The following is a 72,089-nucleotide window of genomic DNA, read 5'->3' as shown; positions in this document are numbered from 1 at the left end:
CCTCTGCGCTGGATGATTTTATGAAAACACTTGGTCTTGTTTTCAAATTCTTTCATGGCATTGCTCCAATGTTCTTCTGAACTCTTGCCAGTCCATCATTGTAGCTCACATAACGTATCCTTCCAACTACGGTCTAATGCATAATTTCTGTACCTTCATCACCCATTCGGGCCGCAAACCCCACTGTTAAATCAGCCCCCACCCACCCTCCACCCCCCAATATTATGTCTGGCATGCAAATCATGTCTTTTGGTGATCCTTCCTGTTCTCAAATTCCCACTTTCAACATATCCTCAAACCCTACCACTTTGAATATGCTTTCAGTTTCCCTCCCACAACTTCCTACTGAATGTCCACTGCTTCCCCTGTAAAAGCCTTGGAACATTTTAATACTTGAAAAGGGCTACCTAAATGTAGATTGTAAGTGTGGTCAAGCCTAATTAAAGCAATCTTTCATGTTGTAAAATGTTCTCTTAAAACCAGGATTGCAACTTAACTGTTCCATTATAGTTTGCACCTCCATTTTTTTGATGCAATGCAGTTGTTTCATTGTTTGTTTACTTCATTTCACAATTTGGCCCCGGAACTACTTCCTTTCGTTAAAATCTGCGACCCATCTTCTACCCTCTGCACCATCACCTCTGTGTCCAGTAGGTTAGGTAATTTGGACATTCTAAATTCCCCCTCTGGGTACCCGAACAGGAGATTTTCACAGTAACATCATTGCAGTGTTAATGTAAGCCTACTTGTGAAAATAAAGATTATTATTATTATGTACTGCAACAAGTCGAATTTTGGTCTTTAAAAAGAACATTCAACTCTAGCTTCATGTTAACCATGAACCCTGACAGAATTGTTGGCAAATTCTGCCTTCAAGCTTTGTTCAGTAAACCTCAGTGGCTTAATGGCTTTTTTCTCAAGTCAAGGGCAGAATTTGAGTACATTTGCTTGGAATATGTAGATAATGGAAGATAATCTACAAAGGAAGACGCTTCGATTGAAAGGAGGGGAGTCTTTTTTAACATGAATCGTTTGCGGGGCGAGTGTGCTAATCATTTTTGCTTCAAGCAGTTGGAGTGATAAATATTTTCAGTTGGTCAGAAAGACTATTGCTCATACAGACCTCCTCTTGCCAATTTTAATCCCAGGGCAGGGACAATGCTTAGGGGAAGGCTCAACCAAATTTATAACTAGTCATTTGTTTCAGGTGTAGGCTCCACCCACCAGCAGAGCCCCAGGGATTCAAAGCCATTTTGAAAGAGGTCGGACCCTATAATCCCTGCTTCTGCCCCTTATTCCTGACCTCTGTGCCTGGAGAGTGCTCAGTTCCTTGGCCACAAGGATGAGAAAAATTGGCCCTTATAACTCACCATGTTTCAAAACCGTGTTATTGTATAAGCATGCAGTTCATGAACAGTTCAGACTGCCTGCAATCAGCGTCCTGGCCAGAGGGATAGTCTCCATCTGTCTTTCATTGGTTTGAAGCAATGGGTGTGAACGTCTCTTTTCATCGGACTCCAGTTAACATCCAACCAATGCTGGGAGCCATTCAGCAGCTGGAGAAAATTTAAACCCGCGAGCCCCATGGTTCAAAACTTAACATCCAGCTATGAGACCAGCAAAGCGTGCAGTGGTCCAAAATTAATTGATTGAAATCTTTCTATTTCCATATTTCTATCAAATTCTTCAATCCTCAGAATTACATCTGTTAATGCACCTTCAACAGCACCTCCCAAATCCTTTGTAAATGCTGCTGTCTAGGCGAACAAGGGCAGCAGGCATAGACATCACCACATGAAAGTTCCCCTCCAAGTTGCACTATATCCTCACTTGAGGAAATATATCACCGTTCCTTCGTCGTTGCTGGGTCAGAATCTTAGAACCACTCGCTAACAGCACTGTGACTGTAACGGTTCAAGAACACAGCCCAACACAACTTCTTGTGGGACACCCAGTGCCAGCAATACCTTTTGGTGAGGTTCAACCCAAATTTAACGCTGGGTCCTCGCATGTATGCTTCAGGTGCAGGTCATGCCCTACCCAAGAGGACCAGCACTGAGATTCAAAGCCAAAGTGGAAGAGTTGGAGATTCACGAACAACTATATGAAAAAAAAGACAGTAATTTTATTGTGGGAGATTGTATGAATGAAAGGTGGCTTGGGTGCTGTACAAGAGCTTTGACAACCAACGGGTGTGAAGTCCAGACACTACATTATTGCTGTCTCCTATTGACACATTTGTACATGTATAGAAGGAGCTTCAGCTGGACTGTAAAGTTCTGAGAAAGAACCAGCTGCTGCTGACAGGTGTTGGTCTCTTAACAGCTATACCCCATACCCAAAGTACATTGGGGAAGGTCACATTGCTGCTCCCTTAGGTCATTGGAACTTCTTTTGTAAAGCCCAGATTTTGTGCAATGTTATGCAGTTGATAGAGTAGGTTGTCTCCCACATTTCTCTCCACGATGGCAAGAAACCAGCAACGGTCTTTTTCACAGCACGAGGATGTCAGCCTTCAAGATTCCTTTGAGTCCTCCAATCTCTGTGTGGTCTGTTGGGTCAACATCAAGTTCTTCTGTAGCTAATGATCCACCAGATCTAGGCTGTGGCCTCGTGGAGGGGCCGATCTAACAAGGTCATCACAGGGCTTGGAAGTAAGTCCATCATAAAGTCTCTCAATGGAACAAATGTACAATATATTTAAGCAACAAATACCATTACATTCTTTTAACAGGATTTATTAAATAATTGTCTGTGTATTTCCAAAGAATGATTAAATTTCTAACATGAAAGGAGTTAGTTGGGGGTGCTTTTTTTTCCCATTGACTTGCGTGGAAAGTAAAAATCAATGAATTATGTCATCTGGGAAGTATTTCTGCTGCAATAACTAACACAGGTTAAACACAACAGTAAATCGCTTACATAGGGGAAGCAAAACAACAATTAATTATAGGCATTCTGCAATTCTCTACCGTGCTGCATGGGGCAGCACGGGAGCATTGTGGATAGCACAATTGCTTCACAGCTCCAGGGTCCCAGGTTCGATTCCGGCTTGGGTCACTGTCTGTGCAGAGTCTGCACATCCTCCCCGTGTGTGCATGGGTTTCCTCCGGGTGCTCCGGTTTCCTCCCACAGTCCAAAGATGTGCAGGTTAGTAGGTGGATTGGCCATGATAAATTGCCCTTAGTGTCCAAATTTGCCCGTAATGTTGGGTGGGGTTACTGGGTTATGGGGATAGGGTGCTCTTTCCAAGAGCCGGTGCAGACTCGATGGGCCGAATGGCCTCCTTCTGCACTGTAAATTCGATGATAATGTTGCACACAGTCAGGGCACTGGGAAGCCACACTTGGAGCCAGCTGCAATTGTTTTGGAATGGCAACGAAGCCTGTGAGAAATGGAAATGTAGAATTTGCAGTAATGCAGTAATTATACCCGCTATGGAGGAAGCAGGGTGTCTCGAGTAAATGGCCTTGTCATGGAGAGAGGTGCAAAAGTCTCCATTAAATTTACCACTTGCATTTTGCAAGTGGCCCATTTATGCTTCTCTATGCAGGAAGCAGGATAGTCCGCAGAATACCTCATTGTCCCAATTTATGCTTTGCCTTACAATCACCAATTCTATTTTGAGATAGTGAAGTACTTTTGTCCAGAGAAGAATCCATAAAATCCCTACAGTACAGGTGGAGGCCACTTGGCCCATCGGGTCTGCACCTACCCTCAGAAAGAGCACTCTACCTAGGCCCATTCCCCCGCCATATCCCTGTAATCCCGCGTATTGATCATTCGACCTAACCTGCACAGGCCTTCAGGACTGTGGGGAGAAGCTGGAGCACCCAGAGGAAACCCATGCAGGTACGGAGAGAAAGTGCAAACTCCACACAAACAACCACCCAAGGCCGGAATCGAACCCGGGTCCCTGGCACTGTGAGACAGCAGTGCTAATCACTGTGCCATCATATTTCCCTTTTTGAAAGAGCTAAATACTTTTACTGGGAGCCTGTTCCTTATATCCATGGCAGAAGAAAGACAAAATTGCTTCTAATCACCAATCACCTAGCATCTTGGAAGCTTATCGTTATTTACTCATGCCATTAGTCTGCATTTACAATTGACTTTCAATGTTTTTTACTCCGAAAACCTTTTACTTCTTCATGTCAAAAGCCTAGAAGAACTTTCAAAAGGGAATTAGTAAGGAAGAATTTGTGGGGAAAGAACAGGAGAATGGGCATACTGAGGTTGGCCTTGTGACAAAATGGGGTCTCTTGCAAACAATGTCCCAGACACTACCATGACCTGGGTATGTTCTGATCTGCTGGCAGGACAGGCCCACCAGAGGTGGGGCAGAGTGATATACAGTCAGGTGGGAGTTACGCATGAAATGTTCAACATTGATTCCAGTCCACGTTAAGTCTCATGACATCAGGCCAAATATGGGCAAGGAAACCACCTGCTGATTACTGCCTACCGTACCTTCTCATTTGATCAATCAGTGCTCCTCACTGCTGAACACCAACTGGAAGAAGCATTGAGGGTGGCAAAAGTACACAATGTATTCTGGGTGGGGACTTCAATGTCCATCACCAAGAATAGCTCAGTAGCATCTGACCGAGCTGGCCGAGTCCAAAGAACATAGTTGCCAGACTAGGTCTGCAGCAGGGTGTGAGGGAACTAACAAGATGGAAAAACATACTAGTCCTCATCCTCACCAATCTACCTGTCGCAGATGCATCTGTCCATGACAGTATTGGTGAAGGTGACCACCACACAGTCCTTGTGGAGATGAAATCCAGCTTTCATCTTAAGGATACCTGCCATCATGTTCTGTGGCACTACCACCACGATAGAGTGCATAAATTCTGAACAGATAAGCAAATCAAAAATGGGCATCTGTTAGGTGCTGTGGCTCATCAGCAACAGAATTGCATTCAACCATAATCTGTAACCTCATGGCCCAGCATGTACAAAAGGTGAAGTCACACGGGATCAGGGGTGAGCTGGCAAGGTGGATACAGAACTGGCTAGGTCATAGAAGGCAGAGAGTAGCAATGGAAGGATGCTTTTCTAATTGGAGGGCTGTGACCAGTGGTGTTCCACAGGGATCAGTGCTGGGGCCTTTGCTCTTCGTAGTATATATAAATGATTTGGAGGAAAATGTAACTGGTCTGATTAGTAAGTTTGCAGACGACACAAAGGTTGGTGGAAGTGTGGATAGCGATGAGGACTGTCAGAGGATACAGCAGGATTTAGATTGTTTGGAGACTTGGGCGGAGAGATGGCAGATGGAGTTTAATCCAGACAAATGTGAGGTGATGCATTTTGGAAGGTCTAATGCAGGTAGGGAATATACAGTGAATGGTAGAACCCTCAAGAGTATTGAAAGTCAAAGAGATCTAGGAGTACAGGTCCACAGGTCACTGAAAGGGGCAACACAGGTGGAGAAGGTAGTCAAGAAGGCATACGGCATGCTTGCCTTCATTGGCCGGGGCATTGAGTATAAGAATTGGCAAGTCATGTTGCAGCTGTATAGAACCTTAGTTAGGCCACACTTGGAGTATAGTGTTCAATTCTGGTCGCCACACTACCAGAAGGATGTGGAGGCTTTAGAGACGGTGCAGAAGAGATTTACCAGAATGTTGCCTGGTATGGAGGGCATTAGCTATGAGGAGCGGTTGAATAAACTCGGTTTGTTCTCACTGGAACGAAGGAGGTTGAGGGGCGACCTGATAGAGGTCTACAAAATTATGAGGGGCATAGACAGAGTGGATAGTCAGAGGCATTTCCCCGGGGTAGAGGGGTCAATTACTAGGGGGCATAGGTTTAAGGTGAGAGGGGCAAGGTTTAGAGTAGATGTACGAGGCAAGTTTTTTACGCAGAGGGTAGTGGGTGCCTGGAACTCGCTACCGGAGGAGGTGGTGGAAGCAGGGACGATAGTGACATTTAAGGGGCATCTTGACAAATACATGAATAGGATGGGAATAGAGGGATACGGACCCAGGAAGTGTAGAAGATTGTAGTTTAGACGGGCAGCATGGTCGGCACGGGCTTGGAGGGCCGAAGGGCCTGTTCGTGTGCTGTACATTTCTTTGTTCTTTGTTCTTTATGTCCCCCAACATTCCATTACCAACAAACCGGGGATCAAACCTGGTTCAATGAAAAGTGCAGGAGATCATGCCAGGAGCAGCACCAGACATACCAGAAAATGAGTTGTCAACCTGGTGAGGCTACAACATAGGACAACTTGTGTGCCAAGCAGCATTAGCAGCAAGTAATAGACAGAGCTAAGCAATCCACAATGAATGGGTTAGATTTAAGCTCTGCAGTCCTGCCGCATCCAGTTGTGACTGGCCGTGGACAACTCAACTAACAGGAGGGGGAAGTTCCAGAAATATCCCCATCTTCAATGAGGGGGGAACCCAGCACATCAGTGCAAAAGGCCAGGCTGAAATATAGGCAACCATCTTCAGCCAGCAGTTGCAAAGGCTATAGACTCTGACAATATTTCGTCAATAGTCCGAGGGACTTGTGCTCCAGAATCCGCCACACCCCGAGTCAAGCTGTTCCAGTACAGCTACAACACTGGCATCTACCCGACAATGTGGAAACTTTCCCAGACATGGCCTGTACACAAAAAGCAGAACAAATACGACCCAGCCAATTACCACCCCATCAGTCAACTCTTAGTGATCAGCAAAGTGATGGAAGGAGGTCATCAACAATGCGATCAAACGACATTTACTCAGCAATGACCTGCTCACAGATGTTCAGTTTGGGTTCCGCCAGGGTCACTCAGCTCCTGACCTCATTACAGTCTTGTTTCAAACATGGACAACTTAGTTAACTCAAGGGGTGTGGTGAGAGCGACTGCCCTTGACATCAAGGTAGCATTTGACCGAGTGTGACATCAAGAAGACCTAGAAAACCTGGAGTCGATGAGAATCAGGGAGAAACTTTCCATTGGCTGGAGTCATACCTGGCACAAAGGAAGGTGGTTGTGGTTGTTGATGGTTATTCATCTCAGTTCTAGGAATCACCGCAAATGTTCCTCAGGATACTGTCCTAGGTCCAACCATCTTCAGCAGCTGCATCAATGACCTACCTTCTATCGTAAGGTCAGAAGCAGGCGTGTTCTCGGAAGACCACACAATGTTCAGCACATTTCACAATTGTCAGATACTGAAGCACATCATGTAGCAAGACCTGGTCAATATCCAGGCTTCAGCTGATAATTGGCAAGTAAAATGCGCGCCACAGAAGTGCCAGGCAATGACCATCTCCAATAAGAGAGAATGATAAAAAAGGATTAAAGGGATATGGGGGAGAGGTAGGGAGGAGCATTTGAGACCAGGAAGAGGTCAAACATGATTGAATGGCAGAACAGGCTCGAAAGGCTGAATTGCCTACTTCTGCTCCTAATTCCTATGTTCCTATACAACCAACTCCCCATAACACTCCACGGCATTTCCATCACTGAATCCCCCACTATCAAAATCCTGAGTTTACCATTGACCAGAAACGTACCAAGACCAGCAATATAAATACTGTGGCTACAGGAACAGATCAAAATCTGCGAATTCTGTGGAGAGTTACTCACCTCTTGACTCCTCAAATCCTGTCCACCAGCTACAAGGCACAAATCAAGAGTGTGATAGAATACTCTCCACTTGCCTGTATGGATGCAGATTCAACAACACTCAAGAAGCTCAACACCATCCAGGACCAAGCAGCCTGCTTGATTGGCACCCCATCCACCACCTTGAATATTCACCCCCTTCACCACTGACGTACAATAGCAGTAGTGTATACTATCTACATCAATCATTTTCAACTCAGGGTCGTGACCCGGGAGTGGGTCATGGCTGAGTGCCAGGAGGGTCATGGAGCCATGCGTTGCGGTGTTCCCTATCATGGGAAGTAGTGTCCAACGACCGCGGCCGGCTTTTCAACATGCCGGCTTTCAACGACCGGCTTTCAGAATGCTGACAATCCCTCAACAATGCGCAGGCCAGAATGATAGTTGGCATCCCGGACCTCGACTCACGCAAATTTATCATGGGTGGGGATTTTAATTGTGTAATGGATCCTCAACTAGACTGGCCTTGCCCAAAAACATTGATAAAATCGAGAATGACAAAGGAACTGGGGATATTTATGGACAAGATGGGGGGATTAGATGCTTGCCGATTTCAAAATCCAGGAAGGAAAAAATTTTCATTCTTCTCCCATGTACATCAGGTATATTCCCGTATCGATTTTTTAAATAGTGAATAATTCAATTTGCCAAGAAATAACTGAAATGAAATATGGAGCGATTATGATTTCTGATCATGCTCCACATTTGATGGATATTAGACTGAGAGTAGGTCAATCTCATGGACTCTCGGGGAGGATGGACTCGATATTATTAGCTGATGAAACATTTTGTGGAAAAATGACTTTGGTCATAAAAGAATACATAGAATTTAACCAAAGCAGGGAGGTCTCCACCTCCACTTTCTGGGAAGCATTGAAAGCAGGGGCCCGAGGAGAAATTATTACATTTCAAGTACACAGGGATAAGATGGAAAGATCAGAGAAGCAGCGATTGATTGTTTCAATTCTAGAAGTAGATTGGCGATACTCTGTAACTCTTACTAGGGAACTCTTAGCAGAATGGAAAAAACCATAAGGGGAAGGCAATTTAATAATGATATGAAAGGCGATGAATCTGCTTCACAAAGCAAGGTGTATTTTATATAAATATGGGGGGGAAAGCTAGCCAACTGCTAGCACACCAACTACAATAACAAGTTGCCACAAGAGAAATAATACAAGTGAGGGAAGAAGGAGGAGAATTGTTATAAACGGCAAAATGTATTAATAAAGTCTTTTCCCTGTGGGGAAGGAGAGGAAATGGGAAGATTTTTTGAAGGAGGTTGAAGAAGAGAAATGGCAGGAAATGGATGTTCCACTGAAATTACAGGAAGTGATCGATGCAATTGCCGCAATGCAGGCAGAGAAGGAACCAGGCCCAGATGGATTTCCAATTGATTTTTATAAACGATTTGCGACAGTATTGGCCCCACACCTCTTAAATATGTTTTCTGATTATTTGGCACGGGGGGATTTACCAACCACTCTTACTCAAGGGTCTATTTCATTAATCCCCCCAAAAGTGGAATGTGGATCGTACAGACCCATCTTCTTATTGAATATGGATGTAAAAATACTTGCTTAGGCTTTAACACTATAGCTCTAGGAGTGTGTTCCAGATGTAGTGATAGAAGATCAAACAGGTTTTGTGAAATGTAGGCAGTTGTCTAATAATGTCAGACGCTTATTAAATGTTATTATGACATCCTATAAAAATAAGGTGTCAGAGGTTGTGGTGGCTACAGATGCAGAGAAATATGGGTGAGCGGAGATATTTGTTGGAGGTTTTGGGTAAGTTGGATTTGGACCAACATTCATCTCATGGGTTAGATTATTATATACGGCTCCCACAGCTAGTTTTAAGACGAATGTGATTAGCTTGAAGTATTTCCAACTATTTAGAGGCATAAGATAGGATTGTCTATTATCCCCAGTCCTGTTCACATTAGCAATAAAACCTCTGGCTATTGCTCTCTGAGCTTCTCTGAAATGGTCAATTTTGTTAGAGGGAATAGAGACCATAAAGTTTTGCTATATATGTAACCGATTGAAATCTATGGTAAGTTTATGAATATATTGAAAACATTTGGAACCTTCTCGGGCTATAAATTGAATAAGACAAAAAGTGAAATATTTCCAATAAATACCCGTGGAGAGAAACAGATTTAAGTACTCTTCCATTTAAACTAACCAAAATTAAATTTAAATACTTAGATATTCAGGTGGCTCATGACTGGGCCGCAATGTATAAATGTAATTTGACAGTCATGGTGGAGGGGGTAAAGAAGATTTACAAAGAACAAAGAACAAAGAGGCCCTTCGGTCCTCCAAGCCTGCGCCGACCATGCTGCCTATCTAACCTAAAACCTTCTACCCTTCTGGGGCACGTATCCCTCTATTGCCATCCTATTCATGGACTTGTCAAGACATCCCTTAAATGTCTTTATCGTACCCGCTTCCACCACCTCCTCCGGCACCCACTACCCTCTGTGTAAACAACTTCCCTCGCACATCTCCTCTAAACTTTGCCCCTTGCACCTTAAACCTTAAACCCTAGTAATTGACTCTTTCACCCTGGGAAAAATATCCACTCTGTCCATGCCCCTCATAATTTTGTAGACTTCTATCAGGCTGCCCCTCAAGCTCCATCATTCCAGTGAGAACAAACTGAGTTTATCCATCTTCTCCTCATTCCTAATGCTCTCCATACCAGGCTACATCCTGATAAATCTCTTCTGCACCCTCTTCAAAGTCTCCACATCCTTCTGGTAGTGTGGCGACCAGAATTGAACACTATATTTCAAGTGTGGCCTAACTAAGGTTCTATACAGCTGCAGCATGACTTGCCAGTTTTTATACTCAATGCCCAGGCCAATGAAGGGAAGCATGCCGTATGCCTTCTTGACTACCTTCCCCACCTGCATTGCCATCTGTGGACCTGTACACCCAGATCCCTCTACCTATCAATATTCTTAAGGGTTCTGCCACTTACTGTATGTTTCCCACGTGTATTAGGCTTCCAAGATGCATTACCTCACATTTGTCCAGATTAAATTCCATCTGCCATCTCTCCAATCAAGTCTCCAACCGATCTATATCCTGCTGTATCCTCTGACAGTCCTCGTCACTGTCCGCAATTCCACCAAAGAAAAGTGGAATACCCTTCCACTTTCATTAGTGGGAGGGTGCAAACAATAAAAATGAACATCCTTCCAAAATTTTTATTTGTGTTTCAATCCGTTCCGATATTTCTACCAAAGACATTTTTCTATGAAATGGATAAAATTATTTTGGATTTTATATGGGCTAATAAAGTTCCATGAACTCAATTGATATTTTTACCAAGGAATCAGCGAGTGGGAGGTTTGGCATTACCCAATCTTTTGTATTATTATTGGGCGGCTAATATAGAGAAGTTTTGCCAATGGTGGAAAGAGGAAGAAGCAGATGGGTACAGTTGGAGGAAGCATCATGTAAGGGGGTTAGGGTGAAGGTTTTAGCTGCTGCCCCACTCCCATTTATCCAGGGGAAGTTTACAGAAAGTCCGGTGGAGAAATCCTTAAAAATCTGGAGCCAATTGAGACAACATTTTGTTTTGGGAACATGTCGATATTTATGGAAGCCACCGATTCACCATGACAAGATTGGATATAACATTTAAACAGTGGCATAAAGAGTGATTGAGACATGTAAAAGACTTATTCTTAGTAAGTAGATTTTCAATGTTTGAAGAATTGAGGAAAAACACAAAATGCAGAAGGAGGAATTGATATCTTCAATTACAAAATTTAGTGAAAAAGGGGTTGTCCTCCTTCCCTCGACTACCAGATAACAACCTCCTTGATAAATTGCTATTACCAGAAGATTTGGGAGATGGGAAAATTCCTATCATTTATAGATGGCCGATGGACAGAAAGAAAACACCGATTGAAGAAATAAAACAGAAGTGGGAGAAAGAGTTGGATATGGGATTGGAATGGAGACTATGGAGTGAAATTATGCACAGGGTCAATGCTTCATCTTCATGCGCTAAAATAAGCTTAATACAATTCAAGGTAGTACATACCACATGGACAGCATGGTAGCATAGTGGTAGCACTATCGCTTCACTGCGCCAGGGTCCCAGGTTCGATTCCCGACTTGGGTCACTGTCTGTGAGGAGTCTGCATGGTCTCCCTATGCCTGCGTGGATTTTCTCCAGGTGTTCTGGTTACCTCCCACAAGTCCTGAAAGACGTGCTGTTAGGTGAATTGGACATTCTAAATTCTCCCTCTGTGTACCCGAACAGTCGCCAGATTGTGGCGGCTAGGGGCTTTTCACAATAACTTCATTGCAGTGTTAATGTAAACCTACTTGTGATAATACAGATTATTATTATTACATAGGGCCCATATGACACAAGGAAGAATGAGCAGATTCTTCACAGAAGTAGAAAATAAATGTGAGAGATTTGAAGGAGGACCAGCATTCACTTGTTCTGGTCATGTCCACGATAAGTGGGGTTTTGCACCTTGCTTTCTAAAACATTATCAAATATTATGAAGCTGTAAATATTACCTCGACCTCTTGAAGCAATTTTTTGAATGTCGGAAATGCCGGAGCTAAGAGAAGGGAAAAGAGCCGATGTGGTGGGCTTTGCCACATTGATTGGCGAAGGCAGATTTTATTAAAATGGAAATCCGAAGATCCGCCAAAAATATCAATATGGTTGGGGAATCTTGTGGAATTCCTTAAACTTGAAAAAAATTAAGTTTGCCCTTCGTGGCTCAGGTGGTGAATTCTGGATGAGATGTAAGCTATTGTTTCTATTTACAGATCGACTTGCTGCCAGCAGGTAAAGTGAGGGGGGGGATGGGATTAAGGGGGAGGAAAACAAAAATGTTTTATTAGAAATAAGAGAAAAAAAATCTCAGATTAGGAGGATTATGTTTTGTTTATTTTGTTATTGATTGATTGTTTATATGTTGTTATGTACATTCCTTGTTTGAATAAAAATATATATTTAAAAATGAGTGGCTTACCCAACTGTGGGAAATCTCACAGGAAAGCTCAATCATGTCTTAATGCAGCACCCACACCTGTGATTCTTACATATCACTCATGATCCCTGGGAAATCATCATGGATTCTACTGTAATACACTTACCACAGCTCTCTGCTGAGCTTTGTAAACTCGGTATACACTGAGGAATAGAAAGCTGTACATTCCTGTGGAGGAACTCTGGTAAACCTGAAAATATTTTGTTCACAAAATGTACTACTGTTCACATCTTAAAACAAAATGATTTTACTCGCATTCGTCCAATTTATTTTCCCTCTAGTTTGGCTGTACAGGACAAGTACAGGGATGAAATTTTGGCTATTCCAATGACATCATGTTATTGTAATGTTAACAACATGAGGACAAGAAAAGTCAAGAAAGGAAAAAGAACGAACCGTTCTCTGTAAAACTGAGTAAGAGTGGGTTGTTATCTCCTGAGCTGAACAATATAGTTGTATATACTATTTATTAATCACCTCAATTAAAAGATTTAAAATGCAGTTTGCAGATAAGTTATGTGCGAGACATGGATATTTCAGCAAAAGAGGATTCACAATAAATAAGACTTTGAACAAAGTGTTTTTCTTTAAATTCAAGAACATTTTATTATTATTTTGTTCTGTATAATTTACAGAATACCTATGAAATAATATTTTTTCTCAGTTTTATAGCATTTCTTAATTTAGATAATATCCATAAAACTGTAAGTTTATCTAACCAGTACAAGGCAACCACTTTTATACATCAGGACCCCAAATAGAAACATTGCATTGTTTAGACAAACCTCAGAGACATAGCACTTTGAAGCAGTATGCCCATTATTTCCTGGGTTCAAATATTAGATGTGGTTAATGTGTACTTAAATGTGATAATAGGAATTGTCAGACGTCTTACAATTTGAATATTAGGTTGTCTATAAGATTTGAAGGATAGATGTATTGTCAACCTGTACAGACAGAAAGGAGACAAATCAGACTGGGGTACTCTGAGGGTACTTCTATTTTCTCCAGGGCTGGCTAAGAGTTGTTAGAATACAACTCAATAGGGGTGATGTATTGGTGTGAGACTCAGAATGCTCAACTCCCACCTTCCATCAAAATTGTGAATACTTTGAGGTTGTTTTCGTTGGAGAGAAGAAGGTTAAGAGGAGACTTAATAGAGGCATACAAAATGATCAGGGGGTTGGATAGGGTGGACAGTGAGAGCCTTCTCCCGCGGATGGAAATGGCTGGCACGAGGGGACATAACTTTAAACTGAGGGGTGATAGATATAGGACAGAGGTCAGAGGTAGGTTCTTTACGCAAAGAGTAGTGAGGCCGTGGAATGTCCTACCTGAACTCGCCAACATTGAGGGCATTTAAAAGTTTATTGGATAAACATATGGATGATAATGGCATAGTGTAGGTTAGATGGCTTTTGTTTCGGTGCAACATCGTGGGCCGAAGGGCCTGTACTGCGCTGTATTGTTCTATGTTCTATGTTCTATACACTGCATCTCGTGACATGGTTTATCTACCTTAGTAACACGTTATGCAATGATACAATAATAGATTTGTGTGGTAATATCTGCGCACTAAAATAGAGGTATGTTATGCCATAGTGCTGACATCTTCACCTCATAGCTATGAAATCTAGTTGGCTGGCATAAGCCATCAAGAAACTAAAGGAAGTTTCTCATGAAGTAGATCTCTACCAGTTTTCAAATGACAGGAACAACTTTCCGAATACAGATACCTCATTTAGAAGCGGAAGAATCAGGGTTGACTCCATGCTGATGAAAGCACAATTAAGATGAGTTTTGTGCATGTCAAGAATGACAGGCTCCCTTGACTATATTATCCTGTACGACACGTTAAGGAAGGGAAATAGACATCAGGTGACCAGGAAAAAGTACTTCAATGACACCATCAATCAGATTATGAGGATTTGAAAAAGAACAAATTAAAGTCATAGCTATTCAGTTGGATGAAGGAGCATTGACTGTGGTATAGTTTAAATAAAGGAAAGCAGGCTTATAGAGATCTGGCAAGAGGTCTGGATACGCAGACCACAGTTAAAACATTGAGAAGCTGTGATGTGTGTTGGAGAACCTCTGGGAGATAATTAGGTTTGGATTTGGCAGAGAGCCAGCAGCACTGCAAAAGACCTAAATCTAATATCCAGCCTGTCACTGACGACAGCATAAGATCATCAGTACCATCCCATAACCCCAGTCAATGAATGAGCTTAGATTCATCGTTTTGTATGTTACATGTCAATTTTAGCATTCAAACATGAAGCAGAATTAAACTAAGTGTCATTCTAAGAGGTACAGCCATACTGTAAAACATCTCAATGATTGATGCAGTGGACAGAGCAAAAACACCATTGCCTATCAGCCAACCAAACTGTTCAATTAAAATGCGTTTTGCATTAAAACTCTAGATATTGCTGCTTCTGTCTTTTGTCTCTGATATTTGGATGCCAAGTCCTTAAAATTATTAACCTGTAAAATAGCAATGCTATGAATACATGTTTCCTATTCTTCTATTAAATTTGCAATAATACTTGGTATATCTATGCTTCACTGGAAGGTCTTAATTGGGCAAATACGTTCATGGCACAAACTATACTCTGAAGTAATATCATGTCCTTTCTGATGGTTATGGTTCCACTGGCATTTCCATGTGGTACTGAACACAGCAAAAGCATACACCAGACCAACTGCATGGTATTACAGGGGAGAATTAGTGAGACCTCCAGAACATGGGTCACTGACACTTCTGAATTATCCAAACAAAATACTGACAACATGCAGTTTAAAAAGAAAAAATAAAGAATATACATCAATAACTGTACTAATTTACACTTTCATCATATATTAACAATAATCGTTTAAAAAAGAGGAAATATAATCCATTGTCTTTTAGTGCCTTTGCTATGTTCAGCTTCAATGGGATTATGTTTGAAAAGTGCCATTAATTCATACTTATATGTACAAAATTATGGTCATGGGTACTGAAAATAAAAAAGGCTTAAAATGAAGGAAAGCAATAATTAAACAATGTTTTGAATAATTAAATATATACTATTATCTTCAATGCAGGTTGATCAGAACATTCCCATATAAAACATTGCTGAGAATTTGTGTTTCTAGCAGTCCAGAGGTTCAGAGGGCTGGCTCAGTCCCAGGAGCACAGTGCATGTCTGTCCATAGTCTAAGCAGTTCAAATTCTCTTATCTGCAGTGAACCATCAAAAAGTCTCCTATCTGTTTTGGCACCACATCCGTATCATATCGCAGGCGACAGCAGTGAATAAAATGAAAGTAAAAAAATGTCCAGACTGTAAAACAAATCTTTTAAAGATAGAATAGGGATGACGGGATTTCGACTGCTTGGAGTCTGCAACTGGATTTAGGGAGGTTTTTAATATTAGAGTGGATTTTGTTTAAAATCAAAACTTTCAATCAAAAGAATTTAACACCCATTTCTGTAAAAATAAAGAATTGCTATGGACATCCAATGTTTGTGTGCCAATGCTTCCTGCTAAAAGTTGGCCGTGCTCAAACTTAAAACCGATTGGAGCAGGTTGTGTACAGCGCTTGCTTTCTATGGGTATTTATCTGATGGCAGCAATGGGTGTATTTCCTACAGACTGGGGAGGCTGTGATTGTTTATCTTATCTCACTGCTTGCTCCAGTCATTCACATTTACTGATATACATTTGCACTGCTTGACTCGTTGGATTTTCTTGTGTCTGAAGGGAGGCTGCAGGTCAGGGCAGTTCAGTTTGACAGTCAGGGTAGTAAATTTCTGTGGTTTACAGAAGGCGCAGGACTGGAAGGACTCTTGATCCCTTTTAACATGCCTGGGGATATAGAAGGAGTTGCACTGTCCATAGCAGAATCTGTTGATGACTGTTCGGCTCACACAACCATCCTCGTTGATGGTCTGCCTCAGGGGCTGGGTTTTGCACCAGTCGCTCTTCAGGTACTTTCTTTCTGTCACCACCAGTGCCTCCTGACTGGAGGCAAGCACATCCTGCCTCCGATGCGTGCGTTTCTCCGAGCTGTTGGTGTTTCCTTTGTAAAGCGGTGGGATGGCTCCTGGAGGACGATTTTTCTTCATCTCCACTGCTACCATTAACATCCCCAACAGAAATAGAAGGATGGCAAGTTTTTGATACATCCTGCAGAAAAACAAGAGGGAACAATGAAGCAAGATTCATTGGTTTTAATGTCATTCCTTGTCTGTTGATGAAAGGGGTGAATTAATTTATCCACTTTAGTTCTAATATGTTCTCTATTCCAATTATCATTCCAATCAGCCTGCTGCAATGGTAATTTGACTTTTTACATGCTGTTATTGGCTTATACAGTATCAGTTCTGAGATTCACCTATACAGATTGAACACACATTTTGTTCACAATGAGATTCCCATTCCAACTTTTAGATGCATTCTCCATTCCCCTTTCTTGGTGCTTTATGTTTAAGACACAATTCTTGGTTAGCCTCTTGGACATGCCCCACAACCTTCATCCCACCAGTAGCAACAACCACTTCAGTTCAATAGGCTGTAAACGTGCAATTCCCTACCAAAACCTCTTTGCCCCTCCATCTCTCTTTCCTCCTTTAAGATGTTGCTCTCATATCTTTCTTTTCACCCAAGCATTTAGTCACCTGTCCTAATATCTCCACTTATGGTTCAGTGTCAATGTTTGTCAAATTGCACCCCCGTGAAGCCTTGAGACGCAAAATGCTCTATGCAAAAGCAAATTGTTGTGGTTATGATGGTAGGTGGAAGACTGGCTCCAGGAGCTCTCCCACTGCTGCTCTGTAACTGGCTGTCATGAAATTCATCCTTTTTGTCTTCTTCCTTTCCTCCCAAGAGAAAAAAAGGATTTGCCACCTCCCCACAGTACAAGATGTGTAACATGTTACGTAGATGATTATGGGCCTGAGTTCACAGGCGACTATGTCCAATTGTTAATCACAATCAGCAATGCCTGTTGTAATTTCAAACAGAACATTACAGGTCCTATCAGAAATTCAGCAATAAAAAGAGCCGAACTGTTTCCTCACAACCAGGAGATGGCATATTTGAGTGTGATGCTTTATTTTGGGACCCACATCATTCAATTGATAGTTTATGAACTCTTAACTACTCCACTAGATGGAGCACTGCACAGACATGGGATTTTCCATATTTGGAGGGAAAGTTGACATTGCTCTTGTGATTCCATTTGGTGTCCTCCCTTGACTGTTAGAGTAAAGAGACACTAGTAACAGGCTTTCTGCAAATATCAGTGGAAATGGGTGCCCTTCAAAGGAGAAAATCTGGCAAAATCTTATGCTACCTAGCAATTTTGTGATGATTTTATTTTTGTGAGTTATTGTGTGCTTCCTTTCCATGTGTGAATTGATCTACACTTTTACAGTGTAGAAGGTTTTCACCCTGTCTTCTGTTTAAGCTACTTAATCTTAAAATCCATCATCTTCTGGTTAATTTACAACTGATTGTGTATCGTCTAATGGACCAAAAAAGAGACAATGAAAAATATGCCCACGAACACTTTAGTTGAATGAAGCCGAAATCATTGCCAGTTATTTCCTAAGAAACACGGGATAGGCTCAAAACCTGTGATTCTAATCCTAGCCAAAATTGAAGTCAATGAGATGTAAATTGGCCATCTCACCTGAACCTGCTTCCTTCCCACCGAATCGGTTCAGTTATAATCGGGCTTAAGAATTTATGCTTCTATTCAAAAGCCTTAACTGTGAAAGAAAGAATTAATACATGTTAAAAGAAATGAGTACAAAAGTTCAGATTGTGTCAGGGTTAATAGACTGTGAACCACCAAACTCTGAAGAACGTATTTAAAAAGTCATTAATCTAATAGTTACACTGAATATTTTGACCGGAATACGCTTATCCCTTTAAGCTCTCTGCCCCTTATCCCACTACAGCATTTTCTGGAATATTAGTTACAATCATACTGCAGACTGCTGGCCAGATTCATTGCTTTAGCTTAACAATTTACTAATGGCCCTTTAATAACATCAGTAAATGGCAGCAGAGCCATATGAAATGAAATGAAAATTGCTTATTGTCACAAGTAGGCTTCAAATGAAGTTACTGTGAAAAGCCCCTAGTCGCCACATTCTGGCGCCTGTTCGGGGAGGCTGTTACGGGAATTGAACTGTGCTTGCTGGCCTGCCTTGGTCTGCTTTCAAAGCCAGCGATTTAACCCTGTGCTAAACAGCACCTTATACTGGTGGTTACAGTGTACCCATGGAAAGGGTCTGTTTTTAGGCATTAGTTGTGCCATGCACCACTCACCAGCAGCAGAATGTGAATAAAGAGTCAGTTATCCTGAGTTTTATTTTCATTTATTATCTGAAATCATAGCTGCACTCCAGTTACACTACATGAAAGCGGTCTCACGGCATATGTCAAAATTTCTATTGATCACAAATTGGCAAATTAGAATTACAGTCATAGCTTATTCTCTCTAATGATGGAACAGCTTGTATATAACATCAACAAAGAAATTGTAATGCTCCATTTGACAGAAACAGGATTTGAAGCATGCAATAGTCATGCAATGTGTACTATGTGTGCTGACCATTCTAGGTCATTGCACATAGTCAGAAGCGCCAGCATAATATTCAATGTGTTCTATTTGATAAAGAGGATCCAACTTTGCTGAGAGCCGGTTTTTAAAAATAATCTTTACTGTCAAAAGTAGGCTTACATTAACACTGCAATGAAGTTACTGTGAAAAGCCCCTAGTTGCCACACTCTGGCGCCTGTTCGGGTACACGGAGGGAGAATTCAGAATGTCCAAATTACCTAACAGCACGTCGTTCGGGAGGAAATTGGAGCACCCGGATGAACCATTGCAATAGTTAACCCCACAGTAACCAGGATCCTCAGTATAAATACATTGTGTAACACAAGACACAAACTCTGGTAATAAAAGGCCAATGAGAAAGCTAAGGAGAGAATTTAAGCTTATGTGCCTATTGCAACATCCTCTTGGAGCTGACAGTATACAGTCCTTCAGGTTTGGGCTATAGGTTTAAAAATGGTTCAGACTCCAACACAGGATTTTATAATTAAATAATTAAGAGTATTAATCACATGATTCAATAACTGTTTCTACGTCACACAACAGTAAAGAATGATGCGGATAAAATTGTCAACCTATTGTTAGTTTTAAATATAAGTGTGGATATTTTTGTTAGTTCAACAATATTTTTGACCTAATTTTCAATGATCAATTCTAATAGCATTGCACCAGCAGAGTTAAGGAGTTGAGTTCATGAAGAAATCTAGCTCCTACCACATCTGATTTGTCATTGATTCAAGGCACAAAGGATAATTCTGAACATTTTACCTTTGCATTTTGATAGAAAGGTGATTTATGTTTACCTAGTTTGTATATCTGAACACAAACGAGCAGAGAACATAGGTTTACAACTGCAATTCCTCTTTGTGATGTTGGAGAGTGCATGTTTGCCCTTGCATGCAATCAAGTAACTAAATATGGATATCAGTGACTGGGGCAGCATATCTTCTGTTACTTTCTCAACCAGAGTCTAGTCTGTGATTCACGGATACAAGAGTTGTAAGTGTTTAACTTGTTCACTGGTTAATAGTTCAGCTCATAGATAGCACTATCATTAATAGGGAAGTGATAGTTTTTAGTATTTGATATTCTATGGAATATGGGTAGCAGGTAGATAGCCGTTAAGTGTTTAAATGGTTATGACATTCTGCTGTGCCATGGGAATAGTTCGATGCAGATCATATATTGTTGATATTATCTCAGGGGGATTCTCTGCACACAAGACCTCCAGTTGACCGGGATCAGAGTCAAACCTGGGACGTTCTCACTACTAGCTGATTGCTTGGAGACAGGTCAGGAAAAGGGTGTGGAAACAGCAGAGGACAAAACAAATGGCCAGAAGGTGGAAAGGAGAACATACCCAAAGGACAAGAATTGTCAGTTCAGTATTCATCTGTACGAGCTACTATTCTCACAAATCGGCCTTTAATGCCACAACAGACAATATCCAATCCAGAAGAGACGTACACCCTGACCGCAGGGACGGATGCCAACACAGTATCATCATGGCATGAACCTTACCAGCCCATGTTATAATGAACTGCAGAAATGTTTACAAAATCTTACATTGTGCTGCTAACACAGAATCATGTATTTCTAGTGCTGCTACTGGAACGAGAATAGTCTGGATCCAAATTTTATCTACATGTCGAATCTGATCCCCAAACCTTTTTTCTAATTTTACTAACTGTGCCACTTATTTGGAGAAGTTTAGCTTCAGTGAATTTCCTACCTCTATCTTTGGCTTCAAAAGACTCCTAAAAATCAATCTCTCTAAATGAGCATCTGGCCCCCTTTACTTCCTGTGAGGTGTCGACCTTTATTTTCTGCAAGACATTCAGAGACGTTATTTTATGCAAAGAGTCCTGTCTGAATGTAAGTTGTCATTGATGTAAACCCTTCCACTCTCCCGGCTATCCGATGGTTGACATTTTAAAATCATTTTTTGCCAGACACACCCCTTTGTAAATTGTGTTAATCTACAGTTATTAAGAGGGGTAGATGCAAAGTGCTATTTGATATTTAGCACTCTGGAAAGCAAAAATGTTGATTGTGAGTACATTTGTGCATTCGGTTACGGAAAATCTCTGGCTCACTGTCTGAGGCCACAGGCCAATTTCTGACAGTCTTGTTGCTCACCCAGTAACCATAAGGGTCAAGCTCATGAGAAACCTTTTTCTGTTGCAATTGTTTCTGCCTCTTATCTACATATATTTATATTTAAACTTATATACATTTATACTTTTTAGTCAAGGGTATAAAAAGCTATGGCGATTTTCAACTTAGTGCGATAAAAAACTAATTAATTTGCATATTACTCAGCCATTACTTTTGTTATTAGACAGAATGATAGGTCTGTATTTGTGTATGTGCACGTGAGTGTTTGTGGCAGGTGTATGTATATGTGCGTTCATACCCATGTATGTGTATTTTTTGTGTACATGTGTGTATACAGAGTCTGCCACTGGCTATGGGAAATCATTCAGATTTGCAGAATGGACTTCTGTCCATGTGAAGCTGCGAAAGTGTTTGTTTCACACATACAGCTCCAGCCTTTCTCTATTCTGCTTTCATCTAGTTGCCTATGATTTTCTGCCAAGTATTTAATAAACTCCCATTAGGCTCGGCTGGTTTATTAATGTCTAACATAAAAGATGTTCAACATCATTCACAGCCAATCACACTGTGAAATCAATTCTAATCCTGCTGCGTTTATACCATATTTGTGTAAATTTTGCACCTTGATTTAATCCAAGACCATTTCTTCCAGACTTCTAAATTACGGATTGCACTGTTGTGTGGTGAGATTGGCCCACCTGCGACCTTTGCTCTTGTAGAGTTACAGTCTCGGTTCCGAACTCTTACAGACCCTCCAGAGTAATGTCAGAGGGCCTTTGCACACTGAGCCACAGCTCTAATTGAGAAAACCTGAGAAATTCAGCTGTAATGATGATTATTCTTCACAGTTTTCCCTACTTTATGATCATCTGTACTACTCACCCTCACAACCTAACATCAGCTGGACATCAGGACAGCCAGAGACAGATGCCTCTATAATCACTGAAATTCCCCAAGTATTTAATTCAGGTAAAGCTGGGTGGCTACCATTATGTTCCCACGAAGCATAAACACCATCTCACACTTTGCTAGGGTGTCGCTCCACCCAGTTAGTTATCTGAAGGTTATCCCAAAATGAAGGCAAACGTAAGCAGGAGCCCTGGAACATAAATTCATTTAGGTGTCATGGGCTACACCATTTGAGTTATTGAGTCATCTGTAAATCAATGGTTGTGTTAACTAGGCGAGAACAATTATACCCCTTGGTTAGCCACACTTGATCTATTAATTTGTTACATGAAAACTCCTTACTTTAAATACATGAGCCACATGCTTTTATATGAAGTACATTGGTTAGTTAAGTGTCTGCATGCCAGATTCACTTTCTGTAAATTTATAATCGTGCATTTTATTACCCCTCGAACAGTCACTGCAACCAGTCATTTAACAAGGCAACAACTTTGTGAAAACATGTTTTGCAAAGCTTTGTTTATAGGCATGAAAAATTGACATGTCATTTTCAATACAAAAATAACGCATTAGGGATGTTTTAATGGGATTTATGTCAATTCATTGTGTGTTCAGCAAGTCACTTCTTGATGTGTTTGCAAACACTCTTGAGTGAGATATTCTTGTAATTTTATGAGGCCCTTGACAGCAGCATTCATCTTCTCGTAATATTAAAAATCTTTTAAAAAAATAAATTGACTAAATATCTCAGAGGCGCTTCTTACTCGCAGTCAATTTTGCCTGGGTTGCCAATGTGCTGCACCGAGATTTTTCAAATTCGAGGTTGCTCATCTTATTATACATGTTCAGGATCTGCCTCCTGAGTTACAATGCCATCTGCATGCCAGTGTACACTTGAAACTACACGGCTGCATTATGACTGCACCTATGTTCCAGAGAGTTTTGGATATTAAGCACATATCTTGTCTCGCCCTTTCAAATATTGGCTCGGAAATTCGAACCTTGGGCTTACAGGTCAGGTGAACAAAAATAGAATTCCAGTCACTCAAAGAATTACTCCAATGGTCATTTAGTCTGCGAGTTACAGGTGAGACAAGAGAGCAGTTTACATATCTGAGATCAGTTTACCGACCAGGAGTCATGTTAAAGCATTCAGGAAACTTGATGCAGAATTTTTACTGATCCCCCGGCCGAAAACACACCCACGGGAGAACAGAAATTGCAAGTCCTGCACTCGAGGATGAGCCCAGAAATTTACACCCTCATCGAGGACGCGAACGACTTCGATGCAGCAATGGAGCTGCTAAAAGGACATTATATTCGCCCAGTAAAACAGGTCTACGCCCGACATCTGCTAGCGACAAGGCGACAAATCCCTGGGGAATCGCTGGGAGAATTCTACCATGCGCTCCTGGTGTTGAGGAGAAACTGCAGCTGCCCGCAAGTTTCGGCGAGCGACCACACAGAACTTTTGATCCTGGACGCTTTCGTGGCAGGTATGCTGTCCTCCCAAATCCGCCAGCGATTGCGTTCATTAACAGAGGGATTGAATTTAAGAGCCATGAGGTGATGATGCAGCTGTACAAAACTTTGGTAAGGCCACATTTGGAGTACTGTGTACAGTTCTGGTCGCCTCATTTTAGGAAGGATGTGGAAGCTTTGGAAAAGGTGCAAAGAAGACTTACCAGGATGTTGCCTGGAATGGAGAGTAGGTCTTACGAGGAAAGGTTGAGGGTGCTAGGCCTTTTCTCATTAGAACGGAGAAGGATGAGGGGCGACTGGATAGAGGTTTATAAGATGATCAGGGGAATAGATAGAGTAGACAGTCAGAGACTTTTTCCCCGGGTGGAACAAACCATTACAAGGGGACATAAATTTAAGGTGAAAGGTGGAAGATATAGGAGGGATATCAGAGGTAGGTTCTTTACCCAGAGAGTAGTGGGGGCATGGAATGCACTGCCTGTGGAAGTAGTTGAGTCGGAAACATTAGGGACCTTCAAGCAGCTATTGGATAGGTACATGGATTACGGTAAAATGATATAGTGTCGATTAATTTGTTCTTAAGGGCAGCACGGTAGCATTGTGGATAGCACAATTGCTTCACAGATCCAGGATCCCAGGTTCGATTCCGGCTTGGATCACTGTCTGTGCGGAGTCTGCACGTCCTCCTCGTGTCTGGGTGGGTTTCCTCCGGGTGCTCCGGTTTCCTCCCACAGTCCAAAGATGTGCAGGTTAGGTGAATTGGCCAATGATAAATTGCCCTTAATGTCCAAAATTGCCCTTGGTGTTGGGTGGAGGTGTTGAGTTTGGGTAGGGTGCTCTTTCCAAGAGCCGGTGCAGACTCAAAGGGCCGAATGGCCTCCTTCTGCACTGTAAATTCAATGATAATCTATGATTAATCTAGGACAAACGTTCATCACAACATCGTGGGCCGAAGGGCCTGTTCTGTGCTGTATTTTCTATGTTCTATGTTCTATGTTAAGACACCCTAGGCCTCAAGGAGGCACCGGCCCTTGCCGGCTCCCTGGATGTGGCCTCCCGAAACGCCCGCGCTTACATCCCCGACCGCACGGCAGCCCCCTGGGCAGCATGGAACCCCCCCACGGCCGACCCCGAGACATTGCCCAACCACCCACAAGCTTGTGCTGCAAGACGGCCTGGCAACCCCGGGGGGCCCCACTGCTATTTTTGCGGGCAAGCCAAGCACCCCCGGCAGCGCTGTCCGGCCCGCGCATCCACCTGCAAGTGATGCGGTAAAAAGGGCCACTTCGTGGCAGTATGCCAGGCCCTGGCCGTCGCTGCGGTCTCCGGTGGCGAATGCGGACCACCACCACAATCCTCTCCATGGTCCCCGTGCGGCCAGCGGGCACCGCCATCTTCCTCCTTCAGGGCCACGTGCGGCCTCTGGGCGCCGCCATCTTGTCCTGCGGATGGCACAGGTGATGGATGGGCGCCGCCATTTTGTGCACCCCCAGCCATGTGCGACCAATGGGTGCCGCCATCTTGGATGGACTCCCAGGACCCCAGCTCGGCTGACCACACACCGCCCGAAGAGAACATTCAACTGCTCCACAATTAGCCTCGGTGACCCTGGACCACTCCCGGCCTCGAACACTCTCAACTGCTACAACAACGGTACTAATCAACGGGCACAAGACGTCCTGCTTAATCGACTCTGGGAGCACGGAGAGCTTCATACACCCCGACATGGTAAGGCGCTGTTTTCTCCCCGTCCACCCGGTTAATCAAAAAATCTCCCTGGCCTCCGGTTCCCACTCAGTAGAGATAAAGGGGTTTTGTGTAGCAAACCTCACGGTTCAGGGAAGGGAGTTTAAAAATTACCGGCTCTACGTCCTGCCCCACCTCTGCGCGGCCACACTCCTAGGGTTAGACTTCCAGTGCAACCTCCAAAGTCTAACTTTCAAATTCGGCGGCCCTATACCCCCTCTCACTGTCTGCGGCCTCGCGACCCTCAAGGTCGATCCGCCTTCCCTGTTTGCGAACCTCACCCCGGATTGCAAACCCGTCGCCACCAGGAGCAGACGGTACAGTGCCCAGGATTGGATCTTTATTAGGTCATAGGTCCAACGGCTACTGAGGGAAGTAGTCATTGAAGCTAGCAACAGTCCCTGGAGAGCTCAAGTAGTGGTGGTAAAGACCGGGAAGAAGCATAGGATGGTCATCGACTACAGTCAGACCATCAACAGGTTTACGCAGCTGGACACGTACCCTCTCCCCCGCATATCCGACCTGGTAAACAGGATCGCGCATTACAAGGTCTTCTCCACGGTGGATCATAAGTCCGCCTACCACCAGCTCCCCATCCGCACTAGTGACCGCAAATACACTGCCTTCGAGGCAGATGGGCGGCTCTACCACTTCTTAAGGGTTCCCTTCGGTGTCACTAATGGGGTCTCGGTCTTCCAGCGCGAGATGGACTGAATGGTTGACCGGTACGGTTTACGGGCAACATTCCCATATCTGGATAATGTCACCATCTGCGGCCACGACCAGCAGGACCACGACACCAACCTCCGAAAATTCCTCCAGACCGCAAAGATCCTTAACCTTACGTATAACAAGGATAAATGCGTGTTTAGCACCGACCGCCTAACCATCCTCGGCTACTTAGTGTGAAATGGAGTTCTAGGCCCCGACTCTGAATGCATGCTCCGACTCCAAGGCCCTGAAGCGCTGCCTAGGCTTTTTTTCTTACTATGCCCAGTGGGTCCCCAACTATGCGGACAAGGCCCGTCCCCTGATCCAATCCACAGTTTTTCCCCTGTTGATAGAGGCCCGCCAGGCCTTCAGCCGCATCAAAGCAGACATTGCAAAGGCCACGATGCACGCCATCGACGAGTCCCTCCCCTTCCAGGTCGAGAGCGACGCGTCCGACGTAGCTCTGGCGGCCACCCTCAACCAAGCGGGCAGACCCGTGGCCTTCTTCTCACGTACACTCCATTCTTCCGAAATCCGCCACTCCTCAGTCGAAAAGGAGGCCCAGGCTATAGTGGAAGCTGTGCAACATTGGAGTAATTACCTGGCCGGCAGGAGATTCACTCTCCTCACTGACTAACGGTCAGTCGCCTTCATGTTCGATAATGTTCGGGGCAAGATAAAAAACGATAAGATCTTGCGGTGGAGGATCGAACTCTCCACCTATAACTACGAGATCTTGTATTGTCCCGGGAAGCTAAACGAGCCTCGTGATGCTCTGTCCCGCGGCACATGTGCCAACACACAAGTGGACCGCCTCCGAGCCCTCCACGAGGACCTCTGCCACTCGGAGGTCACTCACTTTTTCCATTTTGTCAAGACCCGCAACCTGCCCTACTCCATCGAGGAGGTCAGGACAGCCACCAGGAATTGCCAAATTTGCATGGAGTGCAAACCGCACTTCTACAGGCCAGAGAAAGCGCACCTGATAAAGGCTTCCCGTCCCTTTGAAATCCTCAGTATGGACTTCAAAGGCCCCCTCCCCTCCACCGACCGCAACACGTACTTCCTGAATGTGATTGACGAGTACTCCCGGTTCCCACTCGCCATCCCCTGCCCCGACATGACCGCAACCACCGTCATCAAGGCCTTCCATAGCATCTTTACGCTGTTCGGGTTCCCTGCTTACATGCATAGTGATAGGGGGTCCTCCTTTATGAGCGGCGAACTGCGTCAATTCCTGCTCAGCAAGGGCATCGCCTCGAGCAGGACAACCAGTTACAACCCCCAGGGTAACGGACAGGTAGAGAAGGAGAGCGGAACGGTCTGGAAGACCATCCTACTGGCCCTACGGTCCAGGAATCTCCCAGTCTCCCACTGGCAGGAAGTCCTCCCGGATGCCCTCCACTCCATGCGGTCACTGCTTTGTACCACGACCAACCAAACACCTCACGAACGTCTCCTTGTCTTCCCCAGGAAGTCCTCCTCTGGGACCTCGCTCCCAACCTGACTGGCAGCTCACGGACCCATCCTGCTCCGAAAACACATGCGGGCGCACAAGTTGGACCCGTTGGTCGAGAGGGTCCATCTTCTCCACGCTAACCCCCAGTACGCCTACGTGGCATACCCCGATGGCTGACAAGATATGGTCTCCCTACGAGACCTCCCGTCCGCCGGATCCCCACGCACACGCCAGCCACCATTCCCACCCTCCCTCCCACCGGTGCACCTTACAGCTGCCCCCTTCCCAGGAGGATCGGTTCTTCCGCCGGCCCCGTCTAGACCCCCCCCCTACCCACCGACGCACCCGACGCTCCCTTCCCAGGTCAATCGGCGTCCCCACCAGCGCCGTCTAGGTGTGTTGAAGCTGCCACAGAGATCGAGGCCACGCTCCCGGAGTCACAGACACCCGAGCCCCACCTGCGTCACCACCAAAGATTCGACGATCACAGAGGATGACCAGGACCCCCGATCGACTGATTGCTTCATCTTAAAGTGTACATAGTTAATTGTGAAATTGTAAATAGTTACGACAATAAGACAAAACGCTGTACGGATGTATTACGGTACCTCCATAACTATAACTTCTACCACGTTACCATGTTGTAATACCAAGCCACCACACCCGCCGGACTCTTTTTTAAGAGGGGGTGAATGTGGTTAGTCTGTGTAAAGGTATTACGGTACCTAGTAATGCTGGAACACCATTGGTAGATATTGTATGTTTCCCATTGGTCAAGCTGTATGGTAGCTCCGCCCTGCAAGGCAGGGTATAAGAGCCCGTGCCGCCCCAGCTGCCTTCTTTCTGTACCTGAGCTGCTGGGGGAAACATCTAGCTTATTAAAGCCTTCAGTTGGACTACACCCTCGCTTTAGTAGTTATTGATCGTGCATCACTGTGTCTGTGTGGATTTCCTCTGGGTGCTCCAGTTTCCTCCCACATTTCCAAAGATGTGTAGGTTAGGTGGATTGGCCATGCTAAATTGACCCTTGGTGTCCAAAAGGTTAGGTGGCGTGATGAGGATAGTGCAGGGGCATGAGTCTGGATAGGGTGTTAGTTCACAGGGTCAGTGCAGACTCAATGGGCTGAATGGCCTCCTTCTGCACTGTAGGGATGCTATGATATTTCTTCTATTTCTCGGCTACATGCTGCTACTCAGCAACATCATCTGAAAACATATCACACTGCACAGGTACACTAACAGCATCCAGCTTTAACTTGACCTCTCTACAATGGCAAAGGGCCACCTCACAGCGCCAGGGCCCGCACTCGGTTCCAGTCTTGGGTGACTGTGTAGAGTTTGCACCTTCTCCCCATGTCTGCGTGCATTTCCTCCAGGTGCTCCAGTTTCCTCCCACAGTCCAAAGATGTGCAGTTTAGGTGGATTGGCCGTGATAAATCGCCCCTTAGTGTCCAAAGATGTGTAGGTTAAATGGTGGGCTTACGGCGATAGGGTTGGGGGGGGCTAGGTAGAGTGCTCTTTCAGAGGGTCGGTGCAGATGCTGATGGGCCGAATGGCCTCATTGTGAACTGTGGGGATTCAATGGATTCTGTGTTGTGAGACTGTTTGCTCCAAATTCAGGACTGGCTGAGCAAAGCTTTCCCCCAATTGAATATTGAGAAGAGTGAAGGCGTTGTCTTTTATTTTAGCACAAGCTCCATGCCCTGCCCACAACTCTACCCCTTCCCTGAATGATGCTGAGCCAGCCTGCTCTCAATGTCGGTGTTGTCATGATATTCAGGTAAACATCATAGCACACACATACATACATACTGATGGACAGATCAACGGACCAATCAACACACACAGCACGACAACCAATCACAGGCAAGAGCAGACACAGTACAAAACAGGGAACACGACACTTCCTCGGCACTCGAGCAGGAGACAGCTCAGGGCACAGAGCTCATTGCAGGCCACTCAGACATCCACCATGTGCTGAGTGCCACCACAAGTCAGAATTAGGAATAGGTCCACAGAATCAAAGGTCATGATCGAACCTCAGTGAACAGTTCACCACTGTAAATAGTTGTCTGAAATAAAACTGCGTTGTACCATTCACAATCGTGTTGGTTCATCTGTGTGGCAGACCACCCAACACTTCATAGTACCAGGAGTGAATTTGGTACCGACCTAAAGATCCTCCGGAATCTGCCATCCTGCGCCATGGACACCATCAACACACCGCAGCTGCTGCAAGTCGCTGGAAACCTCGGCGTTAATTGGAAGCTGTTCAAACAGTGCTTCCAGCTCTTTCTGGAAGCCAACGAAAAGGAAAGCACCTCGGACACCAGAAAGATCGCCATCCTCCTCACCACGGCAGGTCAACACGCCTTCTATGTCTACAAACCCCTGGTGTTTGCGGAAGGCGAGGACAAGACCAAATACAAGACGGTCCTTCTCAAGCTCGACCAACACTTCAACGTCGAGGTCAACGAGAGCTTCGAGAGGTATCTCTTCCAGCAGCGCCTGCAAGGTAAGGATGAGCCCTTTCAATCATTCCTTACGCATCTCCGCATCCTCGGGCAGTCCTGTGGTTACGACACCACCTCCGATTCCATGATTCGGGACCAGATCGTTTTTGGGGTCACCTCGGGCACCCTACGCCAGCAGCTCTTAAAAATAAAAGGCCTCACCTTAGCCTCCGCAATCGAAGCCTGTGTCCTGCACGAAAACGCGACTAGCCGTTATACCCAATTTCAGGCGGCCGAATTGGCGCGGCAGGGGTCCTACGCGGTCGGATCAGCGAGGCAGGGGCCCTACGAGGCCAAACGGTTCCAGGCGATCGAGTTCCTCCCGGCCCGCAGCCCGGACGCGGGCGGACATTTTGCGCGCTTTTCGAGGCCTCCTGCGCTTGTACGCGCCAAAAACTACGGCATCATCGAGGGACGTGATGCGCAGGCGCGCTCAACGCAAGACCGGACCGCGCATGCGCAGTGGCGCAACGAACGCCATGACGTCACGACGTGCGGCAACTGTGGAGCCGCACATTTAAAGCGGTAATGTCCCGCAAGAACCCGACAATGCCTCCGCTGTGGCAAGGTGGGCCACTATGCTGCTTACTGTCGAGCAGCTCAACCTGTCACTGTTCCCCAACTCCAACAGCCTTGCATGGACGTGCGGACCACTCAGCCTCCGTATTACGAATCCTGACCAGACGATGTCCAGACTAGTGACACAGACGATCAGGACGCCTTCCGTGTTGCGGTCATTGATGGGAACCGAATGTCTCCACCCAGGACGCACCAGCCGGTGCAAATTAACACGATCAATCCGGGTGATGAATGGTGTGCCACCCTAAAAGTCAACCAATCACCCATAACGTTCGGCCTGGACACTGGTGCCTCCACCAACCTCATAGCATGGTCAGCGTTCTACGCCATGAAGGTCAGACCACCAATTTGGCCGTCCCGTTGCAGGATGGTCGACTACAACGGGAACGTTATCCTGGCTATGGGATCCTGCCAGCTCCAGGTGACACACAACACATGCACGGCCACACTCTCATTCGAGATAGTCGGCTCATCGAAGGACTCCTTGCTAGGCGGACAGGCATGCAAGGCTCTCCACCTCGTGCAACAAGTACAGTCTCTCTCCAGACGGCACATCTGACTTCTCGGATGCAGAGTTCACCGCACAGCTCCAATCGCTCCTCAACCACAACCAGGAGGCATTCGAGGGCATGGGCACACTGCCCTACACCTACAAAATTTGGCTCAGACCGGACCCCACCCCGGTCATTCACGCACCTCGGAGGGTCCCAGCGCCACTCAAAGACCGCTCCAAGCAGCAGCTGCAGGATCTCCAGGACCAAGGGGTCCTATCCCGGGTCACGGAGCCCACACCATGGGTCAGCTCCATGGTGTGTGTTAAGAAGCCCTCCGGCGAGCTCCGGATCTGCATTGATCCAAAAGACCTCAACAACAACATTATGAGGGAACACTACCCCATACCCAAACGGGAGGAGATCACGAGCGAAATGGCCCGGGCTAAAATCTTCACAAAACTGGATGCCTCAAAGGGTTTTTGGCAGATCCAACTGGATCTGTCCAGCTGAAAGCTGTGCACCTTCAACACCCCTTTTGGCAGGTTCTGCTACAACAGAATGGCATTTGGCATCATCTCGGCATCCGAGGTCTTTCATAGGATCATGGAGCAGATGATGGAAGGCATCGAAGGGGTGCGCGTATACGTGGACGACATCATCATCTGGTCCACCACACCACAGGAGCACATCTATCGTCTCCAGCACGTTTTTGCACGCATACGCGAAAACGGCATACGCCTCAACCGAGCCAAGTGTTCTTTCGGCCAAACCGAGCTGAAGTTCCTGGGAGACCACATTTCCTGGTCAGGGGTCCGTCTGGATGCAGACAAGGTGAGCGTCATTACAGCCATGCCACAGCTGGCAGACAAGAAAGCAGTGCTACGCTTTCTAGGCATGGTCAACTTCCTGGGGAAGTTCATTCCCAACCTCGCCTCCCACACAACAGCTCTGCGCCACCTCGTCAGGAGGTCCACGGAGTTCCAGTGGCTACACACACCAGCAGGAATGGGAGGAGCTCAAACTTAAGCTCACCACAGCACCGGTGTTGGCGTTCTTCGACACATCTCGTGCCACTAAAATCTCGACTGATGCCAGCCAGTCCGGCATTGTTCCCCTTATATATTAACGATCTAGATGACGGGACTGGGGGCATTCTGGCTATGTTTGCCGATGATACAACGATAGGTGGAGGGGCAGGTAGAATGGAGGAGGTGGGGAGGCTGCAGAAAGATTTAGACAGTTTAGGAGAGTGGTCCAAGAAATGGCTGATGAAATTCAACGTGGGCAAGTGCGAGGTCTTGCACTTTGGAAAAAAGAATAGAGGCATGGACTATTTTCTAAACGGTGACAAAATTCATAATGCTGAAGTGCAAAGGGACTTGGGAGTCCTAGTCCAGGATTCTCTAAAGGTAAACTTGCAGGTTGAGTCCGTAATTAAGAAAACAAATGCAATGTTGTCATTCATCTCAAGAGGCTTGGAATATAAAAGCAGGGATGGACCTCTGAAGCTTTATAAAGCAGTAGGTAGGCCCAATTTAGAATACTGTGAGCAGTTTTGGGCCCCACACCTCAGGAAGGACATACTGGCACTGGAGCGGGTCCAGCGGAGATTCACACGGATGATCCCAGGAATGATAGGCCTAACATACGATGAATGTCTGAGGATCCTGGGATTATATTCATTGGAGTTTAGGAGGTTGAGGGGAGATCTATTAGAAACTTAAAAGATAATGAATGGCTTAGATAGGGTGGATGTAGGGAAGTTGTTTCCATTGGCAGGGGAGACTAGGACCCGGGGGCACAGCCTTAGAATAAAAGGGAGTCACTTTAGAACAGAGATGAGGAGAAATTTCTTCAGCCAGAGAGTGGTGGGTCTGTGGAATTCATTGCCACAGAGGGCGGTGGAGGCCGGGACGTTGAGTGTCTTTAAGACAGAAGTTGATAAATTCTTGATTTCTCGAGGAATTAAGGGCTATGGAGAGAGAGCGGGTAAATGGAGTTGAATCAGCCATGATTGAATGGTGGAGTGGACTCGATGGGCCGAATGGCCTTACTTCCGCCCCTATGTCTTATGGTCTTATGGAGCGGTGCTCCTACAGCAGGATGACACTGCGTCATGGGCCCCGGTCGCCTATGCCTCGCGGGCCATGACCCCCACAGAACAGCACTACGCGCTGATCGAAAAGGAGCGCCTGGGCTTGCTAACTGGATTAGACAGGTTCCATGACTATGTGTATGGTCTCCCCCGGTTTACCGTTGAGACTGACCACCACCCCCTGGTCAGCATCATTAATAAGGATCTAAATGAGATGACCCCTTGCCTCCAGCGCATCCTACTTAAACTTAGGCGGTATGACTTCCAACTGGTCTACACCCCGGGTAAGGACCTTATCATTGCGGATGCCCTGTCTAGAGCAGTGAGCACACCACCAGATTCGGAGGGGTTCGTCTGTCAGGTCGAAGCGCAGGTGGCTTTCACATTGGCAAATCTGCCAGCTGACGACTCCAGTCTGGCCCATATTCACCGAGAGACTGCGGCTGACCCCCTTCTACAATGTGTTATGCGACACATGACGGGAGGGTGGCTCAAAGGGCAGTACCCGCAGTTCTACAATGTCTGAGACGACTTGGCAGTCATTGACGGTGTCCTTCTAAAGCTGGACCAGATTGTGGTTCCGCACAGCATGCACAAGCTGGTCCTCGACCAACTACACGAAGGCCATCTGGGGGTCGAGAAGTGCAGACGGAGGGCCCGAGAGGCGGTATACTGGCCGGGCATCAGTGATGACATTGCCAATATGGTGCTCAATTGCCCCACCGGCCAAAGGTTCCAACCGGCGCAACCTCCTGAAACGCTTCTGCCCCATGAGCTGGTGACATCCCCCTGGGCGAAGGTGGGTGCGGACCTCTTTCACGCGCTCGGCAGGGACTATGTCATTATCATTGGCTACTTCTCCAACTATCCGGAGGTCATACGCCTGCACGATTTGACATCGTCCGCTGTCATAAGGGCCTGCAAAGGCACCTTCACTCACCACGACATTCCGATGACTGTCATGTCAGACAATGGGCCATGTTTCGCCAGCCAGGAATGGTCATTATTTGTTGCCTCGTATGGTTTCACACACGTGACGTCCAGCCCTCTGCATCCCCAGTCCAATGGAAAGGTGGAGAAGGGCGTTCACATTGTCAAGCGGCTCCTCTGCAAGGCTGCTGCTGCCGGATCAGATTTCTGCCTAGCCCTGCTAGCCTATCGCTCGGCCCAACTAGCCACTGGCCTCTCACCAGCCCAGCTGTTGATGGGTGGCGGCCTCAGGACCACCGTGCCTTCTATTCTGGCACCCACAACCAACCGTACTATACAGAATGCAACTGCAGCGAGGTCGCCAGAAGAGGGCATATGACACACGGGCAACTGATCTTCCCGCCCTGGCCCCTGGAGACGAAGTCCGCATCCACCTACCAGAAGGTGGCTGGTCAGCACCTGCCAAAGTTCTCCGATGCGTGGCTCCCTGCTCGTTCCTGGTTCGCATGCCTGATGGATCCATTCGTAGGTGCAATCGTCGGGTTCTTCGCCTACTTCCACGCTCGCTACGGGACCTTACACTGACACCGCGCCCTCCTGTTGTTCCTGACATTGACTTCGTGGAGCTGCCCCCCACCATGCCCCTTCCGTCGTCGCCCGTGGCCAGGCCCATTCCTCAGCCGGTGGTTCCAGACCTCCCCTTGAGGCGGTCAACCCGAATTTGTCGTCCACCTACTAGACTGGACTTATGAGACTGCCTGTACATTGAACTCATACTACCACTGTGTTAACATGTTTATGTTCTTATCATTACAGGAATTTGTTTTATCGTTCAACCGTTCTTTGTTGATGGTACAACCTCATTGTTATGTCGCACCCGACATCGCCCCTTGTATATAGTTTAACCCCATGTACATGCTGTAAATATTGCACACACACACATTTAGCTACACTCAGAACACATCTCTATTTATGACCACGTTGGCACATGTTCTTGTAAAAAAGGGGAGATGTCATGATATTCAGGCACACATCATAGCACATACATACATACATACTGATGGACAGATCGATGGACCAATCAACACACACAGCACGACAGCCAATCACAGGCAAGAGCATACACGGTACAAAACAGGGAACACGACACTTCCTGGGCACTCGAGCAGGAGATGGCTCAAAGCACAGAGCTCATTGCAGGCCACTCAGACATCCACCATGTGCTGAGTGCCACCATAAGACAGAATTAGGAATAGGTCCACAGAATCAAAGGCCATGATCGAACCTCAGTGAACAGTTCACCAATGTAAATAGTTGTCTGAAATAAAACTGCGTTGTACCATTCACAACCGTGTTGGTTCATCTGTGTGGCAGACCACCCAACACTTCAGGTGTCATATTTGACGAGGTGATAATCTTTCAACCACTAAGACTGCCAATTTGCACCTTAGTGACATCAGATGAACCCACCTCATCTCAGTCCATCTGCTGCTGCTGCCCTCAGCCAGGCCTTTGTTACCTCCTGGTTTGATCATTCTAAATTGAAGTTATCCAAAACTCTACTGCCCGTGTCCTAACTCAGCCCGATGCCACTCGCCCAGCAGCTGGGTGCTGGCCGACCTTCCACTGGCTCCCGGTTAAACGAAGCCTACATTTCAACCTTCTAATCCTTGTACTCAAATCCCGCCACGCATTAGGGAGAAGCCATTCCTGGCTTCTGCCCGCAGACCGGGAAGGGAGAGGAATCCAACTGTGGCATGGCCCACTCAGCTGCAAAGCGGAGGGAGGAGAGGGAGAGGGAGGGGGGTACATCCAAGCGCTCAATTTTCTTGTGGAAAAGTGACACGGTGGCCAGAGATGTTTAATGTTCGCTGTGTTAAGCTTCACCGCGTTGTAGAGCGGATTTATGAATCGTAAGGGAAATGTTCTGAAAATGTTTTTTTTAAATCGGTTATCCATCATCGCGGCTTTCTATCCGCGGACGGTAATGTTGGATGTGAAGAGGAGAAAGGTGGCCATTTGAAAGGCTGGAGATTGGCAGTTCCGCGGAATCAGAGTGTTAGACAAAGCCGGGACTGAGTGGGCAGCTAGCCCAGCCACTGACTCTGTCAGGAGCCGGGACTGGAATCACTGGAGATAAAGGTGGTGATCCCTGACCACAGAGAAACTGGCCAGATCCTCAAGAGGGAAGGAAGGGGGAGGAGGGTATCCAAATAAGGTTCAGCTCACCCTGAATCTCAGAATACGGAAATTGTAAACCAAATACCCCCGCCGCCCTATCGGGGAACATCCACATGTCTCTGTATCCTGGCAGAACGTGCAGTTATTTAGACGAGTCGCAGTTTAGATTTGTTTATCGCCAATCATTCCTGGATTTCGCGCAGTAAAAAAAAACACGTGGAACTGGCTGAGGCTATTTGAGTGCTGTCATTGACAGTGAAGCGGGAGCAGCCCGAGAGAGCAGAGCCAGGATCAGAGATGTCCCCCCACATCGAGCCTGGTTATTGATATTTCAATGCTGGCCCTCCCAGCACTGAGTCCCAAAGCAGAGAGAGATTGGGGGGGGGGGGGGGGGGCGGAGAGAGAGAGAGAGGGGGGGGGGGGGGAGGGGGGGGGGGAGGGGGGCTGCTGGCCGCCTTCATCAACCCTGTCGCCTTATCTGATCGAATCGGCTAAAGTGAGAAGCTAAGAGCCAAGGACATGTTATATATATATATAGAGAGAGAGAGAGAGTGTCTGCAGGTAGGAGAGAGAAGCTGACTAGATGCCCGCTCCAACATCGATATGTCAGTCTGTGGGTATAATTTTGTTTAGAGACGGAGACGGCAGACTGGAGCCTCGGTTTACTGAGGCAAAACAGCACTGACAACACAGCTGTTACCTAGGAGACCCCGCCAAACACTGAACTTCACTCATCGCTGGCCGGGAGGTTTCATGGCCGGGCCGCTGGCGGGACTAGTGTGTGTGTTGGGGGGGGGGGGGGGGGAGAGAATGTGGTTTCAGGGCGGCCCCACGTTCCAATCATTCAAATTAAAATTGTAACCATTTACCCGAAGACAAATCAAATCGCAACTGGGCTCGGGGCCAGTGGTTTCAACCTCTGGCTAAGCTGGTGGACGTTTTGGAGAAACTCCTCTCCCGGTCAAAGCCTGCTGATGATGGAGAGGGAATGGGGATTTGTGAGGAGTGAGGTTCTGCAACCTCCCAGACCCACATTCTCCACCATCGTCGCTTTTGAAATCCAGATTTTGGTTTTTCTCTCTATCTCTCTCTCTCTGCGCTGGACACGATGTCTGGTTATGGAGCCAAGGAATGATTCTGAGGACGTGACTATGAAACCAGCCGATTGGATGTAGCCCAGAGCAGAGACAGGCGAACCTTGATTTATTTTGCCTGTCATTGGGTCCAAGCTGGCATTATTGAGGTAAGAAGGAAGCCTGTGTGTATTACAATTCCTCCCGTGCCAGCATAGTGGCTTGTTTAACACCGTCTCACAGCCATGCCAACACTTTAAAACCTGCGTTTATATAGCGCCTTTCAGAAGTCCCGAAGCTTTACAGCCAATTAAATACTTTTGAAGTGTGGTGTGTGGGAATCGCCACAGCCAGTTTACACCCAGCAAACTCCCACAAACAATGCGATAGTGGCCAGGGAGTCTGCTTAGTGTGATGTTGATTGAGGGGTAAAATATTGGTCAGACTAGATAGAACACCAGGGGTAGCCCGTGACATCCTCTCCAAGTACAAATGGCATCCCTGACAGCTCTGCGCCTCCCTGGAGTGCGGACTTGGAAAACACAACCATCTGACCCCCGAGGGACAGGCTGCTGGCACCGGGAGCCACGGCTGACACCTTTAAACCAGGGGGTCCGGGGCCATCCATTCCAGTAACCGGGGAGTGAGCTCCCTACTTGGGTTGGAGATGTTGGGTCGCAGGGAGCGGAGGGATTTCCCTGTCTGTGTGTCTCCAAGCGTGTGTCTGCTGTCTTGCGTCAGACAGACAGAGAGTGAGAGAGACAGAAAGTGGGAGAGACAGAGAGTGAGAGAGACAGAGAGTGGGAGAGACAGCGAGCGGGAGAGACAGAGTGAGAGGGACAGAGTGTGAGACAGAGTAAGAGAGACAGAGAGCGAGAGAGACAGAGAGCGAGAGAGACAGAGTGAGAGAGACAGAGAGCGAGAGACAGAGTGAGAGAGACAGAGAGTGAGACAGAGAGCGAGAGAGACAGAGTGAGAGAGACAGAGAGCGAGAGAGACAGAGAGCGAGAGAGACAGTGAGAGGGACAGAGAGTGAGACAGTGTGAGAGAGACAGAGCGAGAGATAGAGTGAGAGAGACAGAGTGAGAGAGACAGAGAGCGAGACAGAGTGAGACAGAGAGAGAGTCAGAGAGCGAGAGAGAGTGAGAGAGAGAGACAGAGTGAGAGAGGCAGAGAGCGAGAGAGACAGAGAGTGAGACAGAGTGAGAGAGACAGAGTGAGATTGAGAGAGAGACAGTGAGAGAGACAGAGAGTGAGAGAGACAGAGTGAGAGAGAGAGAGTCAGAGAACGAGAGAGACAGAGAGTGAGAGAGACAGAGAGCGAGAGAGAGACAGTGAGAGAGAAAGAGAGCGAGAGAGAGAGCGAGAGAGACAGAGAGTGAGAGAGACAGGGAGTGAGAGTCAGAGAGTGAGAGAGACAGAGAGCGAGAGAGAGTGAGAGAGACAGAGAGCGAGAGAGAGAGTAAGAGAGAGTGAGAGAGACATAGAGCGAGAGAGAGAGTGAGGGAGAGAGACAGAGAACGAAGGAGACAAAGTGAGAGAGACAGAGAGTGAGAGAGACAGAGAGCGAGAGAGAGGCAGAATGAGAGAGACAGAGTGAGAGACTGAGCGAGAGAGACAGAGTGAGAGAGACAGAGTGAGAGAGACAGAGAGTGGGAGAGACAGAGTGAGAGAGACTGAGCGAGAGAAACAGGGTGAGAGAGACAGAGAGCGAGAGAAACAGAGTGTGAGAGACAGCGAGTGAGCGACAGAGAGAGAGACAGAGTGAGAGACAGAGTGCGAGAGAAACAGAGAGCGAGAGAGACATAGAGTGAGAGAAAGAGCGAGGGAGACAGAGAGCGAGAGGGACAGAGAGTGAGAGAGAGAGACAGAGAGCGAGAGATACAGAGAGTGGGAGAGACAGAGAGTGGGAGAGACAGAGTGAGAGAGACAGAGAGCGAGAGAAACAGAGAGCGAGAGAGACATAGAGTGAGAGAAAGAGCGAGAGAGACAGAGAGCGAGAGAGACAGAGAGTGAGAGAGAGAGACAGAGAGTGAGAGAGAGTGACAGAGAGTGGGAGAGACAGAGAGTGAGAGAGACAGAGAGTGGGAGAGACAGAGTGTGGGGCAGACAGAGAGTGAGAGAGGCAGAGAGCGAGAGAGACAGAAATTGCGGGGGAGATGAGGGATTTATTAAATAAACAAGGGAGGGTATGGGGGGTTTATAACTGCTGCGGCAACCTGACTGGATCACGAGCATCCCTAGATATATGTTCCCATCTTTTCAATCTTCTTTCGAACTTAACTTTTCTAAGCATCGCTCTCCTGATGGAACAGACTTGAGAGGAGTCTCACTGTTTACTTTGTGAAGGTTTGACAGAAGTTTGAGACAGATCCGCTCTGGGGAATGGACATTTCTCAGCAAAGCGAGTGCAATGGAGGTGTTTTTTTAAATTTGGAGCTGGACAGGGACAGGGATATTTCCGAGCCCACCCCGGGAGTGCTATCAAGTACCGTCACGCAGGGCACTCGGTCCCAAAGACAACTCACTCTCTTACCCCCCCCCCCCCACCCCTCGGCGATTCCCCAATTTCTTCCTTAACTGTGGAACGCAGCATTTAAGCAAAGCGTGACCCAGTTCAAATGTTTTGCCGGCCGCCACAGTGTTAGGAATGATCCCCAGTGACAGCAACAACAACAAGGAAAAGAACACGGTCCGGGTTCTGGGATTGTCCCTGCGGAATATCATCACATCGCCCTCACCCAGGACAACACACAAATGCAGGATTCGCACCAGACCGCTGATTTAAAATAAAAGTTTTATAAGTTGTGGAGATAGGCTGCTGCGGATTAACCGCGGACACCTGAGCCCCTTCAAACTTTATACGGCCGAAGTCAGTTGGGAACAATAATTTACTGATCCGAGTTCACACATTAAGAAGACGCCACTTGGAAGACCCCGGGAGAATCGAAATAGTTGGGAGAGCCGCTCTGGAAGCGCGGCACACGTTTGGAGTGTAATGTGTGTGGGGGAAAGTGGACCGCTTCTTTAAGGTCATTAGCTCATAGTTTCCACCCCTCTAGAGTGCATCCATAGCATGCCAAGTGTTAGAGACTATACTGGTCAAAATAAGCAAGATCATGAAAAAACAATTTGTCTTCTGAAAGTTGTGTCTCTAAGCATCCTGCTTAAAATAGTATTTCAGTGACTGGAGCCTGTAGCAATGATCAGCATGAAAGCACATGGGGATCTGATCCTGTTAACGTTGGCAGAATCCATCTCCCAACCCCCCCCCCCCCCCTCATCTCAATGTGTTAATGGTCCTTACCTGCACAGCAGAGGTGCTACCCAGCCGTAGGTTTTGCTGTGGGTCGTCTTGGGCTGTCTGCTGAGCCGTGGGGAGTGAGCTTGCCCGGTGGTCTGGGAGGGCTGAGTTCTCCCGCGTGCACCAACCAGCAGCAGTGGAGGTGGAGAGAGTTGGACACTTAGCGCCGTTCAGCCTCACTTCTGACTGATCCGAGACTCTGCATGTGGATGTTATCAGGATGTGGGGCTCGGATTGGCTGTGATCAAACACTCAGCCCAAAAGAAAAAAAAACACAAATCACACGCTCCTCTGACTAATATTACACACAAGCCACGGCCCACGGTGCCGCGGAGGGAACCTCCTTCACCCCGTCTGCACCAGGCAAGAACTCACAGGGTGGCACCGCCGGGGGGCGGGGGGGGGGGGGGGGGGCGACACGCCCGCTGGATTGCCAATCCCGCATGCCACCGCAATAACACCACACAGGTATCTCCCATTTGCCAGTCTAGGCTCACAGTGACACAGAATGGCAGCAGGCAGACTTTTCAAACACCACCAACTCTTGACTGGATACCTGCCCGAAGCGGGTCGTACCCAGAAAATATCTACATGTTAAAAATGGGACAAACACTTATTTATCACAATGTTCTGGAGAGGGGTGCAATGTCTAATTAGCAAACCAAAGATTTTGAAGTAATCCCCTCGATAGCAGAATAGAAAATGATTCTCTAATTATTTATTTTGTGGGTAGGGGGGAGTGGGTTCGGTTCCAAGTTCGGGGTGGTAGTGAAAGTGACTTACTTTTAACTTTTAGTCTGGACGTCAAGCCGTCCACATGAGCTGAGCTGGTTGCCGGGCAACAGTGTCTCCGCTGTGCCTCGCCCTCAGCATCACATCACCTGGCAGGGTCGGGTGAGACAGGGCATGACAATTCTCCCAGGGCCAGCAGCGAGCTGGGGGAAGATTCTCACATCACATCAGCGCGGGCTGGATGAAGAGTTTTGGACAGAGGTGTGTCAGATTCCTCCACCGGGTCACACTGTGCCTCAGCATGGCCAACTGCGCCAAGGCTGCCAGGATGGCGCAGGAAGGCAGGGCTGAGGTTGGGAGGGATTCAAGGTGGCACAGAGGGCCGTGGCGAGCTCTCCCCGCAATCCCAGTACACTGCACACCGCCTCTCAAACGCTACAGAGTTGGACGGAGCATTGTTGGGTCCAAATAGGTGCATGTTTACAATTAACCGTAATCCAATATAAATCACACGGACATTTGGGGGCTGAATCACGCGCTTATCAGAACAAGTATATTCATTATTGCCCGACTTAACTTAAAATGGAGAGAAATGATCATGTTTAAGTCTCAGAGTTGCGCACGGATTTGCTCCACGGTTGCTGTGTGATGTGAAGGGAACCGATGTCGACCGCCTATCCCTGAAATGTCTGTGTTTATGATTACATTTTGTAATAAAAGTATTCTTCTGACGATTTTTTTTAGCAAAGCAAGTGGAGGCGGGTTTGATTTATCTCACATTCATGTCATGTCCCGGCCTAAGTGCCCGTGTGTTTAAAATCTTTCAACAAATGGAAGGAGAGCGAAGATAGAAATCCTGCATCTTATCAAGGGCGACGCTGCTTTCAGTTGGACAAGCTAGCGGGGGTGGGGAGGGGGGTGCTGCAGTTAACTCCTCCAACTGACAAAGCATTCCTTCTAAATGTGGAGCAGAAAGGCGGGCGCAAAGGAAACGGTGATCCTGCACAGAATCTGTATTCCAAAGTGGCTATCTCGTGTCCAATTCACCCTGGCAGCTTTGTAAATTCCGACCCCGGGAATAGGGAGTTTGCTGAAGAAGCTCTTCTGTCTCTGTCTCTATCTATATCTCTTTATCTATCTCTCTCTCTCTCTGTCTCTGTCTCTATCTCTCTCTCTCTCTGTATCTCTCTCTCTCTCTCTCTATCTCTCTCTCGGTCTCTATCTATCTTTCTCTCTCTCTCTGTCTCTCTTCTATCTCTTTCTCTCTCTCGGTCTGTGTGCTGTTTCCCCTTCCCCAATAGCCGAGCCACTTGCCACTTGTGTGAGATGCTGACAGGGGCCAGTCTGAACGCTGTGCCAAGAAGGCTATTTAATGACTCTGTCCTGGCCTCTGTCAGTACTGGCACAAGCGGATCCGAGGCTCCCTGTGAGAGTTTATCTTTTGACGAACTATCTGTGGAAGGTTAAAAACGATCACTTTTGTTAACTGGTAGAACACGCGACTATCTGGTTCACGTCGCTTTGGAGGCTTGTTGTTGAAGTGCTGCACTTGAAAAGGAATAAACACAAGTTTGTCTATCAGCGTGATCTAAGGAGGTCCTCGGAGGACACAAGTGGGCCCTTTCTCTCATCATTGTCTTGTAATTTTTACTCATCGCGTTGATTTATATGTGACCATCTCCCACCCACCCGGACCCCCATTTGCCTGTTCACTCTATCACCCCTTTATTCTACGCCACTGCTCCTCTTTCTAATTGGCTGTTTCCTACTTGGTAATAGTTCTTCTATCATACCTTCTGCGTGGTTGCCATCACTCACTGCTCTGCCCGATGTAGCCGGTCTCCTGTGTGAGTGCGCTATCCTCTATGACTGTTCCTTCCTATCATGGGTCTGCTTCGACCTCACATAGAACTCCATCCTTTAATATCACTTCTCAGTTGTTCTCTATGTGACTGCTTCCTCCCATATGAAAGCTGTGTGTGATTTATTCCCCTCTACACGCGCATCCTCTCTGATAGTTACTCTGTCATGTGTGACGTTTCTCTCCTATATAGTTACTGTCATGTGACAGTTCTCACCGATACAGTTACTCTATCATGTATGACAGTTCATTCCTGTATAGTTACTCTATCATGTATGATAGTTCTCTCATATATACGTACTCTATCATGTATGACAGTTCACTCCTAGTTACTTTATCATGTATGCCAGTTCTCTCCTATATAGTTACTCTCATATATGATAGTTCTCTCTTATAGAATTACTCTATCAGATATGACAATTCGCTCCTATATAGTTACTCTATCATGTATGACAGTTCTCTCCAATATAGTGACTTTATTGTGTATGAAAGTTCTCACCTATTACAGTTACTCTTTCATGTCTGAAATTTCACTCCTATATAGTTACTGTATCATGTATGATCGTTGTCACTTATATAATTACTATATCATGCATAACAGTTCTCTCCTATATAGTTACTCTTTCTCAGTTCTTGTCTATATATATCATGGTTGATAGTTCTCTCCTATATAGTTACTCTATCATGTGAGACAGTTCTCTTCTAAACAGTTTCTCTATCGTATAGGAAGGTTCTCTCTTATATAGTTACTCTATCATGTATGACAGTTCTCTCCTATATGGTGACTATGTTGTGTATGCAGTTCACTCCTGTATAGTTACTCTATGATGTATGACAGTTCACTCCTATATACTTACTCTATCATGTGTCATGGGAGTGTCCCTTTAAGAAAGGTTTTTGTCTTATCACATGGCTTCACTGATATCATTGTGTGGGTGGAGCTGGGCTGTGGCTCTGTGAGCTGTTTTGGTTCTGCTTTCAGTTTCGGCTGCTGTGGACTCAGACAGAGAACAGAAGTGCTTTGGCCTGTCTCTCTCTAATTTCATTTTAAATTTCTGTTCCAGTTAAAAAAAATATTGATTATAGCTACATGCTTAGGTAATATAAAATATATAGGTTGCTTTCTGGAAGGGTTTAAACCTGCTGATGAGACGGGGTCAGAATCTCAGGGAAAGCCAGTCTTAGTCAAGTGAGAATGCAGAGTGCTGGGCCATGCTCTTGGAAAGGGGATTTTGGTTTACAGGATTTTGTTTTTGAATTGGAACAGTAAAAGGGGGACTTCATTAAATGTTATACATAGATTATTGTAGCTATGGGGTGTCCTTATGATTGTAATTGATAAACATTCTTGCTGTTTGTTTTTATATATATATATTGTTAACTATGTTCTTAGAATAAAACTTGTTTTGATTAAAGTGTCGAGGAAGACTGTTGAATCACACCTCAATAGAAGGCTCTTGTGCTCACCCTAGCCAAATTCAACAAAAAGTTATAGATTAGGTGAACTCCATAATACACTTTGGAATTTTTTTAAACCCTGGCCCATAACACATGTATGATAGTTCTCTCTTATATAATTACTCTTTCATGTATGACGGTTCTCTCCTATATAGTGACTCTATTATGTATGACAGTTCTGTCCTATATAGTTATTCTATCATGTACGATAGTTATCTCATATATAATTACTCTCTCATGTACGACAGTTCTCTCCTATATAATTACTCTATGACAGTTTACTCCTATATAGTTACACTGTCATGCATGACAGTTCTCTCCTTTACAGCGACTCTATCATGTAAGACAGTTCACTCCAATATAGTGACTCTATCGTGTATGACAGTTTACTCCTATATAGTTACTCTATCAAGTTTGTTAGTTCACTCCGATAGTTACTCTATCATGTATGACAGGTCTCTCCTATATCTGTCAGGATAGGCAATAGCACCTCCTCCACAATAGTCCTCAACACCGGAGCCCCGCAAGGATGTGTGCTCAGTCCTCTATTATACTCCCAATACACACATGACTGTGTGGCAAGATTTAACTCCAACTCAATCTATAAGTTTGCGGTTGACACGACTGTGGTGGGCAGTATCTCAAACAACAATGAATCAGACTACAGGAGGGAGATAAATCACTTGGTTGCATGATGTACCGAAAACAACCTCTCTAAATATTGGAAAGTTCAAGGAACTGATCATCGACTTCAGGAAGCGTAGTACAACACACACTCCCGTCTGCATCAATGACTCCAAAGTGGAGATGAGCTTTAGGTTCCTGGGGGTCACCATCACCAACAGTCTGTCCTGGTCCACTCATGTTGATGCAACAGTCAAGAAAGCCCAACAACGTCTCTACTTCCTATGGAAGTTAAAGAAATTTGGCATGTCTGCATCGACTCTCACAAACCTCTACAGATGTTTGTTGAGATTTGATTGAGTTCTTTGAGAAGGTGACTGAACAGGTAGACGAGGGTAGAGCAGTTGATGTGGTGTATATGGATTTCAGCAAAGCGTTTGATAAGGTTCCCCACGGTAGGCTATTGCAAAAAATACGGAGGCTGGGGATTGAGGGTGATTTAGAGATGTGGATCAGAAATTGGCTAGCTGAAAGAAGACAGAGGGTGGTGGTTGATGGGAAATGTTCAGAATGGAGTACATTCACAAGTGGAGTACCACAAGGATCTGTTCTGGGGCCGTTGCTGTTTGTCATTTTTATCAATGACCTAGAGGAGGGCGCAGAAGGGTGGGTGAGTAAATTTGCAGACGATACTAAAGTCGGTGGTGTTGTCGATAGTGTGGAAGGATGTAGCAGGTTACAGAGGGATATAGATAAGCTGCAGAGCTGGGCTGAGAGGTGGCAAATGGAGTTTAATGTAGAGAAGTGTGAGGTGATTCACTTTGGAAGGAATGACAGGAATGCGGAATATTTGGCTAATGGTAAAGTTCTTGAAAGTGTGGATGAGCAGAGGGATCTAGGTGTCCATGTACATAGATCCCTGAAAGTTGCCACCCAGGTTGATAGGGTTGTGAAGAAGGCCTATGGAGTGTTGGCCTTTATTGGTAGAGGGATTGAGTTCCGGAGTCGGGAGGTCATGTTGCAGCTGTACAGAACTCTGGTACGGCCGCATTTGGAGTATTGCGTACAGTTCTGGTCACCGCATTATAGGAAGGACGTGGAGGCTTTGGAGCGGGTGCAGAGGAGATTTACCAGGATGTTGCCTGGTATGGAGGGAAAATCATATGAGGAAAGGCTGATGGACTTGAGGTTGTTTTCGTTGGAGAGAAGAAGGTTAAGAGGAGACTTAATAGAGGCATACAAAATGATCAGGGGGTTGGATAGGGTGGACAGTGAGAGCCTTCTCCCGCGGATGGATATGGCTGGCACGAGGGGACATAACTTTAAACTGAGGGGTAATAGATATAGGACAGAGGTCAGAGGTAGGTTCTTTACGCAAAGAGTAGTGAGGCCGTGGAATGCCCTACCTGCTACAGTAGTGAACTCGCCAACATTGAGGGCATTTAAAAGTTTATTGGATAAACATATGAATGATAATGGCATAGTGTAGGTTAGATGGCTTTTGTTTCGGTGCAACATCGTGGGCCGAAGGGCCTGTACTGCGCTGTATTGTTCTATGTTCTATGTTCTATGTGCGGTAGAGAGCATCCATCCGGCTGCATCACAGCCTGGTGTGGCAACTGCTCAGTCCAAGATCGCAAGAAATTGCAGAGTGTGGTGAACTCAGCCCAGCGCATCGCACAAGCTTGCCACCCCCACATTGATTCTGTATTCACCTCCCGCTGCCTCAGGAAGGCAGACAGCATTATAAGAGACCCCTCCCACCCAGGCGTTGCCTTCTTCCAGACCCTTCCATCAGGCAGAAGGTACAGATGTCTGAAGACTCGCACATCCAGACATAGGAACAGCTTCTTCCCCACAGCTACGAGACTCCTCAACGACTCCCCCTCGGACTGATCTGTTCGCTGTAAGAACACTATTCACGATGCCCTATGCTGCTCTTGCTCATGTATTTGCTTTGTTTGCTTTGTTTGGCCCCTTGTTCCGCAGTGTAACCAATCACTGTTGATGTACCATTTGTCATGTTCTCTGTTGATTATTCTTTTGTCTATGTACGAACTGTGTACGTTCCCTCAGCCGCAGAAAATACTTTTCACTGTACTTCGGTACATGTGACAATAAATCAAATCAAATCAAATACAGTTACTCTTATCATGTATGATGTTTTTCTCCTATATAGTATCTCTATCATGTATAACAGTTCTCTCCTATATAGTGACGCTATCATATATGAAGGTTCTCTCCTTTAGAGATACTCTATCATGTATGACAGTTCTCTCCTATATAATGACTCTATCGTGTATGACAGTTCACTCCTATATAGTTATTCTATCATGTATGACAGTTTACTCCTATATACTTACTCTATCATGTATGACAGTTCTCTCCTATACAGTAATTCTGTCATGCATGGCAATTCCTCCTATGTAGTTATGCTATAATTTATGACTGCTCTCTCATATGTAGTAACACTATCATGTATGACTGCACTCTCCCATATCATTCCTTGAACACATTTATGATTGCTTTCTCCTCTACAATTTCTTTATAATAATAAATGATGATCTTTCCCAAATAGTTACTCTATTATGTATGATTGCTCTCTCTGACATAGTGACTCTATCATGCATAACTGTTCTCACTTGTATAGTTACTGTATCATGTATGAATCATGTCTCCTACAGTTACTCTATCATGTATGCTGTTCTCCCCTGATGTTAGGATACCGGACCAGATTGCAATTTTTGTTAGGATATTGAACACACCCCAAAATGCTGCCATTTGTAAAACTTTGACAAAAGGGTTCTTCATCCAAGGAGTGATGACTCTGACCAATTGGTAACTTTTATGTTAAAACACACCTTAATTTAAACATAGAATTAACCAGATTAACATGAAAGAAATAGTTTTACAATTGATAGCTAAATAGTTCTTGAATAAAAGGAAAAACTTTAAATAATTATCAACACCTGCCACTATATATGTTCCAATGAAGCAACCCAATACAGTTCAAACTCCACTCATTAATAAAGTTAACAACCGAGGTTACTTGGTTACTTGCTGGTCTCTGTGTAGACCTTTGGAGAAACCCTTTCAGGAACAACCTGAAATTCCTTCTGCCTTGTCAGACTCAAATCCTATGGGAAAACATGCCAAAACTACAGACAGATCTTGCCCCTCCCATTAATTACATCATCTGTAACCTACTAAGATGTCCCATCAGCTGCTCACATCGGACTAAAGATTATCCCTTATTAATTCTCTACACCCAGGGAACCTCCTTTCTATAAGCAATATTCCATTAGCCACCTATATGTAAAGAAGTAAATGGTTAAAATCAGATAACCTCACCTTTACGACTCCTCAATCACAGCTTTAGCAGATATACTGCCTGCGTGTTTTTAAACCAGGATTTCTAATAGCATTACTACAACAAAATATAAAATATAATATATAACAATTTCCTACATTCATCACACTATAATGTTACTCTATCATGCATGACTGTTCTCTCCTATATAGTTACTTGCCCATATATGATTGATTTTTCCTATAGTTAATATGTCATGTACGACTGTTTGGCCATTCACTCTGATATTTGTTCCACCAACGTGGTTCGCACTGCTGCCTCTCAATGCCAGAGATTTGGGTTCAATTTAGCCCTTTGATGACTGTGTGGAGTTTGCACATTCTCTTGTGTCTGCGTGGGTTTCCTCTGGGTGCTCCAGTTTCTTTCCACAGTCAGTCGAATAATGTGCAGGTTAGGTGGATTGGCCATGCTAAATTGCCCCTTAGGGTCCGAAGATATGTAGGTTAGGTGGGGTACGGGGATATGGCAGGGGGACGAGCTTAGGTGGCGAGCTCTATCTGAGGGTCAGTGTAAACTTGATGGGCCGAATGGCCTCCTTCTGCATTGTAGAAATTCTATGGTTCTATCATGTATGACCTCTCTCCCATATGTTACTTTATCTGGTATGACTGCTCGCTCTTATATAATTACTCTACCATGTATGGCTGTTCCGCAATTGTTACCCTGTCATGTATGACTGTTCTCTCCTATATAGCCATTCTATCTTTAATGATTTCTCCCTCCCTCCTACAGTTACGCTATCATATACAACTACTCTTTCCTATTCATACCTTGCACGTCATGTGAGGTACCCAAATTTGTCATGTATCTGATTGACATACCCCTAAATTGTTAGGCCCTGGGTGTAAAGTGAGAAATTAGCTTCCCTTCTTTATTAAACCCCTTTACCTAGTCACAGAAAAGTTAATTAAATTTAGCATTGCATCTCTTCCTTTGAAGTGTATCTGTCTGGAAAAACATTGTGACATTCCATTCTCTCTGGACTAGTTGATCAAGTGTAATCTGCATCGGAAGTTTCCGGCATGTGGTTACTTTACCGTTTCAGCCCGCTTTTGGTTGTATGTCCTTTTATAGTTCAATAAGTAATTCAGGGCTATGATCCATGTTCATGTCTGATGAAAGTAGATTAATTCTCATCTCATTACAAAAAGAGAAAAAATAATTTAAATATAAAACAACAAACGCAGTCATGTACACATTTATCCTCCTAACGTTGGTCAACCTTATCTTTTTCAGTTCTAAGCGCATCTCTTTAAGTTCTGGACAGAGCATCTGCAAATACATTTGTCTTCCTGGCAATGTTGGTGATTTTTCGGTGGTACAGTTGGAGAAACAAACTGCAATGGAATGGTCTTCCATTCTGTGCCTTAGATGTTGACGGTTATTGTCTGTGCTCTCTCTGTATCCATTTTAAACTTACATCTCAAAGTGCTTGAGAGCTAGTAATAAACTGAGGGTTTCCTTCTCTGATGCTTGTTTAGTTATCTGGACATAACCCCGAGTGGTCTTTCGATCCCAGATTTGTTTTCTTGGAGGAGGACAGCCCCTACCCCGATGTCAATGTCTAATTTAAATGCTTGGTTAAAGTTCAGAACTGCAAACTTAGACTCACATATTAGAATGGACCAAAGCTTTTGAAAAGCTGTCTGGTACTTTTCAGTCCACGTTACCTTTCCTTTTTTCTGTAGTAGGTCTGTCAGCGGGAGGCTACTGTGCTGAAGTTTTAGACCAATTTACGATAGAAGTCACACATCCACAAGAACATCATGATTTCCCATCTTATTGTGGGAATGGGGAACTAGGCTACTGCTTGTACCTTAGCAATCCTGGGAAGTATAGTCCTTGACCCAGTATATGTCCTAGATAGGTCAACTTGCGCCTTAGCAAATTTACTCTTTGTGAGATTGACCACTAACTTAGATAACTATACCTTCTGAAAGAGGGCTTCCAATTATTCTAAGTTAGTTTCCCAGATGTCGCTGTACACCAGAAGGTCATCCAGGTACCCAACACAATTGGATAAGCCTGCAACTACTTGGTTCATCAGTCCCTGAAAGATAGCTGTGGCATTTTGGAGTCCAAATGACACTGTAAAAGCTCCACCCGGAATTCCGAAGATGGAGACTTCCTTGTATAGGCAGTCAGGGGAATCTGCCATTATCCCTTGAGCAAATATATCTATGTGATGTAGGCTGCTTTACTAGCCTATCAATGCAGTCTTCCAGCTGGGATATCGGGCAGGAGTTGGCTCTGGTCACTGCATTAATTTTTCAGTAATCAACACAGAACCTTGAGGAGCTGCTTGGCTTGGGCATGAGCACAACTGGGGAGTTCCAGCTACTTCTGCTTGGCTCTATTAGTTTGTGCTCCGGCATGTAGTTAATCTCTTCCTGAATCTGGGCTAATCTTTTGAGTCTAGACAATAGGAATGTTATCTTACGGGAGAGGTCTCCCCCACATCCACATCATGGTAGCACAGTAGGTACCACTGTTGCTTCACGGCGCCAGGGTCCCAAGTTCGATTCCCGGCTTGGGTCACTGTCTGTGCGGAGTTTGCACGTTCTCGCTGTGTCTGCGTGGATTTCCTCCGGGTGCTCCAGTTTCTCCCACAAGTCCCAAAAGACGTGCTGTTAGGTAATTTAGACATTCTGAATTCTCCCTTTGTGTACCTGAACAGGCACCGGAATATGGCAACTAGGGGCTTTTCACAGTAATGTCACTGCAGTGTTAATGTAAGCCTACTTGAGGGGCTGGTTTAGCACACTCTGCTAAATCGCTGGCTATTAAAGCAGACTAAGACAGGCCAGCAGCACGGTTCGATTCCCGTACCAGCCTCCCCGAACAGGTGCCGGAATGTGGCGACTAGGGGCTTTTCACAGTAACTTCATTGAAGCCTACTTGTGACAATAAGCGATTTTCATTTCATTTTCATTTTTCATAATAAAGATTATCATCTTTTTTTTTTGTTTTGATTTTTAAAAATTTGATCGAAATAAGGGGCAATTTAGCGTGGCCAATCCGCCTACCCTGCACATCTTTTGGGTTGTGGGGGTGAAACCCAGGCAAACACGGGGAGAATGTGCAAACTCCACACGGACAGTGACCCAGAGCCGGGATCGAACCTGGGACCTCGGCGCCGTGAGGCAACAATGCTAACCACTGTGTCACCGTGCTGCCCTATTATTATTATCATGTAGAGCTAGGGTGATGCAGCCTGGCTTCTCTCTGCATAAGCTTTTAAATGCAGTGAGAAGCCTAGTCAAGTCTCCTCGCTGGTCTGCACCGAGGTGGGTGAATAAGGAGGCTAAGTTCACTGTATCCCTGTATTTTCACATTAACTTCATTGCAGTGTTAAGATAAGCCTACTTGTGACACAATTAAATATTATTATTATTGGCTAGCCAGGTAGTCAGGAATTCAATGTGCACCTCACCCACATCTCTCTCCAATTCACCTCCACTGCTACCCTCATCCTCCAGGTTCGTGGTAATGGGACAGATTGTTGGCATTGGGACTGCATGTCCCTTTCTCAGCTGTGATATTGCTTTATCATGTTGACATGACACAGCCTTTGCTTTTACCCCAATCTAGGATCTCAATTAAATAGTTTACTTCCCTGAGTCTCTTTGCTACTCACTACAGGCCACTGAACCAGGATTTTAAGGATTCAGCTGGTATTGGTAGGAGCGCCAACAAATAGTCTTGTGGCTGAAATGTTTGGGCCTTGGCATGTTTGGCTGCATGTTTTCTCATAGCTGTATGGGAGATTTTCAAGTGTTCTCAGGCCACATCACAGGTTCTCATGAGTGGCTCTCAGAACATGGCTACACAGTCTAACACGGAGACATTCTTTGCTTGTTCCAAAAACCTCTCCTTGATTAGTTTCAGTGGACCTCGCACTTGGTGCCTGTAAACTAACTGAAACAGAGCAAAACCGATGGAGTCATTGGTGAGTCCCCAGTTGTGAACAGAAGGAAACTTAGTCCTTTATCTCAGTCATGGGGGTGCTTGTGGCAGTATGATATAATCACTGTTTCGGGGGGCTGGTGGTACCACACAATTCACTAACACTTGCTGAAAGGTTCTCCAGAAGCCGGCATGGGAATTATAGGTGCAGGTCTTATTGCAGGTTGGGGCTTTCCCACAACATGGTAGGTGTGGCTGGTTCTGCAAAACCTCTCTATGCAAGTGTAGCCAATAAAAGTGCTGGCTGTTCCTCTGGGTGTGTCCTTAGTTGGGAGGGTATGGAGTTCCAAAACTCCACAAGGAGAATTATATCATGGAGGTTTTCGTAAGTGGCTTCCATTTTAGTCGTTCATGCTCACTGGTCTTTAAAACTCTAGGTACGTCTGGTCAGTCATTTCCTGAGGGTACAGCATTTCTGATGGTACACCTCTAACACTAACTGATGTGCACTTAAAATACCCCTTTCTGCTGCCTCATAGTCCGTAGCACTTTCCTCAGGGAAGAGGGAGCAAACTTTGTGAGCTTTCCCTGAAAGTTTTCTCTGCAGTAATAAGGACCATTGTTAGCTGGCCACCTTAACTGTTGTGCTAACCACATGAAAGAGATAAAGAAGGCTTCCACCTCTGCTTCATCAAATTTAGACAGTAAATTTCTGGCAAAATTCTAATCCTAAGTGCCTTGGTAAATCTTTTAACTGTTCAAAGAATAGGAGCTTGAAATCCTGAAATGTAACTTCCCCGAATTCTCCGAGGAAAGCACTGGCATCAAATATGGGCATTTCTATATTTTAGTAGTATGGATTCAAGAAAGCAATTTTTGCAGTTTTTAAAAATTGGTTTCAAAGGAACAAGATTTTTTCCCCACTTTATTTGTTTGTTCTGTCTGTGGGGACAATTAAATAATTGAGCACTCAACTTGCTATGGCCATTCCCCCAATTTGTTATGGTTCCAGATGAGATGCCTCCAAATTGTTATGCCTCTCGTTTGGTAACAACAATGTTCATTTAAGGAGGATTCCTTCCCTTGTGCACACTTTTTCCCCGTCCAACTACATGTAGGACCATAGACGTAGGAGCAGAGGAAGGCTCAGCCCATTGAATCTGTTCTGCCATTCAATGAGATTATGACTGATCTGACATAATAATCCTCTGTTTCATATGTGGGTTACTGTAATTGTGTGCAATGTCTCTTTAAGAATGGAATCATGTGACTTACAAGGCGTTATTGGCTACTTCGCAGGCTTTTTCTCTCATCTAATACCAAACCTTGTACAGTTAAGACCTATTCAATAAACCTCTGTTAATCCTGCATCAAACCCATGTGCTACATAAGAACATAAGAACTAGAAGCAGGAGTAGGCCACCTGGCCCCTCGAGCCTGCTCCACCATTCAATGAGATCATGGCTGATTTTTGTGGACTCAGCTCTACTTTCCAGCCCGAACACCGTAACCCTTAATCCCTTTATTCTTCAAAAAACTATCTATCTTTATCTTAAAAACATTTAATGAAGGAGCCTCTACTGCTTCACTGGGCAAGGAATTCCATAGATTCACAACCCTTTGGGTGAAGAAGTTCCTCCTAAACTCAGTCCTAAATCTACTTCCCCCTATTTTGAGGCTATGCCCCCTAGGCTACGGCAATCTATTTATTTTGTGCTGTTAGTCTAAAGGTACAACAGTTCACAAAAAGAAAACTGGCAACAAGGAACCGATCAGTAGAAGGAAAAGAACATTTATTTTCCAAAAAGTCTTGGAAAAGTCAACTTCAGCAGATCAATCAATCAGCGGATTAACAGGTCAGAAACCGTTGGCATTGAAGTGGTAAAGCTTTGGGGCAAAAATTCAAACCTGTGCCGATTTAAAACTGGCAATCCGAGGAGTCAGGCTGCGGGGCTCGCCATGTGCAGTACAGTAAGACCCAGAGGCAGAGCAGGGCAGAGAACAAAGGATTATCATAACTATCATGTAAGTTAAAACTGTTGCAAGTTAAAGCTGATGAAAGTTAAAGCTGTTACAAATTGATAATCCATCTTGAGTGAACTAGTCCATTCAATTCAGCGAAGGGGGGGGGGAGCATTTTGATACCGTGTAAAAGAGCAGGAAATTTTGGCGCGATGGACTTTTTTGACCAAGATTCAGAGAACTGGAAATCATATTCAGAAAGATTCCGTTATTATATTCAAGCCTAAAAAAAAATGGAAGTGATAAAGGTTCCTGTATTCTTAACTACAATTGGGAGCAAAACCTTTAATTTGCTAAGATTAGTAAAGCCCGAGAACCTTGGGGGTAAGAAACATCAAGAACTGGTGAAAATATAAGAAGATCATTATTCACCAAAGCCCTTGATTATTGCAGAGAGGTTTTGATTTCATTGAAGCAGTCAGGTAGAAGGGGAACATATTGCGCACTTCGTTGCAACCCTCGAGCGATTTGCAGGGTTTTGTGAAGTTGGCGATCTGTTAGACGACACAATTAGAGATCATTTAGTGTGTGGTTTGAAAAATGAGGCCATTCAAAGAAGGTTATTAACGGAATGTAATTTAAGTTTGAAGACTGCATGAGTTATTGCTGTTCCAATGGAGTTCGTGGCTAAGGAGGCTTCTCAGCTCAGAGGAAGCACAAGGATCCATAATCTACCCAGCAACAGGCATGTCATTGCTATGCAAAAATGATCCATTCAGAGGCTGATTGCTGGAGCAAGGATAGCCAAAATACACTGAAAGAACTTGCTGGAGTAAAATAACTTCTCCAGAGAAGAACACTCAAGGGAAGATACAGAACTCATTCAAAGGAAGAAACAACAAATTCATCTAAGAAAATTCATAATGTGGAAGAAAAGAATAACAACCACAATGAGACTATAAGACCATAAGACATAGGAGTGGAAGTAAGGCCATTCGGCCCATCGAGTCCACTCCACCATTCAATCATGGCTGATTTCAACTCCATTTACCTGCACTCTCTCCATAGCCCTTAATTCCTTGAGAAATCAAGAATTTATCAACTTCTGTCTTAAAGACACTCAACGTCCCGGCCTCCACCGCCCTCTGTGGCAATGAATTCCACAGACCCACCACTCTCTGGCTGAAGAAATGTCTCCTCATCTCTGTTCTAAAGTGTCTCCCTTTTATTCTAAGGCTGTGCCCCCGGGTCCTAGTCTCCCCTCCACTCTATCTAAGCCATTCATTATCTTGTAAGTTTCTATTAGATCTCCCCTCAACCTCCTAAACTCCAATGAATATAATCCCAGGATCCTCAGATGTTCATCGTATGTCAGGCCTACCATTCCTGGGATCATCCGTGTGAATCTCCGCTGGACCCGCTCCAGTGCCAGTACGTCCTTCCTGAGGTGTGGGGCCCAAAATTGCTCACAGTATTCTAAATGGGGCCTAACTAATGCTTTACAAAGCTTCAGAAGTACATCCCTGCTTTTATATTCCAAGCCTCTTGAGATGAATGACAACATTGCATTTGCTTTCTTAATTACGGACTCAACCTGCAAGTTTACCTTTAGAGAATCCTGGACTAGGACTCCCAAGTCCCTTTGCACTTCAGCATTATGAATTTTGTCACCGTTTAGAAAATAGTCCATGCCTCTATTCTTTTTTCCAAAGTGCAAGACCTCGCACTTGCCCACGTTGAATTTCATCAGCCATTTCTTGGACCACTCTCCTAAACTGTCTAAATCTTTCTGCAGCCACCCCACCTCCTCCATACTACCTGCCCCTCCACCTATCTTTGTATCATCGGCAAACTTAGCCAGAATGCCCCCAGTCCCGTCATCTAGATCGTTAATATATAAAGAGAACAGCTGTGGCCCCAACACTGAACCCTGCAGGACACCACTCGTCACCGGTTGCCATTCCGAAAAAGAACCTTTTATCCCAACTCTCTGCCTTCTGCCTGACAGCCAATCGTCAATCCATGTTAGTACCTTGCCTCGAATACCATGGGCCCTTATTTTACTCAGCAGTCTCCCGTGAGGCACCTTATCAAAGGCCTTTTGGAAGTCAAGATAGATAACATCCATTGGCTCTCCTTGGTCTAACCTATTTGTTATCTCTTCAAAGAACTCTAACAGGTTTGTCAGGCACGACCTCCCCTTACTAAATCCATGCTGACTTGTCCTAATCCGACCCTGCACTTCCAAGAATTTAGAAATCTTACCCTTAACAATGGATTCTAGAACCTTGCCAACAACCGAGGTTAAGCTAATTGGCCTATAATTTTCCATCTTTTTCCTTGTTCCCTTCTTGAACAGGGGGGTTACAACAGCGATTTTCCAATCCTCTGGGACTTTCCCTGACTCCAGTGACTTTTGAAAGATCATAACTAACGCCTCCACTATTTCTTCAGCTATCTCCTTTAGAACTCTAGAATGTAGCCCACCTGGGCTCGGGGATTTATCAATTTTTAGACCTCTTAGTTTCTCTAGCATTTTCTCCTTTGTGATGGCTACCATATTCAACTCTGCCCCCTGACTCTCCGGAATTGTTGGGATATTACTCATGTCTTCTACTGTGAAGACGGACGCAAAGTACTTATTCAGTTCCTCAGCTATTTCCTTGTCTCCCATCACAAAATTACCAGTGTCATTTTGGAGCGGCCCAATGTCAACTTATGCCTCCCGTTTGTTTTTAATGTATTTAAAGAAACTTTTACTATCATTCCTAATGTTACTGGCTAGCCTACCTTCAAATTTGATCCTCTCTTTCCTTATTTCTCTCTTTGTTATCCTCTTTGTTTTTGTAGTCTTTCCAATCTTCTGACTTCCCACTACTCTTTGCCACATTATAGGCTTTCTCTTTTGCTTTGATGCATTCCCTAACTTCCTTTGTCAGCCATGGCTGCCTAATCCGCCCTCTGATAACCTTTCTTTTCTTTGGGATGAACCTCTGTACTGTGTCCTCAATTACTCCCAGAAACTCCTGCCATTGCTGTTCTACTGTCTTTCCCACTAGGCTCTGCTCCCAGTTGATTTTCGTCAGTTCCTCCCTAAACAATTCATTCTGATGAAGAATTAAAGTTGAGCATGCTACTGGTCCAGAGTGAGTCACATTGTTTTTGGGTAGTGCCAAAGCTCAAAGGGCAACCTAATGGAGGTCGACACAGCGGCTGCCGTCTCCCTAATTCCTGAGACCACCTAGGAGCGGAAATTTAACCAGATGCCTTTAAAAATAGCAGATGTGATCTTGAGGACTCATACATTTGAAAAAATAAATTTAGAGTACCTGTAATGGGCCAGGGTTTAGAAAACACCCAAGTATATCATGGAGGTCACCTGACCCACAACTTTCAATATAATTTGGTTATGGGCGGGCAAGGGCCCACTTTCCAGGTGTTATGCAACAGAGATTTTAAGTATTTTTAAACAAAACAATATTTATTCTATCAATCCAGTTAACATTTTCTAAACACACAGTAAACAATTTATCAACGACCAACACAAATAATCTCCACAGATACAATACTCTATAGGTAACCCTTAATAACTTTCCAAACAACATCCATAAGTCAAATACCCTTTTTAATAAAGACAGCAGGTTTGAATTCTCTACAGAAAGCATTTATCACTTTTGAATTATCAAGTGATCTGAAGACATTCTTCCGCATGCAGAGAGAGAAATCAAAATATGCCTTCTTGTTTTAACGCAGCTCCCAACTGAAAACAAAACCAAAAACTCAGCTACAAACCAGCTTCCAGCTCAAAACGAAAGTAAAAGCTAGAAACACAGCTCAGCTCCACCCACACAATGACATCACTGCAGCTATTTGATAAACACATTTTTTTCTTAAAGGGACCCTGACGTGACATACCCAATTCATTTTTTCCAATTAAGGGGCAATTTAGCCTGGCCAATCCGCCTAGCCTGCACATCTTTGAGTTGTGGGGACGAAACCACACAAACACAGGAAGAATGTGCAAACTCCACATGGACAGTGACCCAAAGCCGGGATCGAACCTGGGACCTCGGCGCCGTAAGGCAGCAGTGCTATCCACTACACTACCGTGTTTCCCTTGAGGACCTATACTGATGAGATAGTACCACTGAGAAGTTACATCACAATCAAGGCTGAGCGAAGTGGACAAAGCACAGAGTTAGCACTCCATGTGGTGCGAGGAAGTTTTCCAACTCTCTTTCACCGCTCTTGGCTGGAAAGAATTAAATAGAATTGAAGCGCTGTCTACAGCTTAGTTGAATCAAAGTTAGATTTGCAGACCATAATGGAAAAATACAGCAGTTTTTTTGAAAACACACTGGGGTCCATGAAAGGTGTACACGCGTCCCTGAATATTAAGGAAAATAGTCAGCCCAAATGACTCATGACTAGAGCTGTACCTTATGCAATACATCTAAAGGTAGAATCCAAACCAATAAGTCTTAGAACCTGTCACTCTTTGTGACTGGGCAACCTCTATTGGACCTGTCATAAAATAGGATGGTATAATTTGTCTCTTTCTTAAGACAATCAAATCAATTTTAAGACAACCAATCCGATACTATGTGCAGATCAGTACGCGCTACCATTGATTGAAGATTTGTTTGCAAGCCTAGCAGGAGGACAGAAGTTCTGCAAGATTCACCTATCGCAAGCCTACCTGCAAATGAATGTGGAAGCTGAAACTCAACACCTGCTCATCACCATCGCACACAAAGACCTATTCCGCTCTAAGAGATTGCCTTTTTGCCTACACCAGCCTTATTTCAATAATCAATGGTCCAGATCCTTAGTGGTTTACAGGGGGTACAGTGTTATCTACATGATATATTGATCACCAGCACAAATGAGCATGAACACTTACAACAAGGAACTACTTTTCGCAAAGGGCAGTGAATTTGTAGAACTCGCTGCCCCATACTGCAGTGGAATCCAAGTCATTAAATGGTTTCAAGACGGAAATAGATATATTTCTGATTTTTTTTAAATGGGTTAAAGGGAAATGGGGAGCAGGTTGGGAAGTGGATTTGAGACCAGGAAGAGATGAGCCATGATCTGATTGAATGGCAGAGCAGGCGTGAAGGGCTGAATTGCCTACTTCTGCTCCTGCACCGGTGACGAGTGGTGTCCCGCAGGGTTCAGTGTTGGGGCCACACCTGTTCTCTTTATATATTAACGATCTAGATGACGGGACTGGGGGTATTCTGACTAAGTTTGCTGATGATACGAAGATAGGTGGAGGGGCAGGTAGTATGGAGGAGGTGGGGAGGCTTCAGAAAGATTTAGACAGTTTAGGAGAATGGTCCAAGAAATGGCTGATGAAATTCAACGTGGGCAAGTGCGAGGTCTTGCACTTTGGAAAAGAGAATAGAGGCATGGACTATTTTCTAAACAGTGACAAAATTCATAATGCTGAAGTGCAAAGGGACTTGGGAGTCCTAGTCCAGGATTCTCTAAAGGTAAACTTGCAGGTTGAGTCCGTAATTAAGAAAGCAAATGCAATGTTGTCATTCATCTCAAGAGGCTTGGAATATAAAAGCAGGGATGTACTTCTGAAGCTTTGTAAAGCATTAGTTAGGCCCCATTTAGAATACTGTGAGCAATTTTGGGCCCCACGCCTCAGGAAGGACATACTGGCACTGGAGCGGGTCCAGCGGAGATTCACACGGATGATCCCAGGAATGGTAGGCCTAACATACGGTGAACGTCTGAGGATCCTGGGATTGTATTCATTGGAGTTTAGGAGGTTGAGGGGAGATCTAATAGAAACTTACAAGATAATGAATGGCTTAGATAGGGTGGATGTAGGGAAGTTGTTTCCATTAGCAGGGGAGACTAGGACCCGGGGGCACAGCCTTAGAATAAAAGGGAGTCACTTTAGAACAGAGATGAGGAGAAATTTCTTCAGCCAGAGAGTGGTGGGTCTGTGGAATTCATTGCCACAGAGGGCGGTGGAGGCCGGGACGTTGAGTATCTTTAAGACAGAAGTTGATAAATTCTTGATTTCTCGAGGAATTAAGGCCTATGGAGAGAGAGCGGGTAAATGGAGTTGAAATCAGCCATGATTGAATGGTGGAGTGGACTCGATGGGCCGAATGGCCTTACTTCCACTCCTATGTCTTATGGTCTTATGGACAGTAAAGGTCTGCATAAAGCACTTACAAAAATGGAAGCCATTATGGAGGCTCCAAGACTAATGAACTTCACTCAACTTAGGTAATTTCTAGGGTTAGTCAACTACTATGGGACATTTGTCCAGAAGCTGTCAACCCTATTGAAACCCTGACATGCATTGTTGTGTGCAAAACAAGGATGGTATTGGACACCAGAATGCACAAAACCATCTCAATCTGCAAAAGAAGCACTGAAAAAGTCAGAAGTGTTGGTATTTTTCAACCCAAACATACCATTAAAGCTTGCCTGTAATGCTTCACCCTACAGTGTTGAAGCGGTGGTGTCACATATACTGCCTTCAGGGGCAAAAAGACCAATAGCGTTTGCATCTCGTGCGTTAACAAGTGCAGAATCTAACACCCACAATTGGAGAAGGAAGCAGTGAGTATTATATTTGGTGTACAGAAATTTCACCAATACATTTATGGTCATCACTTCACATTGCTGATGGTCCACAGGCCCTTATCAGTTATATTTGGGCCTCACGAAGGTATCCCTTCGTTGAATGCATGTAGACTCCAATTATGGTCGTTAATCATATTGGTACATTCCAATGAGATCAAATATCTTCAATCGGGAAATCATGCCAATGTGCATGCATTATCATGCTTACCATCACCAGCGGACATCTGTTATGGGGGATGGGAGTAATTATTCCCCCAAAATTACCTCAAAAAGCTTTGGATCAGTTGCACGAAGGACATCCAGGTATAGTGCGAATGAAGGAACAAGCACAAAGCTACTTTTGGTGGCCAGGAAGTGATTCCCAAATAAATGGAAAGTCAGGACTCTGCCAGTCATGCACATGGGTAAGGAACGCACTGTCGTTGCCCCCATTGCATTCATGGGAGTGGCCTAAAATGCCATGGCAACATTTGCATGTTGACTTTGCTGGTCCTATTGAGGGGCATCTGTTATTGGTCATTGTAGGTGCACACTCAAATTAGCCTGAGATGGTTGTAATGAAGTCAACCATGGCAGAATAAACCACTGGGAAACTCAACGAGATGTTTGCGTGATTCGGAAAACCAGGACAAATCGCGGCGACAATGGGCCACAGTTTACAGCCCAAGAGTTCGAAGACTACTTAAAAATGTGTGGAGTTCAACATAGTAAATCAGCATCTTATCAGTCATCTACGAATGGTTTAACCAAAAGGTTTGACCAGTCTTTGAAGCACGCATTGAAGGCTTCAAAAGACCAAGGTTCACTTCATGTTTCTAGCAACATACCAAAATACGGCACATGCAAATACACAAAGTTTACCAGCTTTGCTAGTGATGAAAAGGAAACTGACGACTGCCTTTGATTTACTCTTGCCAGTGGAGACATCTGACATGGTACAGCAAAACCAACAGTCGCAGATCATGAGACAAGAAAGTAACGCAAGGAAGCTCTCGTTTCAACAGGGAGAACAAGTGACAGTGCGCAGCTACACCACTGGGAAGAAGTAGGTCCCTGTGACGGAATTGGCTCAGACTGGTCCAATATCATACGTGGTCCAAATGGCAGATGAACTGATGTGAAGACATCCTATGGGATCAAATATTGTCAAAGTGTGTTAGTGTTCGAGTGCCAGGACTACCTCAAGAAGTAACAGTCTCCGTTCCATCTGACTGTGTGACTTCTAGTCCCTCTACACAAAATAGAGATTGCATCAGACGTACCTGCTACAGGGTGGCACAGCAGTTAGCACTGTTGCCTCATGATGCCGAGGACCCGGATTCAATCCCAGCTCTGGGTCACTGTCCGTGTGGAGTTTGCATTCTTCCCGTGTCTGTGTGGGTCTTACCCACACAACACAAAGATGTGCAGGGTAGGTCGATTGGCCACGCCAAATTGCTGCTTAATTGGAAAAAAAATTTAAAAGACGTACCTGGTACAACTAGTCTTCCTGCAGAAAAAGAGACTGTAACACCTATCAGGGTATAGACATCAACTGGAGAACCTGAAAGTGTGTCCAAGGTCGAGAACACAAAGTCCGAGATGTGTGCAGGCAACCAGCAGAAAATAGACACCCACCTGATCCTCTATCTTACTGACTGTGTTATTACACTGCAAGAACATGATGCTGTACTTGTATTTCGATGTAAATGAGTTTGTTTAAATACTAGTTATTAGTTGTGCTGGACGTTAGACGTAAAGGGGGAGAGATATTACATATGTGGGTTATTGCAGTTGTGTGGAACGTCTCTTTAAGAATGGAGTCACGTGACGTATGTGACATCATCAGCTACTTTGAGGGCTTTTGCCTAGTCTAGTACCAAACCTTGTACAGTGAAGACCTATTAAATAAACTTCTGTTTACCTTGCATTAAACTCACATTCTACGGCAATCTATTTCTTTTGTACTGTTAGTCTAAAGATACAGCATCCTCAACTTATTTCCCACCTTATTCCCATTATCCTTGATTCCCTTACTGATGAAAAATATGTCTATCTCAGCCTTAAACAAACTTAACAAGTGAACCTCTACAGCACTCAGCAATAAAGAATTCCACAGATGCATACCCTCTGAGAGAAGAAATTCCTCCTCATCTCTGTCTCAAATGGGCAACCCGTTACTCTGAGATTATGTCCTCTGGTCCTAGACCCTCCCACAAGGGGAAACAATCTCTCAGCATCTATTCTGTCAATCCCACCGAGAATCTTATATGTCTCAACTAGGTAACCTCCCATTCATCTGAACTCCAGTGAGTACGTGCCCAACCTACTCAATCTTTTCTTATGAGAAACTCTCTCCATACCCAGGATCAACCTACTGAACCTACTGGGGTGGCACGGTGGCACAGTGGTTAGCACTGCTGCCTCACAGCACCAGGGACCCGGGTTCACTGCCTATGTAGTGTCTGCACATTCTCCCCGTGTCTGTGTGTGTTTCCTCTGGGTGCTCCGGTTTCTTCCCACAGCCAGTCCAAAGATATGCAGGTTAGGTGGCTAGACAGGCGAAACAATTGTCCCTTAGTGTCCAAAGATATGGAGGTTAGGTGGGGTTACAGGGATAGGGCAGGGGTGTGGGCCTAGGTAGAAGGTCGCTGCAGACACAATGGGCCGAATGGCCTCCTTGTACATTGTAGGGAATCTATAAATCTATGAATCTTCTCTGAACTGCCTCCAATGCGAATATATCTTTTCTTAGATAAGGGGACAAAATCTGTTCACAGTATTCCAGATGTGGTCCAACTAGTGCCTTGTATAGTTTTAATGTGGAGATGCCGGCGTTAGACTGGGGTGAGCACAGTAAGAAGTCTTACAACACCAGGTTAAAGTCCAACAAGTTTGTTTCAAATCACTAGCTTTCGGAGCACTGCTCCTTCCTCAGGTTAATGGAGAGGTAGGTTCCAGAAACATTTATATAGACAAAGTCAAAGATGCAAGACGATACTTTGAATGTGAGCACCTGCAAATATATTACATGTATTTCCGGCACTGCCCGTGTATTAGAGGTACAAGGGTAAACCCCTGCCTGCTGGCTCCGTCCAGTAGGCGGCGTATAAATGTGTGTGATCTTCTGTGCTGTAGCCATTCTGGTTCCAACTACAGGAGGCACAACATCTTGCTCAATAAAGCCTCGATTATTCCACTATTCTCGCCTTTGTGGTAATTGATAGTGCATCAATTTATTGAGTAAGATTTTTTAAAACAATAGATCTCCGCATCAAGCCTGATCACCTGCAGCTGAGGCCTCAAGCAGCCAACGCTACGTCCACCTTTGACCACTGGCTAGCCTGCGTCGAAAGCTACCTCAGAACAGTAGCTGATGAACCTTCGGACTCGCAGAAGCTCCAAATCCTCTATTCACGAGCCTTGACATTTTTCCTCTCATCCGGGATGCGCCCACCTACTCTGAAGCGATGGAGCTCCTGAAGGGACATTACGTTTGACCAGTCAATCAAGTATACGTCAGGCACCTCCTGGCCACGAGACGGCAACTCCCCGGGGAGTCTCTGGACGATTTCTGGCGTGCCCTGCACATCCTAGGTAGGAACTGTGACTGCCAGGCAGTTTTGGCAGTCCAGCACACAGAACCTTTAATTAGAGATGCTTACGTCACGGGCATGAAGTCTGCGTACGTCCGCCAGCGGCTACTGGAAGGGGGTATGCTCGATCTTGCGGAGACTAGGGAGCTCGCTAATTCGTTAGAAGTGGCCTCCTGTAACGTTCAGTCCTACGCCCCCGACCGCGCAGCACACTCTTGGGCATCCTGGGCCCCATCAGCTGTCGACTTCAGCTCACCGCAAGCCTGCGCCGCGTGACAGCCAGCCAACTCGGGGGGGGGGCCACCAAGTGTTATTTTTGTGGGCAAAACAAACACCCCAGGGAGCGCTGCCCGGCGCGGAGTGCGACCTGCAACGGGTGTGGGAAGAAAGGACACTTTGCTTCTGTTTGCCAGGCCCGGTCAGTCACCGCTGTTTCCAGCCCCGGCGTTCCTACACCCCCCATGTGCGACACAGGGGCGCCGCCATTTTCCCCTTCGCAAGCCACGTGCGGCCCGTGGGTGCCGCCATCTTGGATGGCACCTCAGGACCCCTGCCGCTACCTCCGCCACTGCTGAACTGCCCGGAACCTCCCAGCATCTGCCGCAGCTTGCCTCTATCATCCATGATCAGTCCCGGCCCCGCAACCTCGCGACCGCGATGTTGACGGTGAAGATCGATGTGCATGAGACGACCTGCCTTTTTGACTCCAGGAGCACAGAGAGCTTCATCCACCCCACTACGGTAAGGCACTGCTCCCTCCCGGTACACCCTGTCACCCAGAAAATCTCCCTGGCCTCCGGATCCCATTCGGTGGAAATCCGGGGGTACTGCATCGCGACCCTCACCGTCCAGGGCGTAGAGTTCAGCAACTTCCGGCTTTACATCCTCCCCCACCTCTGCGCTGCCCTGTTACTCGGCCTGGATTTTCAGTGCCATCTCCAAAGCCTAACCTTAAAATTCGGCATCCCTACCCACCCTCACCGTCTGCGACCTCACAACCTTTAAGGTCGATCCACCTTCCCTGTTTGCGAACCTCTCCCCGGATTGCAAACCCATCGCCACTAGGAGCAGACGGTACAGTGCCCAGGATAGGATTTTCATCAGGTCGGAGGTACAAAGCCTCCTGCGGAAAGGGGTCATTGAGGCCAGCAACAGCCCCTGTAGAGCTCAAGTGGTAGCAGTGAAGACTGGGGAGAAGCACAGGATGGTCATTGACTACAGTCAGACCATCAATTGGTACACGCAGCTCGACGCGTGCCCCCTCCCACGTATATCTGACATGGTCAATCAGATTGTGCAGTATCGAGTCTTTTCCACAGTGGACTTGAAGTCCGCCTACCACCAGCTCCCCATCCGCCCGGAGTACCGCCAATACACTGCGCTCGAAGTAGATGGCCGCCTCTATCACTTCCTCAGGGTTACCTTCGGCGTCACTAATGGGGTCTCGGTCTTCCAGCGAGATGGACCGAATGGTTGACCAGTACGGACTGCGGGCCACCTTCCCGTACCTAGATAACGTCGCCATCTCCGGCCACGATCAGCAGGACCACGACGCAAACCTCCAGAAATTCCTCCAGACCGCCAAACTCCTTAATCTCACATACAATAAGGAGAAATGCGTGTTCCACACCAACCGCTTAGCCATCCTTGGCTATGTCGTGGAAAATTAAGTCCTAGGGCTCGACCCCGACCGCATGCGCCCCCTTCATGGAACTCCCTCTCTCCCACTGCCCCAAGGCCCTGAAACGATGCCTGGGGTTTTTCTCCTATTACGCTCAGTGGATCCCTAATTATGCGGACAAGGCCCGCCCACTCATTCAGTCCACAGTTTTTCCTCTGGCGGCTGAGGCCCGCCAGGCCTTCAACCACATCAAGGCAGACATCGCCAAGGCCACGATGCACGCAGCCGACGAGTAGCTTCCCTTTCAGGTGGAGAGCGATGCATCCAACGTCGATCTGGTCGCCACCCTCAACCAGGCGGGCAGGCCTGTGGCCTTCTTTTCCCTCACCTTCCATGCCTCCGAAATTCGGCACTCCTCTGTCAAAAAGGAGGCCCAAGCCATTGTGGAGGCATTACCTGGCCAGCAGGAGATTCACTCTCCTCACTGACCAACGGTCGGTTGTCTTTATGTTTAATAATACACAGCGGGGCAAGATCAAAAATGACAAGATCTTGAGGTGGAGGATCGAGCTCTCCACCTATAATTATGAGATCTTAGATTACCATAGAATTTACAGTGCAGAAGGAGGCCATTCGGCCCATCGAGTCTGCACCGACTCTTGGAAAGAGCACCCTACCCAAGGTCAACACCCCCACCCCATCCCCATAACCCAGTAACCCCACCCAACACTAAGGGCAATTTTGGACACTAAGGGCAATTTATCATGGCCAATCCACCTAACCTGTACATCTTTGGACTGTGGGAGGAAACCGGAGCACCCGGAGAAAACCCACGCACACACGGGGAGGATGTGCAGACTCCGCACAGACAGTGACCCAAGCCGGGATCGAACCTGGGACCCTGGAGCTGTGAAGCAATTGTGCTATCCTCAATGCTACCGTGCTGCCCTCATCTTGTATTGCCCGGGTAAGCTCAACGAGCCCCCTGATGCCCTATCCCGCGGTACATGTGCCAGCGCACAAGTTGACCGACTCCGGGCTCTCCACTATGACCTCTGCCACCCGGGGGTCACCCGGTTCTTCCATTTCATCAAGGCCCGCAACCTGCCCTACTCCATTGAGGAGGTCAGGACCGTCACCAGAGACTGTCAAGTCTGCACAGAGTGCAAGCCGCACTTCTACCGGCCAGATTGCGCGCACCTGGTGAAGGCCTCCTGCCCCTTTGAACGACTCAGCGTGGACTTCAAAGGGCCCCTCCCCTCCACCAACCGCAACACGTACTTTCTGAACGTGATTGATGAATACTCCCGGTTCCCTTTCGCCATTCCATGCCCCGATATGACTTCTGCCATGGTAATTAAAGCCCTGCACAGCATCTTCATTCTGTTCGGTTTCCCCACCTACATCCACAGCCATCGGGGATCCTCTTTTATGAGTGATGAGCTGCGTCAGTTCCTGCTCAGCAAGGGCATCGCCTCGAGCAGGAAGACCAGCTACAACCCCCGGGGAAACAGGCAGGTGGAGATGGAGAACAGGATGGTCTGGAAGGCCGTCCTGCTGCCCTGCGGTCAAAAAATCTCCCGGTCTCCCGCTGACAGGAGGTCCTCCCCGACGTGCTCCACTCCATCTGATCGCTCCTCTGCACCGCGACTAACGAGACCTCTCAGGTGTTAGACATTTTAGTTGCTGTGATATGAAGAGTCTAAAGGTCTGTTCCTTTTTCACAAACACACATTTATTTCATTCCAACAGCCTTTGCACAAAACTCTAACTATACATCACCTGACAGAGGCCACCTGAAGCCCCTTTACATATCAATGTCAATTAATGGATACTGAACATAAATGAGACAACTAATTGCAATGTCTCTTAACCCATTACTTAACAGTCTCCCCTTCCTTGGAGAAAAAAAATTAGGTGAAAACAAAATTTCAAGAAACTCAAAAACACACACATGATTTCCCCCCCGCCCCTTTTTTTTGTTTGGACGAGAAAGAAAAAAAAAACAGTCACAGAAACAAGCATCCTTCATTAACAATATCCAAATGTTTCTGTGAACTCGCCCCTCTTTTCGTAAAACAGTCTGACAGTTGATAGCTAATGTTGACCCATTTAATTTTTGTTATTTCCCCTCTGTCTAACATCTGCTTCAAACTTGCGATGTCTATCCGTAACCTCTCTTCATTGACACTTTTTGTAGAGTGCACATTTTCCCACAGGGATTTATTGTCAATATGACAGTCAATACGTATATTACCCAAATCCCCTAATCCCAACATTTCTATCAATATCATACTTATATAAAAAGCCATATCCACCGCCTCGACAAGGCTTAACGTCTCAGCAGCCAAAGTGCTTTTTACCACTCTCCTTATTTTCTTTGTTTCCCACACAAGAGGGCAACATTTACCATTGTTCCCCAAAAGGAAAATTATAAAACCTTCTGCGCTTGAAGCCCCATCGCATAAATTTGCGTAGGACGCATCACTATAAACTATGAGTGTCAAGTGCCTAAGGTCACCTAAAACCGGGAACTTCAAAACACACTCCTGCATTTTTAGTTTGGCCAACGCTTTATTTGCTCTTATTATGTCTTCCACTTTGGGATCATTCATTTTTGTACTCAACTCTAAGACATCAAAACTCACATCTGGTCTCGTCTGTCTACCTAACCAGTTCAGTTGCCCAATTAAACTTCGCAGTTGCTCTTTTTCTATCTTTGAAACCATTGCGTCTTTTTGTGAAACTCAGGCACGACTAATTGCTATTGGGCTGATTCTTTCCAAATAAGATTGTTGACGTAAAGTTGCCCCTAACTTAGTCTGTCCAATTTCCAGTCCAATATATTTAAATGCACCGGAAGCCTGACTTCCAACCCTGAATTCTTTCCTCAAATCAGAGATTACAATAGCTTCAAAATCAATAGTCCCACCCCACAAAAAATCATCTACATGCATCATAAAAATGCCAGAAAGATTTCCTTTATAGTGCCAGTAAAACATTGCCGGATCTGCTTTCAACTGGCAACAGGCCAGTTTAAACAAAACTGACCTTACCGAAAAATACCAGACTCTAGATGCATCATTTAATCCATATACACATTTGTTCAACTTCCAGAGTACCCCTTCTGTTTTAGCTGCTTCTTTAGGAGGTCGGAGAGAAATGTCTCTCTGGAGCTGATGCCCCTGCAAAAAGGCAGCTTTTATATCTATAGATTTGCATTCCCATGCCTTTGTGGCTAATAGAGCCAAGAAGATCGTTAAAATAACCTTTCCTGCTGTAGGTGAATCTACCCTTAAATCCTGATCTTCTAAGTTTTCTTCAAATACCCTTGCCACAAGCCTGGCCTTTGCCTTATAAGTTCCATCCGGAAGAACCTTTTCCGTGCAAATCCATCTGTGGGATAGAGCTCTTTGTCCCCTATCTGGTACTTCCATGTATACCCCAAATTCACTCCAACTATGCAATTCTTGCTGTTTAGCTTCTTTGATAACTTTGTCATCTAATTTATTTGAAGCCACCAAAATCTCACGTGCATGTGGGCTTCTACTCCTATTAGTATTCGTAGTCTTACTCATGTTCCGGGATCTTGATAAACTACGTCCCCTCTCCCACCTGGTATCTCGTTCTGTACTGCTACTGCTTGATCTTTCCCTTCTGCTGTGGGATGTCCTTTCAATAGTTCTCAACCTTTTCCTGCGAACCTGTTCACTATTCGATATACTATCTGAACTGGCACTGCGTTTCTGTGCCCTCCATTTTTGAACTTTGTTTTCCCAATCAATTGTCTTGACTCCTTCCCCTGAATGCTGTACATTCAACCAATGTTTATACTTTCCAGTGGCCTTCCCTGCTCTACTAATAACAGTTGCATCCTTCCATTGATTAGACCCTTCAGGCAAGTATGTCACTTTTGTACCAACTTTTGGCAGTTGCCCTTTTGGAAAAATGGCCTGTTCTAATTCATCAGGAGTGTTGTGTTCCTACACAGAAACCCTGTCTATATCAGTTAATTGGTCCTCACAGTTCTGTAACCCATGCGTACCAGATGACTCTGGTTCCTCGTCATGTCTGTCTACTCTGTCTAAATTTGAAAATATGTAATCTGTACCCATTATCCTTGATGAATGTACCGTAACAGTTTGATTACCATGTTGCAAAATAATTGTTTTGCCATCTATGCCTATGATCTTCCCTGGGCCTTTCCATTCATTAGAATTGTCTCTCTTATGGTATACCATGCCTCCTTGATGAAAAACGGCATCTGATGGACGTATGTTATGTCTTAAGGCTCTGCGAATTCTTTCAGAGACTTCTGCTTCCAAAAAAAGTTTTTCTACTGCTATGTAATGCATTTAAATGTTCAGCAAAACCAGAGCTAATTGTAGTCCCCTCCCAAGCTGGAGGCTGGTCATCCAAAATGGACGGAATTTTCGGATTTCTACCAAACACTAATTGATAAGGACTATAGCCCCCAACCACCTGCAATGAATTCTTTGCATGTACTGCTCATACTAAAGCTGAATTTAGCCTGTAATTTGGTCGATCTGACAAAATTTTCCGAAGCATGTCATCGATGAGAGCATGATTTCTTTCACAGACACCATTACTAAATGGGCTTTGTGCCGCCGTATTCATAACTCTGATATTCATATTTTAACACATATCTCTAAACTCATCATTAGAAAATTCTCCCCCATTGTCCGTAAGGAATTTTGCCGGTGGACCCATTCCTGTCCCTATCCATTTTTCCACGATTTGAACCAGATTACTCTCTTTTCTTTACTTCGTACAATCGTTGATTGACTAAATCTGGTTGCTAAATCTACAAAATGCAAAATAAATATATTATTTGCTTTATCCCAGATCTTAAGATCCATGGCTACAATGTCGTTAAAATCCTTGGCCTAAGGTAGGGTTACTATCGGTCGTGCTGGTGTCCTTCTGTATATCCTACAAACTTCACAGCGGTCACTAACCTGTTCTATCAGTTTAGTATAGTCGTCATCCCTTACCCCTGCATCCTTTAATAAATTTTTCAGTCTCCGAGGAGACGGATGTGCAAATTGCCTATGCAGTTTTAATACCACAAGCTTTTTATCAGCTGAAGTCCCATTTTCAACTGCCATTAACACATCCTTAACCACTCTACTTCAAATATTATTTGTCAGTAATGGAATACAATAGTGTCCCGACTGTGTAAATTGTAAGTCCACCGTCTTTCCAAAACCTGTTGCCTTATCCTGTTCCATATCCAGTTTCATGTGTGCTTTCTTCATCGACGGTCTTCTCAGAAGCAAAGGTATCTCACTTGATACAACATCCGTGCTAATGAAATGATTCACTCCGGCAATATTGCAAGGGATCACCACTCTTTTCAGCGACTTCAGAGTATTATCATCCCCAAACCTGAAACTTGTGGAACTTTCAAATTCCTTAACCTTGTTACGATTTTCAGCATTCAGAAAGTCCAGGTAACATTTTAA

At 45.5% G+C, this 72,089-nt stretch overlaps 1 protein-coding gene across 2 annotated transcripts; it reads right to left on the bottom strand.

Moving 5' to 3' along the window:
• Positions 1-13,248: 13,248 nt before the first annotated feature.
• grem2b (gremlin 2, DAN family BMP antagonist b) lies at positions 13,249-41,188 on the bottom strand. 2 transcript variants are annotated; one of them, XM_072511552.1, is made up of 3 exons: positions 40,880-41,182; positions 18,347-18,425; positions 13,249-16,839 (listed from the first exon to the last, which is right to left on the bottom strand). In XM_072511552.1, the coding sequence occupies exon 3, from the start codon at positions 16,836-16,838 to the stop codon at positions 16,335-16,337; it is 504 nt and encodes a 167-aa protein (XP_072367653.1). In that variant the 5' UTR covers position 16,839; positions 18,347-18,425; positions 40,880-41,182; the 3' UTR covers positions 13,249-16,334. The 2 variants fall into 2 exon arrangements, with proteins under 2 accessions (XP_072367653.1, XP_072367662.1); XM_072511561.1 differs by lacking the exon at positions 18,347-18,425 and having other exon boundaries at positions 40,880-41,188.
• Positions 41,189-72,089: the final 30,901 nt, after the last annotated feature.

The sequence above is a fragment of the Scyliorhinus torazame genome, chromosome 1 (assembly GCF_047496885.1).
Source record: "Scyliorhinus torazame isolate Kashiwa2021f chromosome 1, sScyTor2.1, whole genome shotgun sequence".
Taxonomy (NCBI): domain Eukaryota; kingdom Metazoa; phylum Chordata; class Chondrichthyes; order Carcharhiniformes; family Scyliorhinidae; genus Scyliorhinus; species Scyliorhinus torazame.
This window is presented reverse-complemented; position numbering and strand designations above follow the sequence as displayed.

Excerpts from the sequence above, each read along its gene's own strand:
- grem2b (XM_072511561.1), bottom strand. The coding sequence starts at position 16,838 with ATGTATCAAAAACTTGCCATCCTTCTATTTCTGTTGGGGATGTTAATG.